This window comes from Sardina pilchardus, chromosome 4 (genome assembly GCF_963854185.1).
Source record: "Sardina pilchardus chromosome 4, fSarPil1.1, whole genome shotgun sequence".
Classification (NCBI taxonomy): Eukaryota; Metazoa; Chordata; class Actinopteri; order Clupeiformes; family Clupeidae; genus Sardina; species Sardina pilchardus.
In genome coordinates, this window is record NC_084997.1 from 5,692,476 (window position 1) to 5,764,564 (window position 72,089).

General features: G+C 43.9%; 3 protein-coding genes across 7 annotated transcripts in view; 1 reads left to right on the plus strand and 2 right to left on the minus strand.

Moving 5' to 3' along the window:
* Window positions 1–22,587: 22,587 nt before the first annotated feature.
* vwc2l (von Willebrand factor C domain containing 2 like) lies at window positions 22,588–41,323 on the plus strand. Its single transcript, XM_062533606.1, has 3 exons — window positions 22,588–22,971; window positions 33,074–33,203; window positions 41,178–41,323. The coding sequence occupies exons 1-3, from the start codon at window positions 22,588–22,590 to the stop codon at window positions 41,321–41,323; spliced, it is 660 nt and encodes a 219-aa protein (XP_062389590.1).
* Window positions 41,324–46,673: 5,350 nt separating this feature from the next.
* Window positions 46,674–65,400, minus strand: bard1 (BRCA1 associated RING domain 1). The gene is made up of 11 exons (XM_062533607.1): window positions 65,244–65,400; window positions 64,890–64,946; window positions 64,331–64,479; window positions 62,742–63,754; window positions 62,232–62,312; window positions 61,323–61,495; window positions 58,255–58,384; window positions 56,553–56,685; window positions 54,601–54,693; window positions 50,615–50,712; window positions 46,674–47,622 (listed from the first exon to the last, which is right to left on the minus strand). Exons 1-11 carry the CDS (start codon window positions 65,315–65,317, stop codon window positions 47,269–47,271), a joined length of 2,355 nt encoding a protein of 784 aa, XP_062389591.1. The 5' UTR covers window positions 65,318–65,400; the 3' UTR covers window positions 46,674–47,268.
* A 728-nt stretch (window positions 65,401–66,128) lies between these two features.
* The window catches only part of abca12 (ATP-binding cassette, sub-family A (ABC1), member 12), a 49,152-nt gene continuing 43,191 nt past the window's right edge, over window positions 66,129–72,089 (minus strand). For all 5 annotated transcript variants that reach the window (XM_062533798.1, XM_062533799.1, XM_062533802.1 and 2 more), the window contains exons 69-79: window positions 71,441–71,600; window positions 70,978–71,231; window positions 70,555–70,759; window positions 70,209–70,318; window positions 69,916–70,066; window positions 68,249–68,383; window positions 68,054–68,157; window positions 67,853–67,945; window positions 67,577–67,682; window positions 67,200–67,337; window positions 66,129–67,025 (exon numbers count right to left, since the gene is read on the minus strand). In XM_062533798.1, the coding sequence (XP_062389782.1) occupies window positions 66,924–67,025; window positions 67,200–67,337; window positions 67,577–67,682; window positions 67,853–67,945; window positions 68,054–68,157; window positions 68,249–68,383; window positions 69,916–70,066; window positions 70,209–70,318; window positions 70,555–70,759; window positions 70,978–71,231; window positions 71,441–71,600 (1,558 nt within the window). In that variant the 3' untranslated portion in view covers window positions 66,129–66,923. The remainder of the gene's footprint in view (window positions 67,026–67,199; window positions 67,338–67,576; window positions 67,683–67,852; window positions 67,946–68,053; window positions 68,158–68,248; window positions 68,384–69,915; window positions 70,067–70,208; window positions 70,319–70,554; window positions 70,760–70,977; window positions 71,232–71,440; window positions 71,601–72,089) is intronic.

Below are 72,089 nucleotides of genomic sequence, written 5' to 3' on the forward strand. Positions count from 1 at the left end.
CATTGGCAACTACTACAGCAATGAGAATAAGAAAATATATATTTAGTGATTTTTGGTGCATATTTTAAACATTTAAATGCGTACTGTTTCACCATAATGTCAGATATCAGCAAAACTTGACCTGTAGTAAGTAGCAGACTACCACTGGCAACTACTACAGCAATCAGAATGAGAAAATATATTTTTGCTAATTTTTGGTGCCTATTATAAAACTTTAAATGTGTACTGTTTCACCATAATGTCAGATATCAGCAAAACTTTACCTGTAGTAAGTAGCAGACTACCATTGGCAACTGCTACAGCAATCAGAATGAGAAAATGTCAGCAATCAGAATGAGAAAATGTCTTTCAAAAACGAATATCCAGCGAATATCAAACCCGCTGCTAACTTTTACCCGCTCACATATTTTATGCCTAAAGGTCATTATCATCTGGCTGCAAAACATGGAAATCCATTTGCTCAGCCTACACAGGGGTATCCACATTCTTTACACCGAAGTCAAAGTTCACAAAGACTTCCTACATAATGACCGCAAGACATAATGTCATGTCATGTTAACGGACAAAGACAGCCTTAAAGTAACAATTATTTTAACAGCTTTAAAGGAAGTGTCATGTGAAATGAAAAGCCAAGGTTGTTGTTCAATAGAATCTGTCAATGGTCTGTTGAAACACAATATGTTGTACTTATATTCAGAAGCACAGCTGTTGGAGTTTAAATTATGTTGAAAATGTTTGAAGGTTGGTGTAGGCTACCCTTCTTTTGATAGGTAGAGATCAGGCAGGAGTCACATAGATTTGTTTTCCTTGGCAGCTTAGCTTCTGTTCTCATTTATCCCATCACTGGGCATCTTAGAGCAGGTGCAGTTGATTATATTCCTCACCTTGAAATATGGCTATAACAGCCAATCAACACGTTCACATCCGGCCTGTGTCCTCAGTGCTGTTAGGCTGCGTTTAGACTGCAGATCGGATATGCTCAATTCCGATTTTGTGCTCATATCCGATTTTTTTGATTGCATGTTTACATCTACTTTCGCCAGTGACCTAAATCCGATCATGTGTGTTTACATTTGCCAGACACTTGAAATGGCCCGCATGCGCATGGGCTAAAAGTTTATTGTAGGGGAGAACCAGCACAATCGTAATTTTTTAAAAAAATGTTCAGTTCAAACTAGCTTTACACAAAGACGATAGACTTGAGAGCAGTGAAACTTGACCAGAACAGAGTCATACATCTCTACTCCATGAAAGTTGAAACAGAATGTAACAAATATGTTGCAGTTTGTTAGTAACTTAACTTAACAGTGACATTTAGGCTACCTTTGTTCCAACCTACGCAGCCATTAAAAAGGGCGGTAGCTACAGTTGTAACAGTATAGCGTCATGGTTGTAACAGTGCTAAAATCGTGAATCCTATAACATATTTTAACACAAAACACTACTGGTTTAAACAATGAACATCTGTTTTCATATATAATCAACAAAAAAGGTCCAAATGTATGACTGTTAAAGCTAGTTGTATGAGTGATTAGCCATTGCAGACCATACGGTATTATGCTAGCTCACAATAACCTTTAAATAGGCTTATTTTGGTCATATCGACTTGATAAAACCTGTTAATATAGTTGATGAACTGCTTATTTCTTACATGTCTGAAGCAATTGGTCCAACACTGATATTTGAAGTTGCTGTGTTAACTTTCTTTTCGTGTGATCGCGGCACATAAAAATAATCCATAACTCGCAATCATAATTGCTCGTGCATGCGCTATAAAATAAGTTCATTTTGCCAGAGACGGGTGTTACAACTAACTATTTTACTGTCTATGCAACTAACCCGCACAGGTCTAGGTCATGTTTTTTTATTTTCATTTAATTGCATTTGCTGTGACTATATAAATCAAATGGCACTCATGTTAACTTGAAACAGATCGAGGGACTGACGAAAGTCTACACATTCAAATTTCACGAAGCAAAGTTAAACAAACAGAACTGCAGTTGCAGTTTTAAAAATAGGCTAATAGCCTACAAATCGCGATGCTTGAATTTGGCACTTTTTTGCTCAATATCTCTGGTTGTAGGCTATTTACAGTAGACCATTCATATTTGGATGGCTATAGGCCTACGATTGTAGATAATTAGGTAGGCTACAAATGTTTTATTCTCAATACATGGTCTACGGAAACGTATAGTCTATCAAAGTATCAATAGGGCAACTTTTAACACGCTCCGCCAGCGCGCCCACTTGGAATTGTAACCTAACGTCACCAGGCGCAAAATTGTCACAGATTAATGACGTGAGGGACGCATTGCACTGGAATATCCGATTTGTCTGTTTAGACTGTAGACACATGCACACAAATCCGATCCATATCTGATTTAAAACCACATACGAAAGGGGCCTGTATCCGATCTGAGGAGATCGGAATTCATGTGTTTTTTTTTCTGTTTACACTGTCGTGGCACAGATCGGATGCGTGCCACATGAGAGCAAAAAATCGGATTTGGGTCACTTCAAACTGGCAGTCTAAACGCAGCCTTAGTTAAGGAACTGATTTAATGTAGCCGTTATAATACTATAAAATGACAAAGTGCACTCAGTAGTCTACTGTTAGCAGAAATGGGATAAATGGGATAAAGGAGGAAAAGGAGTTGACAATCTGATTTCTGAAAATACACTTTATTTCCTTTCTCTGAGAAGTGAAGAAACAAGGGGCCATTTGAGTGATAATACTCTTTGGGAAAACAATTACCTGAAAGACTTGACAATTTGAACACCACCCTCAGCTGCTGGCTGATGAGAATGCACTCTGGTGTATTTTAATAGTATTGAAAGGGAGAAGTATTCAATCTAGAAAGATGAGCAGGAACAGAAAGTAATGGAGCAAAACTAAATTAGTCTAGAGTTGAACTGAGCAGTTTCATCACTATTAAAACAGATGATATTTAGCTGTAAAATAATTTGAGGGATGAAATATTTTGGCCATGGATTAATGAAAAAGACGGGGGAACTAAAAATGAAATGGAAAATGGATTAGAAAAGTTTCCAGCAACTGTCTCCAGAGAGGCACATTAGGACTGCTTTTTTCCCTTCACATGATGGCCCATCAAAGGATCTAAGAGAAAAGTGACTTCCCCTTCCTGCCTCTTCATTTGAAGAGCTATGCCTTAAACCACCTTTTGGCATTTTAGTCATCAGTCTCTTAGCGCTCTGAGGCATCACTGATGCGGTGACGGAGGAGATATACTCATCACAAAATAGAAAATTAAAGTAAAGGTCACAGATGATTCAGATTTGTCCAAAGTATCTCAACTGTGTCAGACTCCAAGGAATCACACATCACTTAGTATTAGGGTCACAGAAAATAGTACCCATTTGTCTATTTTCTAGAAAGTGCACTCAAACTCCATGAGAGAATATAGAAATACTAGCTAATGAAACATATTACATAGCCATTCTGTCCGATTTGGCATGATGATTAAGCAAACACATGTATCACATCATCTGATCTGAGCCTAAATGTCAGGAACAGATGCAGACTGACTAATCAAGTTTAGTGAGCTTCATAGATCTGTGGATATGAGTGCCTTTTGCATTTTCTCTGGTGATGCTGTGATTCAGTTCAGTGTTTAAGAATGCACCCTCACACACTGTTCAAAAGGATTAGCTCACTAAACATAACCCAGCGAGGTCACTCTGATGCTCGGGGTCCTTATTAGCACCCCTTGCTCTAGTGCAGTGTGCTCATATACTGTAGGTTTTGTTACTGTCTTTTTTGCTCTTTCTTCTTTTCTTTGATTTTCCACTGATGCTTCCCGGGACACAAACATACTGTATATATTCCATAATGGCAGAGGTATAGTTGTGCAGTGCAAATAGAGATGAACTGTACATTCGGGTGTCAACAAAGAATACCTGTGTGTTATAATAATAATGACTGTTACGGATTTGTCTTCGTGAAAAAGTGCACAGAAGCTTGTGACCTTGTAGAGAAAAGATAAGTGTGGTTTTAGAACATGTGTATTTTGTGTACAAAGCTGTTACAGTAAATAGCAGAAAGTTGAGTTTCAAAACTCAAAAAGCAACCTTGGGAAGGACATATAAAACCCATGATTTACAAGGAGAATTTTCTTCATACAAGCAGTACTTTGTGGCAGTCATACCACTATGACATGACTGGCTTATGCAGAGTGTGCTAATGTGTGTGCCTGTGCATGATACTGATATTGAAAATTTGCTTTCCCAACTATCATGTTCTTGTCAGCAGTGTAGTCTAACTCAATGATATTCACAGGTCTTCGGAAAAACACTGTGGCCTTGTTCACATTATCCCAGAATCAAGAAAGTTGGTTAAAATTCAGGGACACAACAGAAGAGAAGCTGCGCCTATTTTGAAAAAATAAACACCCTCCCTCATATATAATGTTTTTGTCCAGATGTTGTCCCCGTTCTTGCTCCGCTTATCTAGAGATATAGTTTGCCCGCTCTGCTCTGTGTCTCAAAATACCACATTCAAGGGGAGCAAGGTTTGTTTGCCAAACATAAGTAGCTGCTCCCTGGCAAATGTTTCAGCCTTTTATCTTTGTTGAAAAAGAGATTAGAGCTGCACCTCCATATTTAAGCTGTCAACAGCCTTTCCTCCTCCCCACATTTCATGAGCAAAGTTTGAACAAGTGTGCTGGCATGGGGGAGAGAAATCACATTTTCTGTTCCAACAAACACTGAGATTGGGAAGATCTACATTGCAAGCACGTGTGTGTCTTTGAAGTGCTCTGACGGTGCATTACGAGTCTATTGACATTAATCAGCTGAGTTTCTTCCTCAAGGCAGAATTGTATGAAACAGAAGTCTGAGCTATCCAACAATAATTGGGTAAACTAAAGAAGTGAAGGGATCTTGAAAGAGAGAAATGTGTTGGTTGGGGTTCTTGGAAGAGGCAATCACTCCAGGTGAAGTCCTCGGTGATTGTAACGGCCCGTTTGCTGAGTGTGATCCATAGTAACCCACAGATTTAGAGTTTTCTTGGCTGTAAGTGGGATCGTGGCACTGAGGGCTGTGAAATGTAATGTGAGGTCGGCTACGCTCGCACCATCTTAGTGATCTTTTCACACTCACAAATGATGTCTGCTGTCAGCTTGCAACTGGCAAGATCAGATATTGAAAAGCTGGGCCTTTAAAGCATGATATTCAGACATTTCTGATCACAGTATTGTAAAAGGAAATGGGTCTGCTAATTGCGCATGGGGGAAATAGTGCACTGCTCTCTTTGCCAATTCTGTATTTCACAAAAAAATATCACAAAAAAGTGTTGGTTTACAGTGAATTGTTGGCAAAGATACAGGTAGTAGCCTATTGTTAAATTCACCATCAATACAATGTGAAAAGCAATCATCAGTTGCTCAAGATAAAAATTGAAATAGTGTACATTACACTCTAGGCTTTTTCATTTGGAGACATCTTCATATGCAATATAGGCATTTTAATTTCATTTCCATTAGTCTCATCAATGCATTTTCTTCCGTTATGTCCACAGACTACGCATATGTCCATGGCTCAGAACTCTGGTCAGCATGACAAGCTCTTTACTCATCAGTGACTGATAGCAGAGGCGAGTGAGCAGGAGGTGGAGGTGCTGGTGGAGGAGGACGACTGACATAGTCCATGTGTTCAGAGCAGCTTATGGGAGGTTTCAGTCAACTCGTGCTCCATATGGGAGAACGGAGGGGATGGAAGGAGAGGAGAGGAGACAGAACAGCACATTCCCTTTGTTGTCTTGGATCTTCTCCCAGAAACAGACAATCGACGGCGCTGGCGCGGGCCCAGGCGGTCGGAGTGAAAAGAGCCTTGGCAGCCGCGCCAGAGCAGACGTGAAGGGATACAGTAGCTTCAAATCTGTGTAAAGGGAAGCGTGCTCTGTTCCAGCTCTAAGCAAGTGCATCCAGTCATGAGACACATCCTGCTCCTTTCATCCGAGGTCTCCAAGAACACTGTGTTCAGGGGGGTTAGGCGTGATTGCGATTCCTTTTGACTCTCGTTACGGAGCAATCCTTCAGGTCCTATTTTTCACAAGGCATATATAATAGCATCTGACTTTGTCCTTCTCACTCTTTTTGCCGAACTTCAGAGATTTCATTAGAGATATGTGCTGTTTATATAAAAGTACTCCACAAAGCTTCCCATGAAGCAGCAGCAGTGTCTGACACAGCACAGTAATAGCGGGACTCTCAAAGCCTGCCAAAAGCCTCTCTAACGCATGTGCATGAGGAGCAGAGAGGGAGAATTGGACTGAGATGGTCCTCCAAACATCCATTTCAGCCGCTCACCCCCTGGCAATATTGAAGGCTCACCAGCTGCTCCTTGGAGTGTCTGTTAAACATAGGACTCAGTTCAAAGAGAGGACAGCCGCAGACATAACGAAAGAGGACCTTGAGCAAGAGAGCAGTCACACTGCCTCTCCATCTCTCGTGTCTCTGTCCACTCTCCGACCATCGAAAAAGGTTGGACCAGACTTTCAGAATCTGAGAAACAATAACACATTACAACACAATAACACAATAAAATTCACATCGCTGTACAAATGTGTTAAATGTCCACATGTTGTTTTGCAGCACAGTCCAGTGTCTCGTCACTGCAGGGGGAGGGAACGCTCTTGTTTACTTCCTGGAACATACCCGAGGGAAAGGCATCATTAAGATGTTCAGATGACTTTGCCCAGCAGTGAGTTGTTTTTTTTTCCTGTACATTTAGGCTTAAAGTAATCTTCTAATCAGAGCGCATGCATTTATAGCCGACCGCCAGTGTCACATGCCCACTCAGTAAATAGGTCTGCAGTGAGATGCATGAAAGAAATGTGCACTTTTGTTGTCTTTCTATTGAGATCATTTGAAATGTGGTCTGAGTTTTATGTTAATGTGGACAAATATTCCCACATGGTTCTGTAGGATGAACCTGTTGAAAGGCCTGAACAGCATTACAGAGATCTATTACCCTCTGAAGTTTCTCAGCAAACTTTGCCGTTTGGTCAATCAGCAGTTACTTTAATGAAAGCTCAGAAGTTGGAATCAGAGCAGCAAGAGGGGAGTGGATGGGTGCCCCAGTAAGTTTTGTTTTCAAAGCTACTGGCTACTGCTCACTTGATTAGTTGCTCCTCAAACATGGCATTGATGGACTGTTCGTAAACGTGACTGAGAGATCAAAATGTCCAATTATAAGAAACACTCTCAATCTCACAGCACAGAGTTCCTCCGCAGTGTAATATTTCAAAGTTCCTGTCAGTCAATATCTGTGTTGCTTTAGTGAAAATGACTGCCAATGTGGGCCTGATTTGAGTTTGGCCTGCATGGCATCTGAACTACTATACGCATGAACGGTTTGGTTTGGCTTGGTCTTGCGTGCCCTCCGTGGTTTATCATTTCCATTTCCACAATGCGCTCACTCACCCAGGCCATCCTCTGTCATCATACTAGCTGTGGCTCGCTGAGAAGAAATCTCCTGACAGTAATAGCTTACTGTTGTTAAGTACATCTGAATTATTTATTTTTTTCCATTATGCTCCATGGTAAGGTTTCAGTGTCTGCAAAATTATCCTCTTCTCTGACAGTTTGAGTCTATTTTCGATTTCTATTGTGCTGATTGCATGTTTATTTATGCAGACATACTGATAGGTAGGACGTCATTTGTTGCTTTCAACTCATCAATCATTGAAAATGTGTATTGCTTATTTTTCCCCCCATTGAATTCTGCATTAATATGTAAGCCTGGGTGTCTACGGGTGTAAGTGCAGAGCATAGCAAGCACAGCTGACTAGCGGGAGAGAGACAACAGGGCCACATCCAGACAGTCCCCTGGTCAGCCTCAAAGAGACATGGCAGTGTCTGTCAGTTGCTGGCAGATACAGCACAATGGCTGGCATAGAACCTCAGCCCCCTGTCAGGGCCTCCAAAATAGTGTGTTGACAGAGGACAAGGTGACCTCCGTTTCATACGAGGGGGAGGTCTGTGTTTGATGGCTTCACAGTAGCTTGGGAAACTTCTCTTCATTTCAGCAGGCCAAGACATGACTTTCCGTGTCAAAAGAAACTTAGCAAAGAGGGTGTTTGCCTGTAAGTCTCTGAGGAGGCTGTTTGAAGGAATCAAAGGGCCAGCCTGAAACTCTGTTCTTGGACACGCAGTACTTATGTTGAGTGGAAGATCACAGTATTTTTTTTCAGCAAGTAAGTACTAAAGCACACCACAGTGATCTGCTATCCCCTGTCGTGACTGTCACATCTGGTAGAATATTGTGGCGGATCATTTTACTTAAAAATCCCACGATGGTCAACAGAAACTGGTGATGGCCAGCAGTCACTTAACATCTTCATCAACCACTGACCACTATCTAATCTAATGAGTGATCTACAATGTATGATTTGTATTTAGTATAAGCAAAAGCCAGCCATTATGTTCTGTATACAGCACTGGGTTTGAGGCTTTTATTCCAAGCCACACAACTACCATTCCTTAATTATTTTTCGTTCTCCTTCATACTGGCTGATATACACACTCATCCTACAATAAAGCACCGATACTGACACTACGGCGGAGGAATGAGGATATCCATAGACGGAAATGTCTCTGTGGCAATGTCCTCACTGTTTGTATAAGTAGACTAGTATGTATGTAATCCAATTATACACCCCTGGCATGTTTTTGAATTTTTTGAACCAATCCAATACTACTGAATCATATTTCTCTCTGAGGATGCATGACTTAAAAAGAAGTGGAAGAAGACATTAGTGTCTCTCATTAGTGTCACAGCTAGTTGGTCAATTTATACACAGGTCCTTAAAGCCCCAGAGAGCCTAATTGCCATATAGCCCCAGAGACAAACATGATTTTGAAAGACCTGACAAGCATTACAGCTTTATAGGATTTTAACCTCTAATGGGTCTGTAATATCACATGAATTGAATGTCCAAGAACATTTAGTTGTTGTACTGGGTCTACACAGGGAAAAATAAAAATAAAAAATAAGAATAAAAGTCAGTAAAAGTACAGTAAAAAGGATTTTGCAAAGAGAATTGCAGAAGCTATTTCAAGGGGACCTTGTTTAGGGGTTTTTGATGAGTTCACCGTCTCTAATTGCATTGCAAGTGTTCCATCATTCAAAGGTTTGTACCCTAGATTACAAAATGAGGACAGGTTTACATTTTAGTTCACCTACAAGACCTCTAGACGTCTAAAATACACTATTTAGTTGAACTCATATTCAGGACATAATGTGTAGGCCTCTGTAAGTTCACCTCAAACCTGCGAATGACGAGTGCATTATACACTGAAGGTAATTAAACATTTCTGTCATATTTTTATGTGCCAAACATTGATTAGCATTCCCCAGAGCAATAATAAAAAAAAGAATGTTTTCTCCCTATGGTTTTAAATGAGGAAAGATGGGAGAACAAAGTCAAGCATTTTGCACTATATTACACAAGTTGCCAGTCATTATAAGGAATTATGTGGGGTTTTTTCAACACGTAAAAGAAAGAACTCATCAGAAGCACTCCAGCAGAGTGGCTTTGAGTGACTTTTAAGACCAAACCCTTGGGGCCAGTAATACACGTACAATTCGGCCGTGGCAGCCATGAATTAATTAGCAAGAGAGTTCTCTCTCTGTAACTGGCTTTCCAGCGGAGGGCATAGAAAATCCTTTTTTCAGAGGCAGGGAGAATAGCACACCAGGCGGCTACAGTGGGGCCGAGGCACGTCACAGAGACCAGCAGCAGGCAGTCCCAGGAGCAGAGGGAGAAATTGTTTCATGGGCAATAAAGCAGCTTTAAATGACTCAGAGGCCAAGACCGAATGCGCCGTTCCCCTCTCCGAACAAATAGACTCAGAGGACGCAATCCATGTGGAATTAACTGATCCCGGAGGGAATAGTCCCCGTGCTCGGAGAAGACAAGACTTCTGAGAGGGTAGGGTGGTCTAGCCCATGACGAGTGAATCAGAGAATTCACATGGCACACACAGAATGCAGGGAAGGAATGCAATGTCAAAGTGAATCTTTACCTTTGCTTAATGACTGATCATGAAATTAAACAGTCAAAGAGCTGGAGTTATTTAGGTGCCATTTGCGGTATGCAGACTGGTGAGGGGGCTTTCAGTGTATAATTAAACGTCTGCCTCATTGAGTATTTCCTGTTGAAATCCTGGCAGATGCTACATCAGCAGGATAAACAATTCCGTCTTTAAATACAGTCAAAAACACACTAAGCCCAGATCATCCTTTTAGAGTGAAACCTCCCTTTAGCATGGCACTTTTTTCCTCTTCCCCCCACAGCGCGCCCGTCTTTCACAGCTGATTAGGGGGAGCATGGCTGGCCTCTGTGGCTGGGGTGAAATCAATCAATGAGCGGGGAGACAGCGCTCCATGTGATGAATCAATCACGCGGGGCCCTCTCGTGAGCATCGCGCTCCATCTCTCCCCCGTAGAGCCCCGGCTCCTCCACTGTTAGCCCAGTAATGGTCATGAACCCCCAGGAGGAGTGGAGCGGAGCCGGACACCTCCGCTGAATGAGAGAGGAGTCATCCACAGCAGCGCGCCCCTCGGGGGTCTGTCATTCATGCTGCTCTCGTCTCGGCTCCCTTACACACGCTGTGGCGAGAGGGTGCCAGAACTCAATGAAAAGGACAACGTCGCCATTACAGTGCGTGCGGTACACAGATCCAATCCAAGTAGAAGGGAAAATTCTAACTTCCTGGGAGGCCTTGATAGATCACGTTCATTTGCTGCATGACACATTTGCTGCTACAATATCACTTAAGCTCTGGAGGATGCTGTTATATTAACACATACACGTGTCACTGATGCTTATTTGCACACTGTCAGGCTCTCAGGTGCATAAGATGGTGTCGAGGTGCTGTATTCTTTAGGAAGAAAGAATGGCACTAAACAAAAACAGGTGCAACAACTGAAGCATCCACGATAACAACAAAGGTACAGTAATCATCTAGCAGCAGGGACTTCCACAGCAGTAGGCCACTGTAACATTCATAACACTCTCCCTCCTATAGGGGCTAAATGATAGACCTGCCATTTCCCATTTCCTTAGATACACTATGAGCGTACGCAGCCTCTCAGGAGCGGTCTGCTCCATCGCCTCTTTTCATGCTCCTCCTCCGAGCTTCATTAAGATTTACAAAATACTCGGTGTCAGAGTAGTCATTCTTTTAGTCCTACTGCATGCTTGCTTGCATGCTATATGCAAACCCATGCACAGAGTACATGTGTAGCAATGGGTTATTCATAAATGGCATGCTGGCTTTTTCTTCATGCTATAAAAAGACTGGCGTAGCCATGAGCATTGATCTGGAAATATGGTCAACAAGACGCCCATCAAAACATTTTATGGTTTACTTAGTGGTTTTGTGCTTTTAAATGTGCTTGACCACCATATCTGTTGAAACATTTATGTTTTTCCTTTTTTATTTATATTCTGTGATATTTTGGTAACATAGGCATCAGCCTCTGCCATGTAGTCCCTACAGTCCATCCAAGTTGTTAAAACATTTACTCAGATGTATAAGCATAATGGTAAATATGGCTGTATGAAGTGGGCCATAATGGCATACATTAATACAAAAACAAACATTCTTAGAGGAACATTATAAATGAAACCCACCACAAATAAAATATTCACCCATATAAAGAAACAATTCATACAGTGGATGCAATGCTTCTACAATATGATCATAACACTTCCAGATATTGTTCTTCATCTACGGACTCCAGTGATGAGTGAATCATATTAGCACAGAGAGAGTGTTCTCATATACACCACTACATTTGTCAGCTAATGCTTTTGTGTAGTTTACAGTAATGTCTCTTTGCAAGTTAAGGTGGTTTCTGGACTCATGTTTTCGTTGGTTGCAACCCTCATATGCTTAATGTTTCCCAGTGCAAGCTGCAGTGTCTTGCATCTCTCCTGTAATGAATGGGAGAGGGTAGATTAGGATGCAGATGTCCGTGATCGGTTGTGTTAACTTATATTCAGTACTTTCCCAGCAAAAGTTTGTCATATGAAAAATGTGCGTTGCCCAACCCTGCTGCTCACCTTGATTAGTGCTCCTTTATTTCCATATGGCAAATTGCCACACATCGATGCTAATGCTTCATATTAGGCTAATGATCTCGACTGGATGCAGAACATCTGCTTACTGGTGCTTTGGCTGAAAATCAATTACAGGCTCTAACTGCAGCCCGTGGCCTCTCCCTCTGAGTCTCCCACCAGGAGAGCTGCGTGCACAGGGAACGTCACATACCTCCCTTTATCCATCATCTTGGAATCCATCTAGCATAATATTATTCTATCCATATGCACATATCAAACTGCTTAACTTTGATTCTTATTGTTGGTCAAAAAGCACATTATGTGTGGAACATTTCACTGAAATGTGAAATACCCAACCCATCAGCAGCCTATGTTTTGGATGTCTGAATTTCTGTCTGTGTGCAGAATTCCACAATAAGTACTGAACATTTCCATGAAGCTTGGTGGAAAGGTTTGGCATTGTCCATGGATGAACCCATAACATTTAAATGGCCAGCAATAGCATGCACATCCCATTTCTTGATACTATTTTGGTGTGAAAAGTTACATGAGGTTTTACAAGGAGTGTCAAATTCATCGTATTTCAAAACGTAATTATGGCTCTAGGCTGCATCAATGTTTCTAATGAAAGTTACTTTTCAATAGATGAATTTTGTGTTACACCTGCTATTGTCTGTTTATATTGTGTGAGCTTGGTCAGGGCATTGACATTAGGACATTACATCTGACAAGATGCCTGTTTCCAGCAGCTAGTTTAGTTTCAGACATTTTATTTGTTTGATTTGATTTGATTTCATAAATAATCATTAACAAAGACTTCATACCTTGACTTTACTATGTCATAGGCAAGTAGTTGCATTAGTTAGTAGTTACATTAGGTACAAAGGAAATGTACTCAGTGCAGAAAGCTATTGGTAGGTTGAGGACACTAAGCTGTCCCTCCACCATACTTAGCAGTTAGTGAAATGAGAGTTGCTCTGAGCATAATGTCAATGTACAGCCCACACAGTCTAGAGTATATTGCAGTCTACTTATCAGGAGGTTATTGGTAGATAGATAGTACCAAGCTACTCTTAGTACTCTACTACTACTCATAGTTAGATAGTGGACAGTTATAGGAAAGTAGAGGCTAAAAGCAGCCCTTGCATATCGAGCCTGTTACTGTGTACTTAGAGTGTATTTTGTTATGCCTTTGTATTTACCCTGTAATTCAGGGGCTGTAATTTAAAGTGTCACCCATTATTGAGTTTCATTGCGTTTTTGATGGATGGAGTTCAGTGAGAGAAGCCAAGCCACTATTACAATTTGGAGAGTTGTTACATTATTGGGTTCTGTGCAAACAAGGCTATCTGAACATCCAACAGTGAAATCATTTATTGCATTGTTGGTTCAAATACTATTGGTTGAGGTGATGTATAACATTATTGTATGTTTCTATTACATTATGTTTTATTAAATGCTTGGATTTAAAGGGCAAAAATGTATCTTTCTCTAATTCACTCGCATCATTAGCCATTCATGAGCATTGCAATATCCAACCGCAATATCACACACAGAAACCACATGATGGCTGATTGCAAAAGATGCTGTAAAGTACCTGCAGAGAATCTGTGCTGTCTCCATTATCTTCATCATAAAGAAGATACTAAACAACAACATGAAGAATCTGGGGTGGTTTTAAATGTGCCTTATTTTACAGCTTGTCAATAAAATACTCAGAGGAATAAGAGAATGAATTCTTTCTTTGAAATGCAGCATTCAGTCACAGAGGAGACTCCTTCACTGACAATATCGACAAAGCCATTACGTTTTAAGAAATGGGAGTATGGGCTGTGTGTCACAGGAGGAAGAGAAGAGGTGGAATGACAGGCACAATTTCCTCCCTCTGTCTCTCTCTGCTCTCTATCTCTCTCTCTCTCTCTCTCTCTCTCTCACTTTCTCTCTCTCTCTCTCTCTCTGATTGAAATGTATGACATGAGTTAGGGTGCCTCATGAAATATGTGACAGCAATGTGAATACATCATGCTTCCCAGCAAGGGGACATTTAATATGTTGCTATGCTATTAAATAAAGGTCAACATGGCCAAAAGGCCATTCATTAGTATCAAATCATAAGGCTCATTTTAAAACCTTATTTCATCCTCTGCTTTACTTCTCTGTGCTTTGTGATTGAAGTGGGAGCTATAATTCTTAATAGCAGAACCAATCTTTGGAGGGACTATCTTTCAAATCTTTACTCAGCCTATTTTTACTTTCTGTCTCTACAGGGTGTAGAGTTCCTGACCAATGATGATGGAGCAGAACTAGTTGTTTTTGTCTTTTAAAAAAAAAAAAAAAAAAAAAAAAAAAGCTCACCATCACCACCAGCACTCTCTGCGGTGTATATTGATCATTTTGAAAGGATTTGTTTTCAGCGTTGGAAACAGGTAGAGTGCTCATCTCACCCAATAATCATATGTGCTCCTGTGCGTCACCGTAACCACGGAAACACTGTTCCACCTGATCACACAGATAAAGCCTAATTAGACTGTTGAATTTAGCATTGCATAGAACAATGATCCCAAAACAGCTAAGACATGAAAATGCCATGCTCCCTATGTCTTAGAATATACTCCTTTAAGGTATTGGCTAAAGGCTCAGGTGCAGCAAATGAATGTGGGTAGTGAGATTGTGTCCCATTCATCTGACTGGGGTAGTGGTTAAGGAGAATTACAGCCTAGAGTCAACCTCCCCTAGACTTCTACTGAAATGAGCTTTCCTGGAGAGTAGCAAACAATTAGTGATTTAGGGGAAATAATTATGGTCATCTCTCCTATAATGTCAACAACAATTTGGCAAGTAATGCCATTACTGAGCAGTAAAACATCAAAATACTATGGTGAGGTACAGGAGGTCCAATACACTCAGACACCTCTGCTTATGTGTATGTGTATCATATTGTTCTCACAGTAAATAATGCTGTGCTTTAGCTGTAACCATTCGAGAACTGCTAAATGTCATTATCATTTCATGATTGTTTGGAAGGAAATCTAACACCTCTATTGGATAATTAATGCACATTCAATGCACATACATATTTATGTCCACAATTCTGTAAAAAAAAAAAAAAAACCCTAACAGGGAGTAGTAGGAGCTATGTGAAAGCTTCTTACGAAGCCATTGTTGTGAAAGTAAGCAAAGGCAACAGCTAGTCTTCATTTCAGAATCTCAGGACATCAGTATGATACTTGAGTTGAGATTGTTCAGATGGTGCATTATGCAGTGCAGGTAGGACAGCAGCCTTAAAGCAAAACAAAGCCCAGAATGTGAACTGTATAATCAGACACCCTCAGAGGGTGCAGTATATGCCCAGACAACATGCTGTGGTTTAATCTAAAGAGGTGGGACAATATATAGTCTTGTGACAAAATGTGTTATGTGATCACATAGTTTCACATTTTGTTTCTGCGAAGCAATGCTGCTTGTTTTACCTATAAAACTGCTGTGCTTCATTTGAGCTCAAAGTAATACTAAGATAGAACCTTCACCCTGCTGCCTTTGTCATCATGTGACAACAGTCCATGGCCCAGTGAGGCACTGCAAAAAGGCACTCTCATGCTTTTTAATCACCAATACGGCCTCATCCAGGAGCAAAGGGCAGCACCTAATCAGCGGTTAGTCATCTATAATGCTAGGAACAAATAATCTGGAGTGGGGCAGTAATTATTGACTTTACCAAAGGATGTCAAGGACTTGAATAAATTAGGATCTCAGCATGTGTAAACACAGCCCAGGATACCCAAATCAAATCACTGTTAACAATCCCTGGAGGGGGGCAGGGCAAAACATTTAACTCTGGCTGTCTATGTCCAGTCACATCCCCTTGTTCCCTGCCGCACAATATGAGATGTAAGCAGCTGCTTAGGATGCATGAGAGGGCGTGTGTGAGTGTGGGGTCATTTGTGTTTAGGATCTAGCTCATGGCGCGCGATGACCACTGCAGGGGGAAAAAGCGCTAGGGGTTGCCGCCAGTGAAGCTGAGGCTGCCGCTGCGTCCACTCTGTTCCATTTGCCTTATTAGTGATATCAAATTAAGCACGGGCAACAGTGGAGCGAAGTGGCTGACGAACGCACCGTTCGAGGCAGCCGGGGGGACGGGTGGGCAGGAGATGTGCTGATGAAGGGGGCGAGGGGGGGGGGGGGGGGATGTGTCAAACATCAGGATGCTGTGTAATTGGACCTGATTACACAGAATCCATTACTGCCATTACCAGATCCCTTTGACATGCTCAGCATCAGGCCCGCACACCAAAGGGTCCTGCTCCAGAGGTGCCTACTGCACCTGGGGCACTGTAACAAGGCACATTGGGAAACTGGGGGATTAGATACACTTGGGTTCCTTGAAGAGAGCTGTATTTACCTTATCAGCAGCATAACCAAATACATTCGCTCTTCATTCACTTCACATCAGTGGCATATCTAGAGCAAGTCTCCATGGGCACCTGGATATAAGAAAGGTTGTGAAGGGGGATGACGGGGGGATAGTCACTGGAGCACAACATCCATCTCTTCATTGTACTCGCTCGTGATACAGGTGCTCTTGTTGCTAACATGAAAAGAAACAGAAATAGTTTTACAGCAATCAGAACACTCTTAAAATGAATGTGTTGGAAACAGAAAGGTGAAGGCCACAGGATGGAGCTTGTTTATGAAGACAAGACCATATACATAGATAATGGTAAAGGCAGACTTCATCAGTGTTTATCTGCATAATTTTGCTTCCCTTAAATTGAGGAAAATGCCTCCTGGACCGAATCCTGGATTTGGGTATCATGACTTAATAGCATACTTTCTCAAATAGCCTCATATACTCTGTTCAATTACTTTAACCATATATTTCAATAATGGCTTGTGTTATAGCAAAAGAGAAATATAAAGGCTAAACAATAAAGATATCTTACAGTACACTAAATCTCATATACTACGGATAATCTTCCAGTGTATAACTTTACCAATCTATCAGAAAAAAATGTATACGGTTAACAGCTTATTTATTACCCTTGCATTCTTACAAACTCCAAAGGATTTGAGAGGCCGCATGCAGCCAGGATGAGATTTGTCACAGACGGGAGAGATGAGGCTGTGCCAGGAATGCATTTTCCCCTCGCCTTGTTCTTTTAAATTAAAGGTCATCCTGCTCCTTTGTCCACTTTCTTGGGGAAGAAGAATAGCCACATGTGGCATAGACAAATAGCAATGTCCAGTTATTTGACAAATCACAGATAATGGATAGATAGAGAAATTACTATCAGTCCTCTCCACAAGCAGTGCATCAAGCTCTGCCTGTTGGCCTTGCATGAAGAGCTTTGGCCAAATAAAAGCCAGGAAACCTGCAAACAGTCTATTAATATATTCCTAATGGCTAAAGCATTATAACACTGTTAAAGGCCTTGCTGCAAAATGCCTTGTTGGGGAAAAAGGGGGGCAGGGAATATGCTTCTCCTCCATTAGCTAATTGAATCCACAGTGCTTCTGTGGACGGTGGGCTTTTTTTGTCCACTTCGCTTTTACCAGCTGTGGTCAGAGCCCACTGGATGGCCTGGTGCTTTGAAGATCAAGGCAGAAGGCGGTCAAAAGGGGAAAAAACAAACCCTTTGGCAGAGAACTAAGAGATCAAGCTAAAAGCTGTATTATACAGAATTACGATGTTAGTCTATTTCATGTCTCCATGCATTTCTCAACTATATCCAATGTTGCTATCAAATACAAGGCTAATGGTTTTTGGTCGTGTCACAGCAGTTTATAGTTTGCAAAGGTCTTAATGTACCACAAGACGTCCCACAGCTAAAACCTGCAGCTACAGAGTCACCCTAACAGCAATCTGAATGATTAATGTCCTTTTATTTCAACTCCATGCCCTCCGTACATGGAGTATTGAATTAAACAGGAGTGATGTGGGGTTTCACAAGACATTAGCGTTTCCTCGGACAATCGGGTCAGGAGCAGACCTTAGGAGTTAGAAGGCTATCATGACACCTCCCCCCAGCAGCGCAGGTCACCGGAGGAATGCATGTCTCGCAGCTCACGGCTGTGCTGCAGAAGATATCCGTCAGGCCCCTCGCTGGAGCATTATGCCATGCTAGCATCCTCCTCGGCCTCGTATCGCTGCACTGTGTGCTTCCTCTGAAAGGAGAGACTAAATATGGGATTTGCAACCTTTCCTTTCTCTTTCAAAGAATATAATCTCAGCTATTTAAACTCTAATCTTCACACAAATACAAATATGGAACACCCTGAATAGCAGATAAATAAATAAACAGGTGCAAACAGGGAAAGAAATAGCTTTCATATTGGCTTAAATGGGTTGATTTATCGAGGGGGATGCATGTCCACATTCCTCTCTGATTGTTGCCATGATTGTTATTGCAGGCATCTTGGCAATTTGTCACTATGAGAAATTGCCAGACAGCATGGCCATGGCTGACAGGCTGATCAGCATAACCACATGTTCTGGTGTTGTGATTCATGTAATGAGAAATGTGACCCATGCACGGCTATGCTGTGGCCCCTGCGTGTGAACCCTTTGGAGGGCGGAGGAATTGAGGCCAATTAGAGTGGCACTGGCTAGCAGGCATCGGCAGTGGGTGATTGAGAGAGTGAGAAAACATGCCCCTCGTTGTGGAGCAGGGCTGTCATCAAGCAGAGCCTGGGTGAGGCTGACACTGAGGGCTTCTGACAGGTGTTGGGAGACCTTGAGGGTGTTCTTCAGTATCTATAGAACAGGAATCAACTTTAAATCATCACTACGCTTGCCACACCACAATGTGCCTGGAGGGTAACTTTTAAATGTCACATTATTAGTTCATCTTAATCAATCAGCGCGGGACATGGCAGAAGTTTTGGGTCTTCTGATAACAATATAAGCAAGGTGGAGACGGAGAGTCCTGCTAGAGGCTCTGAGTTCTGTGTGTGTGTGTGTGTGTGTGTGTGTGTGTGTGTGTGTGTGTGTGTGTGTGTGTGTGTGTGTGTGTGTGTGTGTGTGTGTGTGTGTGTGTCTTCCTGTGAGACATTCGCAGCTAAAGCATACACAAACTGGCTTGCAGGCAAGGTGGTGAAGCCATTTCTTACACCCTCTCTGTGTCCTAATGTGTCTTCAGGGGCACAAAGCCCAGTCTTGAGAATTCTCATTTGTGAGCGCAGCTCTCTCTCTCTCTCTCTCTCTCTCTCTCTCTCTCTCTCTCTCTCTCTCTCTCTCTCTCTCTCTCTCTCGGGTTACAAGATGGCTTTTATTGATTCACTTTCCTACGTGAGAGGCATTTGTACACTAAGTTGTCACCTTTTTAAGTAAATTTCCTCCTTGATAACAGTGTATGGGGGAAAAGCCATGAAGGAGCATTTTACACCTGTTGATTTGCACTATTCCCATTTTATGAGTCTGTTGCTTTATTAATAACTACAGAAATATTTAAGATGTTACTGCGGCAGAAAACCTGCTTTGAAATTAAACTGGCAAATGACAAGCAAATTGAAGGCACTGGAGTTTCAGTGTGCTGTATTTGATAGGCCTTCCAAAAGACAAGGCCATACAGGCACATACAGGCAAGTATTAAAGGTTTCTCACACCCATACGTCTTTTTTTATGGATGGGACACTCACTGCCTAATCTACATTTAATAGGCTATATGTCAAGCATATAGAATCAAATTGTGCATGTAGATGATGAACCCAATACATTATTGTTAGTTTGGTATGGTGATTGAATCTTGGATCACAGAGTTAAACCTTGATGAGTCATATTCATGCCAATGATCTCAATATGATCCCATGAAATACTCCTGAAGATATCAAATATGTAAAGAAGGTAACAGGTATCCATTGCATAACTCCTAAATAGGACATACTGTGCATATATTTTAAATGATATCTTAAAAGCTCTGTTTCTGCCTCACTTCTCACTCTTCCTCGTCTTCTCATCTCCGGTGAAAATGCATGAAGGCAGTGGCCCCTATGGGCTGGTAACTGTAAAGTCAAAGCATCTGATTTTCCCCTTGATTTTTGTTTTTAGCTGAAGATGTCATGCACTGTCACTATGTATACAAGGCGTTTACTACTTACACATAAATGCTTTCGATATTCCGTTTTACATGCACGGAGGTAGGCGGGATGTTGTGTATTTTTTATCTAATTCCTTTATGAAATAATAATATAATAAAAACTATTTTTTATCAAAGCCATGCTAGAGTTGTTGTTTGAAGTCTACATGAGTTTTGTGCATTCTGTTCTCTCAATCCACGTTAGGCCAGTGTATCTGCACTGAGCTCCGACTAGTAGGCTACGTAAAGAGGTGAACGCGCCACTGAACAGCCATTGTGCACAGCATAGCGCTGTCCGTGGTGCTGAAGTTGGAGAGTTCCTGTTTACAGAGGATACATTTGTCCTTATGGAACGCTGCTGTGTTTTCTGTAGGAACGTCTGGTGATGCTATTAGGGGCTCGTCTATCTTTAGTGAGCACAGCCGTATTGTTGTAGATTGGATGGTGATCTTTCTTTTAAATAGGCGCGTAAGAGTGGGAGGCGTACCACATTTTCAGCATAATCTAAACTTATGATTGTGCAACGGAAACGGGATGCTTTGGCTTCACGTCGGACAGATATCACTCCGTGTAAAGTTGGCATCTTGGAAAATTTTGATTTTATCATTCGTGGTCGCCCGCTGGATATACGCTACGGAATCGAAAGGCGTTTTCCCATACACCTGCGGTATTTGGAAGTTGATTGAAATGCCACTCAACACAGTGAATGACTTGTGAACAGTACGGACAAGAGGGGAAGTACTGGTATTGGAAGCAAATGTCGTGTCCTTTCTCAGACATATGAAAGATCGGTGACGATTTATCCGCCTATGATATCTACATGATCAATATGACTCATATAAATATGTATATTGGGAATACCTCGCATGTGCCTCTTCCTAAACATCGAGGGAGAAAAAGGCTTGATGTTTAATTTTTCTTTGTACAGAAACTACAAAAGGATCGTTTCTAAGTCGGGTGACATATGCCTTTGTCTTGAAATGGTGGCATAAAGAGTTTAAAATCGTTATCGTGCGAGGTGGGCTTGCTTGAAATCGACTCAACAAAGTGGAACCAGATATTTCAACGCGGTAAGTCCAAGTCATTTCCACCTCACATTTTCTTGCAGTATAGCCTAATTAGAGTTGTGGGCTATTAACCATGCGTTCATTTTCAATCATTTGCAATTGTTTTGACTCAAGTGGACAAATCTATGAAGTGAACGTTTAGTTTGCCATTCTTGTAGTCTCGAGTCGGAGAATGACATAGGCTACACACGGGCAATTCTATTGCATCAAGGCTGCACAAATGCCTCTCAAATAGTCCCCTGGTTTAGTGAGGAGAAGGAAATGGTTTGTTGCTAGTAAATCGTTTTCATGGTTAATTTTCTGACCCTTCCCGAGAGGCAGCGAATTTGGATTAAAGCCCGTTGCGCAGTTCTTAATGAGTCGGAAAAGATGTCATTAACCGAAGGCTGTCCGTGTTCGTTGAGTTAGAAGTGCAGAGGTGCGGACCGTTCAAGGAGCCCCTACCGTTTGGGTCTCAAAGATATTAGAAACACAAACTAGGAAACGAGCTACCTGTTGGTTCCGTTATTCTTGTTGGTTGAAGTTGTGCTTAGTCGTAAAAAGAAAAAGAATAGTGTAAATAGAAAATTAACCACAAGCCACAGTTTTCTATATTACCGCTACAATTATTGGTGGGTTAGTCCCGAAACCAATGTCTAATGCCTACTGCATAATAACGGGAGCTAGGCTATACCACCTTTCCTTGAGGGTGTCATGGGACTCTGGTTGTTTGGCTCTTCATGTCCTCATGAAAGGAAGGCGAGAGAACTGAGGGTAGATTTGACCGTTTGAACCCATTGTCTACAATGTCTTGCTGTTCTGTAGGCCTATTTAGTGTTTCAATACGATTCCCCATATCTTTCAACTATGTAGGCTATGCAGTCCGCGGTTAAGCCTCTGTTTCGCAATAGATTGTTGATATTTTAGCAGCCAATCATGTTATACCCCTCCCTTTTGTGTTGTTAAAGGGTGATGTTGATTAGTTGAACCTGTTTACAGGTCGGTCCGAGCCACTCTGTTAATTTCCCATTGAAAGGACCGTGTGAATGATGATCCCTTTTTAGCACAAACATCAGAAACCTAGATGAATGAGTAACGATTCGCATAAGTTGAAAAGTGTATGGGATTGGAGTCGCGGACTTTAAATCCAAAGGTGCCTGCTGTTTCAACTATTGATGAACTAGTCTACTAATGTTACGACCATCCATTCCATACCACAAATCTCAAAGAAGGTAGCCTAGCCTGCTGTAGCCTATTCATAACGTATCGAAAATATGGTCTTTATTCTAATTCATTCCTTTGCCCTACGCCGAAAAGGACACAGTGGCCTACAAGAACTTAACACTTGTTGTTGAATGTGACAGGACTGCCGCGGCGAAGGATGGGCCCTCTTTTTCACACGACTTGCGTCGTCCTCCTCGCCCTGAACGCCGCTGCCATCCCAGCCTCCATCAGTCCCGAGGACTACGCCGCGGACGAGGCAGAGCGAACGCTCAACAACGAGATCTTTGATGACTACAGGGGGAAAGGCTGCGTGGATGACAGTGGGTTTGTGTACAAACTCGGAGAGCGTTTCTTCCCAGGGCACTCGAACTGTCCGTGCGTGTGTACAGAGGATGGACCAGTTTGTGATCAACCAGAATGTCCCAAGATACACCCCAAGTGCACTAAGGTGGAGCACAACGGATGTTGCCCAGAATGCAAGGAGATCAAAAACTTTTGTGAATACCGTGGGAAGACTTACAAAATCCTTGAGGAGTTTAAGGTAGGATTCGAATCTGTTAATATCTAGTTTCAGCATGTTTTCAAAGCTATAGCTCAAACTTCACACAACATCAGCTTCTTCACAACATAACATAAGCTCAGGCCTATTATAATCAACAGGCCTATTATATATCTACACTATGTTTATTAGAAGTGCAGTTACAGCATGCATGCTAGTGTAAATGAACAGATTTTGACCCCGTGTGTAGTAACAGTGTAGGCCTGCGTGGTTCTGACTCATATTAGGCAGACAGATCTGTGGTAGGCCTACTGCAGATGTACACTATGAGATCATTCTCATCAGCTACAATCTGACACCTTTGAGACATCTGGTCTGGTCTGTTTTAAACTAATGTGGACATAGAAAGCACTGGAGCACACTAACAGGGATAATAGAGATGGCTCTGTCTTTAATGCTTTGCTTTTTCAGCTTCGTGTTTGGTGAATCTCTCGGGCACAGTCCTCTATAATGTAGTTCTTTTTGTTGCCTGCGTATAGTGCATAAGGTACCTACAATTACGTTTTCAGCATGAATAATGGTGTTTACATGGCACAGCTCTGTTGCCAACCGGGAGTGATGGAGCAACCATCTGATCAACAACTCATGCAACACACTGCCAGTTAGGCCTCTGCACCTGCTTATCACAGCGGACTGTCTAAGGCCTTAGTCAGTGTATTACATTGCCAGTAGTAATGGTTGGATAGGGATTTGGAGTGGAGCATGATAAATGATGAATCACCACATGAAGTGTGCAAGTCTTATCAGAGATGGTATAGTTACCAGATTTGTTTAGATGTGTTTCTGATACAGAACCAAGTGGCTATTTTGGCAGAACTTGATCAAATAGCAAGATGCTTGATTTTAGATTTAGAATCCTGATCCATACTTTTTTATTATTATTATTTTTTTTAAAGGATATTATGGATTGCCTTGTTAGGTTTTAGAGGCCAAAGGGAATGTTGTTGACTGTAACACCTTGGACGAACATGAGACAGATATTTTTCTCTCTTGACATATTGAAACATTGTTATAGGTCCATCTACTCAAAACCTTTTGGAATACAGGGATATATGCAAACATAATTTAGCCTAAATTCAATTCATTATCACACAAATTTGTTGTGAAAACCTACTCGCTATACAGTATATTGGAATTTCATGTTTTGGACTGATCCAAGCTATACAGTAGTAAACAGGTATACACTGCTGTGTGTAATAGGATGAGAGTAGAATTGGAAAAGTAGGGCACCACATAGCCTTATGCTCGGAATGCTCCACCAGGACTCTAGTGGCAGGCAGCTGATTAAATACCCCCAAATCAACTTGCCCAATGGACTACTGCAAATAGCAGCTGAAGTAGCTTCACTTATTTCACAGATAGACAGCCCAACGGCAACAGTGGTATTGTACCAGCATTTGATGGAATTGTAGCATTCTTTTCCATCAGTGTATCACAGTGCATTGTTATTCATTTGTAGTCTTTGGTCACCCAGTGCCTGCTGCCAGAAAGAAGAGAGGAGAGAAAGGGAGAGCACGCGATGGAGGATCTGAAAGACCACTGTGGGTGGTCTTCTGGAGAACGCCCCAGTTTAACTAGAACACTCAGCAGTGATGTTTGAAAGTACGATTTAGGACACTAAAAGGTTTCTCAAGATGTTAGCGTGAGAGAGGGATAGAGTTGGGAGTGGGGAAGAGTTGGGCTCATAAATTCCTCTCCGTTACTTTTAGGGTTGGGGAGACTGCACTTTCTCCTCCATCAATCAACATCAAGCAGAATTTGATTAGAGTCAAGCTGGAGGAGACATTTCACCTGACAAAGCAATCCATTTGATTTCTGTGTGCATCAGCTTGCATTTTCATTTTGGTTTAGATTTGGGTTATTCATATTGATTTCATGAGCATGGCAAGCCAATCAATCATGCACGAGAGAGAGAACAAAAAGACTGCTACAGTTTCAGAGGAGACTGTCAGCTCAGCCTCAAACAGATACAGACATATTGTGTGTACATCTGTGACATTCATTTGCATTTAGCCAACAAGAGGTGTCATAGATTACAGGAGAGGCCTGACAATGAGCCTCAATCAGCAGCAAAGCTGCAGTCACCTCATGAGGGCGATTGGCCACATTTTAATCAATTCATTTGCTTTTTGAAATGGATAACAACTGTCAAACAGTGGCTATTACTTTCAAGTGATCGTTCTTTTTTTAGAAGAGACCACTTCAATAATTTAGCCATTTGACATTTCAGTTTTTGAATCTAAATGTTTGACATCATTCAATTTCTGGTCTTAAGTGTGTTTTTTTTATAGAATGAAATATTATGAAATCAACCTTTATCCTGGATGTGACATTTTAGCCAAAGGTCTGCCTATTTGATGCTCTTGTTCTAATGAAATGGCAGATTCCTGTCATCTCGTGATGTGAAGATACCTCAGACATTTGGGCTGCTCTGTGGATACAAACAAAGAGCTCACATCATGCAGAAGTAACACGCCATCCACCTAATTTCACTACCTATCATTTATTTAGAGGAACATACAAGATGCCTCGAACAGGCTGTCTGAGTATTTAAAATGATAATAATAGCCTAATAATAATATGATGGCATGACAATGTCCCTTGATAACATTACTCGTTATTTAATGTCATTAAAGGCATGCAGTCTGGTCTGTACATAAGGTATATATTTAACCTGCAAAATACTTGATTCAGGGTAACAGGGATAAAGATGCATTTTCTCAGTTTTCTGTGCTGTCCTGGTGTAGTGTTGGTGATCCGTTTGGTGGTTGTCCTCTGACCTTCTGGATGAATTGTGTACCTTTCGGCTCAATATACACAATCAGAGCGAGACAGCAGCAAAGCTTTTGTTTTCTTGCCAGTTGTCATTTGATGTGGATCTTGGACGGAGGGACTGTTGGACTAAACTTCAATGAGCTGCCAAAGACTCAGTTGTACTATTCTGGGCTCTGTAATCACGCCTGCTATTTACTCATCCTGGCAGTGGAGCTGACACCTCAGCAGGTACAAATGAGTTAGATGTGACGCTTGTGTTTATTCTGATTTGTCAAAAGCTGCAGGGCCAGTTCACAAATCAAAGGAGCAGAGTAGTATCTTCTGCATATGGTTGATTGGGCCATACCATGGGGGCTTAGTGATCCCTGGCCTTGTCAACACCTATCTGATTAGTTAAAAAAATATTGTGGTCATACTTCATTATTTTTTTAATACAAGTAACAGGGCTAGCAAATGTTATTTACTACGCAACAGATTTTTTCTGTTGTCTTTGCATATCGGAAGCACTGAGGAAATCAAAATTCATAAGACACATGCAATCAGATAACTTGATTTTGGGCACTTGTTGTCTTGTTAATTACCAACATAAGCTCTCATGTGGCTTGGTGGATCTAATCAATGGCATATGATTATGCTTCAGTGATTGTCCTAGAGATCAGTTTCTTAATGAACACAATGCCCTGATGAGCTGATGAACAGAGTATGCTGTACAATGACAGTGTCTGTGTGCTCTAGCTACTGTATGCAACAGGTAGCAAACTGGGCATTTGGTCTTGAAGGATATCAAAGTGAAGCTTTACAGTGCACTGCATTTAGCCCTTGTGGTGTTTGTCAAGCAGTGTTACACATGCCATGAGAAATGATAGATTCTTCAGTCACACACGTCACACTCCTATTCTGCTGAAAACCTGCTGAAAACAACAGAGGACAGTTTGTTTGAAAAGAGAATTCACACAACTTGCACTGGTTTCCTACAGTATAAGAAAAGAACACAGGGAAAGAAGGAGAAAAGAGCAATTAGAAATAGTGTTTGACCACTTACCCGGGATTATTGAAAGGCACTTTAATTATTAATAAAGGAATTATTTATCAGCTGTGAAGTTAATGCAGGAATCGAGATCTTTAATGTTTTTGCCCCTTTTGGGGGGTAAGAATAAGAAATGGTGACCAGCTGTGTAAATGGAAATCAAAGGGCATCAAGGCTCTTGATAGCAACTCCAATTACGAGAAGCCGACAGGGTAACCTTTTGTATGGGCCACGCTGGCATTTCCTCAGCTGTCACCGTAGTGTTTTCTGCCGAGCAGCGCGTTTCCTTGGCTCTGCAGGAAAGGGAGGAGTCCCACAGAGATCAGAATCTCAGCATCCCAAGAGAGTCCATTCAGCTCCGCTCACCAAGGCACCAGGGCATTTCATTATATCAAATGCAAATTACTAGACATTGTTACGGACAAAGAGTTGGTGGAAATGTTACATTGGCACAGCAGTTGGTTGGTTCTCTTTTTCCTATTTGGAATAAGTCTAACAACCACCTTACGCAGATGATGATAGTAGATTTTGTTTGTGGAACAGCCAACAGTTCGGTTCTCAGGACCTTCACTTTGAAGTCTGTGGTAATGAGGAGAAGTAGGCTGTCTGCTGTAAATCCCAAACCGGCTTCTCCACTCGAGACAAAAAGATCAATCATTGGGAACACTGTTGTGCTCAGATGGCCCTGGGAGCTTTGCCACTCACCCTTGGTAGGTGTTTCACCTACAGACTTCCCCACCGGCTGAGGAAGGGACCACTGTTGCTGCCACACCCCCAGCCTCTGGGCCGATGCGAGGGCGGAGCCGGAGCTCTAGGGTGAGTGGACAGGCTGGGGCCGAGATGTGAGCTCCAGCAGCCCCATCTCCATGGTCATCACTAGTGGGGTGGACAACAGGACTCTAAAGCAGTAGAGCGCTCTCATAAAGACCCAGGGTCTTTCTGCTAATGAAAGAGTCATTAAAGAATTAAAGAGCCATTAGGAATATTAATAAGAAAGATGATCATGGGGGGAGGGGGGCAGATTGTCCTAGCATGTGTTTGTATGTCTGTAGTAGTTTGAGTGCTGTTCACTAGAGTGTGTACTGGACAGGCAAGAGAAGACAGGAAGGGAGGAGGCAGAAGATGCTGACGATAATATTCTGAGACAAATACAATCATGTTTCCCTAAAACTGTACCCAACGTGGCAGTGACACTGTATTATCATCTGGGGTACAGCTCTTTCAATAGAAGCAACTGTTCCAACACTGGGTCACATGCTGTTTGCCAGCTGTTTGTTGTAACCCAGCAGATTTCCATCAACTGATAGAACACATGACAATAGATCATTCCAAATGATCGTGGAAATGAGTCATGCAATACAATCATCTTTCATGGCCTCATGAAGCCTCATCAAGATTTATTTGGACATTTTAGTCATGTGGATGTTATAAACGAGGCAAGTCGGCTGAGCTAAAAAATGTAAATAGCCATTTTGTTGGACAAAATGTTGATTACCTTCCTCAGCCTAATATAAGACATTTCCCATCTTCAAAATACCAATGCTATACTTGCTATGATTCACATACATTTTTATATTATGTTAACATTTTTACATATGGTTATTTTTTTTAAAAAAACAAACAAACATGCATTTTATATTTTTTCATTACTTTACTTTAAACTGTTCACTTAAATGTGAGTGTGTTGATTATTAATGTCACTGTAAGTGGCTTAGAACAAAAGCATTTGCTAAGAACCATGTAGAATCCAGTAGATGCTGCTATCCACGGCATCATAGAACTGGTATCAGTATACATGTTCACAATAATATTATACTAAATTAACAATATTTGTTGTTTGCTAATGGTCCAACTAATTGAGCTACAGGACAATTGCCATACACTGTACAAAGTATGCACTTTACCCATATAAACATTACAAAAAATATGCTTTTTACCACAAGCTATACATTAAACACTTGGATTGCATTGTTTTCACTGCACTGGTAGAACTACTGAACAATTTGCAGTATGATGCTTTGTATCCCCTAAGCATATTCATATTGGAAGAGAGAATTCAGCGACAGTGATCACACTCCATATATGCAGAGCTAACGGCACTAATATGCCACACTTGATGTCTTTAACCAAGCCGTAAAGACCTTTGGCAGCAAACAACAATGCTATAATGTAATAACGAGGTGTTAATCAATAGAAATGTAATTCCTGTTATTTCTCTGTCTGTTGCTCTTTCTGAACCTCTGCCTACAGCTTGTACATCATACTGTGATTACCAACTCCTATTCACCACTGACACCTATGTGAGGAAATTGCTATAAAAAGCGTCTAAAATGAGTTGCGTAAATTGATTTTCCAATCCAGTTTGCTGGAGGGAAAAGCATACTTTTAATTTGAAAACCTGATTAAAAGCAAACAAGTAGGCCAAAGATATCTGGTGAACTGGAGCTTATGACTGTGCTCTGAGCAAGTTTCATTAGCGCTCAGGTGAATTTGAACAAAGTGGACAAATTGCTTTGTTATTCTGACTCACATCCAGCTGTCCCCATACAGCACCCACTTCAGTCCTGCCCGGCCTATCCTCTGCCGGCCGTCTTTAGTGGGTCAGCTCCTCCACTACGGATTTTGCTAGCACGCCGTGCTACAGAATGTAATAGACACTTGTTTGTTTGTCCTCAGAGTAGTTTAATTGAAAATTGAACATTTGTTGACAATAGTGGAGGAGAGGCACTTAAAAGAAGGTTAATTGTCAACTGGAGTCTATATTTTAAGCATTGTAAGGTGAATGTCAGTTGTTCATGCGCACAAATTAATTGGTTATGGAGAGACATTTCTAGTCTCAATGCTGTTAAATGACATGAACAGAAATAGCAACAGAAATAGCAACACTTGTTCTGTCCAGCTGATCAACAGCTGTAGACTGTAGAGTACAGTATAGAATGTAGTCTCCGTCTGACAGCAGCACAAATCCAGACTGCAATAACTAGGAGCAACAGCAGTACGATTTATCAGACTGAGGCAGATGAAGAGCAACTTTCAGATGCCAGCCATATTGCGCTGTTGTGTCAAACCTCCCTCCCAATGTATATGGCAATCTGTCAGCTGCGCCTTTCAGGCCTTTGTGCATCCTTGGCTCCCTATACTGTAGCGCCTGAAGCCTCCTGCCAGTCCACAGAATGCAGCACTTGAGCTGTGTGCGGCGTGTGCGGCTCTCTCTCCTGAATAATGCACATTTAGCCCCGCGGCTTCATGAGGCCTCTCTTGAGTTACTGGAAGCCTTGCATTAGGTGTGAAATAGACCTAGCTCACCCCTCATATATCTTTGGCTTTTAATTTTCTGACTGGGGGAAGGTGGAAGAAAATGAAAATGTGACAGCTCTAGCTTATGTGCACACTAAATGCATGCATCACCTTCCCCAGCTTGTCCTGCAGTTAGTGTCTTCCACCCTTAGTGTGCGATCATGCACAGTCACTGCATATGCTCGTGTCGTCACGGGATTTCAACAAGTTCACTTTGCCAGCTTATTGATTAACTTTACAATGATAGATTTGCTGCACAAAAAGTACAGAATGGAATCATGACCTTGAATAATTATGTGATTTCATCCAATTACTTCAGGGGCTAAATTACAGGACATACTCTCTGAAAACTGTACTCTGTATTCTATATGTGTCCAACTGGTAGATGAGGTAGATCAGGGAAATGTTATATTTGCATATTTAATGGCACAAGTCTGAAAGATGACTATGCTGCATTATGAAGCTGGACCACAAAAAGACATCACACTAGAAATGGCTTCCAGTACAGTGTGTAAAATCCAGTGTCTGCGGTGTGCATTTAGCGTGATTAGAAGCCATTCACCTCTAGACATTTGGCAGTGGATCAAAAGCTGTCATCCAAAGCGCTCAAGTCAGCTAGGCACCATATTCATTTACATGTTGAGAATGTTTTGGCATTTGACGGAGCATGATCAGAGGATTCTGTAGTTGCCTGGCACATATAGTGTCTCTTAGCTACCCATATTGTGTGGCTCAGAAATTGCTCCAAAAATATTGTAGTTGATTAGAAATAGTAATCGATAGTGTTTCAAATAAAGTCTATGAATACATTTATGATGCAGACTTGGGACCCTGAAGCATGACCAATCCTAAATTAAAATAAAAAAAAAAAAAACTTTCAGTATGCTGTTTATATCTTTCATTGTTTAATCCATACTAGATGCTGAGGCAAATTAGAGATGGGCTTCATTCCATTTGTCTCTGAAGCAGAGAGTAGAAATAGTCCATCTATCTGAGTGTATGTGGTGCACCGTTCTTATTTAACAGAGACTAGATAAAGCAGGACTACAGTACGCTCTCTCTCTCTCTCTCTCTCTCTCTCTCTCTCTCTCTCTCTCGTACTTGCATGAGTGAGCTCGTTTTCACCCAGATGCTCGGGGCACATTCCTCATGTTTGCTTCCACTTATGGCATTCTGTATCAGACTACATTATTTCTTAAGCCCCAGACCAACTCTGTTCCATAATTTAGTGTATGGTCTAACTGATCTGAATCGCTTATTACAGCAAACCATACTATTTAGATCTGTAATTATTTAAAACAGAGGCAGAGCTGTACATATACCCACGAATGCGTTTATCTCCCAGACTGGCCAAAATGTTTCTCTTGTGTTGCTTCGCCAGCGAACCCAGTGCAATTAAAGATGATCTTCATGGGCAAGTTCACAATCCCCAACCCCACTGGGGTGCGATGCTCTTATCGACAGTGAACAGAGAGGATCATTAGTGTTCAGTGTGCCAATTACACTGTATTCAGAGTTTAAATGCCGTGGCCAATTCCTTGCCTGCCTGGAGTCTGCCCCGTGCCCGCTGCCCCGCTACCCAAACCCGTGACCTTCATCCTCAGGAATCCCACTCCCAGGCGCCCGCCGCGGGCATCATGCGTGTGCGTGAGTCAACAGCCACTCTCCAAATAATTGCCACACTTTAGCCAGAAAGGTTACAGGACCTCAGCACAGGGTGATTTTCACTGGTGAAATACCACAGGACACAGGAACTCAGATATTAGGGTGGATTTGCGTCATTCCATTTTTTTTTTTGTGGTCACCTTTCTCTGATTTGAGGTAATTGTGCTTTTTTAATCTTAAGGATGTAGGCCAGTTGAGCACATGGGGCCAGTTGAGCACATGGGGCTGGTGCTCCTGCAGGCGCTCCAGTCCCTCAGTGGCGCAGCAGTGTCTGCGTTTGACTTCACCTCCGTCTCCCGCTCTCTTAGGCGAGCTCCACGCAACGGCACTCTCATTCTGCACCGCACACTTATCACGCAGGGAATCATATTCAAATGTCAGAGCGCACAATAGAGCCACAAGACACCCAGGATGACTAATGATGGTGGCCTCACATCTCATGTACATACCCATGTCTGCGCAGAGCTCTATGTCATGAGTGTGATATCAAGCCAGACACTGGCCCAGCAGCACGAGTGGGGTGACTGAGGGGGCTTCAGCAGCTCTGTGTGAAACATTATCATACAAACAAATGCCCCATAGCTGTGCAAATACAGTGGACAAGCACAGAGATAGCAGAGAGGTGTTTTTGTTATCATGTCAGGATATTATAATGTGCTCTCTCCAGAGAAAGATACTGTTTGTTTTTACAAGAAATGATCTTGCTAAATTTGTATCCATTTGTTTCCATAAACATGGGAAAAGCTAGAGTGACAGCCTGCAATTTGTGTGGTTACTAACATTATTTTAAATGAAGTCACGTATGTGTCACACACTTACTTAGTCATTCGGTAATTTGTTTTCACTGGAAGACTCATATGAATACAAATGAAAGTGATTCATTCAAACACATCATTCATAATAATGAGGCTATTCAGTCACTAGTAACCATAGGGATTTGGTCTGTAATTTACAAATGTTTTGACTAAGTGTAAATTCTACTACGGTGTTACAGGGAAATGGAACAGATCAAAATGAAAATCAGGAGATGTCAATATTATACATCCAAAATATATCATGTGAATGTAAGCAACTGTGTTTATTTAAATGGTTATTTATTTCAAAGACAAAAAATGCAAATTAAATGAACATGCACACATGAAATCCATTGTATGAATGTGCCATATTTAGTCACGCCCACAAGTTTTCATCTGCAGTGGCTGCTTATAAAAAGCTCAACAACCTTGCTCTTTAGGGCCAATTCATATAGCGTTCAGGGCTGTTGGCTGACTGACTCACCAGTAACGTACTTCGCTCTGTCTGTCTCTCCCCTTCTTTCAGCCCTCGCCATGTGAGTGGTGTCGCTGTGAACCAAATAATGAGGTGCACTGTGTGGTGGCTGATTGTGCCGTGCCTGAGTGCGTCAATCCTGTCTATGAACCGGAGCAGTGCTGCCCCATCTGTAAAAACGGTAAGATGACTCACCCGCCTGTGCACATGGTGGCTCATGAGAGTGTCTTCTGGTGAAGGTCAATTGAGTTTTTATGAATGGTAATGCACTTGGGAAACAGCAAATGAAGAACGTCCAAGTGGTTCTACCTGAATGGCAGTAGTAGCACCACTTGCTTACTGTAAAGCATATAAGCTGAAGGGTACTGTGTCAGTTAGGAGAGCTAAGACATAATCGGCAACAGACACACACACACACACACACACACACACACACACACACACACACACACACACACACACACACACACACACACACACACACACACACACACACACACACACACACATACATACATACACACACCCACGCACACACACCAAATAAACACAGAATGGAGCTGCTGCTTGTTATGACAGTGGCTAAATCATAACATTTAGTACTTGAATGAATCATTGAAGTTATCCTTCGGGTTTGATGAACAGTTTTATGCTGTCTTGTGGATAGGCTGTAGAGTAAACATTGGCCCATTGATTCAGAACATCCTAATTGGGATTAATTGCCCCTCAGGGAATCCTATACCTCTACATGGTCTGAAGTCCTTGTCTGCAATGCCCCGTTCCAAAGTCAGTTATAGGATTCCAATTGCTTCTGATTATGCAACACTGCATCAGGGCACATCATTTGACACAGCAGGCTACATTTGGGGAGGAAATGCCCCCTTTCCGTCATTGCTAGATGATGGCTCAGTAATTCAGTGGTCGTGACTGGGAATAGTGACTGGGAGGCTGTAAACAAAGCAATCATTGTAGGAGTGTGACTTTAACCAAGCATGTCTAAATCAATAAACTTGGCTTTGAGCAGACCTTGCATGGAGGGTGTTTTTTTGTCTTGAGTAAGAGGCTTCTCACGCCTGTTTAGGTAGGCCTGTGATGGTGAAATTGGAAAAGTCCAAATAACTAGTGTTCCTTTCAACTGAATGGCTCAGGGATGATCATGGGTTATCATATTGTGATCCACTCCAACAAGACTGACATAACTGTGTCATGTTTGTGTTGTAACAAATGTCGGAGGCGGTCATGATCAAATGATGCCATGTTGACCTAACCTTCATACATCACGTCTTGCTTATGGAAACCCCCATAATAACACGACAGCTCAAGTCATTGACTTAGCCCTCTGAAAACACATCTACTGAGATGAGACAGTTGTGCCTGATATATTTTAGGTAGAATATTGCAACATCATGTTAACCAATAAATGTTATAGCACCGGTTATATAAACATCATCACACCCTCTTTGGGTATATTTGATGTATATTATGGTTGTGCCCACCTCATAAACTAAAGTGCTACTCGTATGTTGGCTGGTTATTGTAGTAGCTGCCATAATATACAGCCTGCCTCATAAATTCTGTGATTGGACCTTGAAAGTGACATGACTTAATTGTTTTTGTTATGGTCCTGGAAAATGTTTTACATTAAGTCAATACAAAATTGCACTAGCTGTACTTAAGGTACCAATCATTTTAAATCTTGCAAGACTGCTGATTTGCTTGCAAATACAAGGTTGAGGAAGCAGAAGGAAGTGAAAGAAAAAGCCAGACTGTTTAAGATTATGAGATACAATATTATTATAATAGGCAACTCGTTTTGGTATCATCACAGTGTTAATTCGTGTCATTGACATGTGGTCATGGAAATGGCAGATACCATCATAACTGTCTGTCATTTCAACCAGTTGCTTAACTATCCAGTCTGCTGTAAAAAAAATGTGAAAAAGCTTTCATAGCTATTAGCTAAAAACTTTTCTATTGATGACGTTAGTCATCATTACATTAATACACAGGATTAGATGTTAAAATCCATTGTGCCAAAATCCAAGGCAAAAACACATTAAGAAGCCCCTGTCCAAAATTAACTTAAAGAAGCAAGCTAACCACCAATCTGTCAACCAATGGTCACAAACACAAGACAAATGGCCAATCCCACAGCAGTATACGGTATACAGCATGTCATTGGAGTTATCAAGTGGGCACCCTCATTCACCGATGTTTCGTTAAGTTAGGCCCACGACACCTCATGAAGGCTTAACAGTGAAACCAGCGTCCTGGAGACACCCCACTCCATGCTGCCACCATACTACCACATTGCAACAAACCAGCTAGTTTAGCTTGCGCTACATGCTACCACCACAAAATGCCAGGTCGCATTTTGAGTTTTTGAGTTTTCAGAGTTTATGAAAGCCTTTTAGATAATCTACTTGACAGCTGTAGATGGAATCTCGTTATAGCACCTTATAGCACCTGAATTATCAGAGTTCTCAGAGCACTAACGGACCTAAAACTGCATTTAACATATTGTATCCACTGCTGTTATTAAGGCAATGTTTAAAATGTTAACATTCCGGCCTTGCTTTATCTGCCTGACTACTTTGCATAGACTGCATTAGGGGTGAACAGTGCTGCTCTCTCAGTGAAGTTTCTGGCCTCTGGCTACAAACACACAGTATTAATTATTCAGCCAGGGAGAACATTTGAGAGCAACAAAAAACATATTTTCCAGATAATAACAAATGTTCCTGCCTTGCTATGACCTAATGGATGTGCTTGATATCCTATTAAAAATTATCTTGGATCCAGAAACCATTTTCAAAGAAGGCACATTACCATTTTGAATAAGTTCTCATGTGATGACCTTGTGAGACATATACAGCGGTAGCAAATGAATAAATATAGAGGTAAATACATCCCAGATCCCAGACGCTAATTGTGGCTTTCTGAATGGGTGAAACCCATTTCCCCTTGAGAACCCTCAAGCCCTCTTCTGACCTACATCCCTGATATCCCCCATTAGAGCCCATAAAGGAGCTGTGAGGTGCAGCATGCAGAGCCCTGCAGCCCCTTAGTCCCAACACACACATACAAATGCACCAACACACACACACACACACACACACACAAATGCACCAACACACACACATGTTCACACACACACACACACACACACACACATGTTCAAACACACACACACACACACACACACACACACACACACACACACACACACACACACTACTTATTCCTTGTACTTGCCTAAAGCTGGAGAGCACACTAATTCAGGCAGACAGGACACACTGACACCCTGGCGGTGGTGGCATTTTGGAGGGCCTGTTGACGTGCCCACCCCCCGGAGACCTGGTTGGGTCTGGCAGACTGGCCGCTCAGTGCAAGGAGAATTTGGCACAAGTGAAGGAGCTTTAAAAGCCTTTTCCCACAACGCTATGACAGTACACTGTGGCCAGAAGATGTGTGCAAGAAAATTCCAGCCCTCCCTGCAAACCTTATCTAGGATCATTGCAGTCATGCTAGATAATGGGCATACAGACCGCAAATGAGATGGGTTATGACATCTGACACAACTACCCCCCCCCTCCCAGATGATAGTTCACACCTCTCAGAAGTTACCAAAATAAGAAGCCCTGTCTGACCTTACACTGTCACTGTCTTTTCTTTTTCTTATAAGTTAGCAACACCTGGTGCAATCTCAGATGCTGCCAGGTTGCTCTAAATCAGACTCTCTTTCACGGCTCTCTTTGCAGAGATCGAGACCTGACAGCATGTCAAGTGACAGTCAGTCCTCACTGACATTCAGGCAGCTGTCATGTTTTCCTCAAAGCATTCCAAAAACGAGTGCAAAACGCCTGGGCTAAACCTCTGCCTTACTCTGTTTACGACTTTATGCCTTCTTGACAGACTCATTCAGATATACTATTTCAGTGGAGTGAAGGAAAGTGAAAGGTCATTTCTTGTATTACAGTTTTTTTAACTGCTTACATGCAAAATCTTTGCTTGTCACACAATTTTCTAAAACATCATAACCCCACACCAAATATGCAAAACCATAAACTGATTTTCAATGTCAATTTCCTAAAACACATTTTGCAAAACACCACACACAATTCTCAACCAAACACAAGCTTTTATAAACAAATGGCACAGTTATTCGCCACATAATATTCACTGTAATGTACACTCTCTGTCCTCAGTGTACCAACACTCATTATTGTACACCATCTTACCTTTGGCTTAGTATAGAACTAAGAATATACGTACTCTATACTGTATATAGTATAGACCCTTTCAATTGGATTTCAATTGGATATCCAGTTGAAATGTTCAGAACCAATGCAGATACTTTGAAATGGAAATTAATTGGACTTAATTGGTTTCTGTGCATCCGGAAATGTCTTAGAAACACACATGTTTGTCTCTGCAGTTGAAAGGGTCTATAGGCCTATGAATACATACAGTAGTCAGTAATTTATTTTCTTTGGAAATACAGTCATTTCTGTCTTTGGCAAAAACATTTTTTTTCCAAAACACCAGGTACATCTGGTGTTTTTTGTAGGCTGTATAGTACTGTATTCACAACAGCATTTTTTTATATATATATTTTAAACCCACACTATTTTTGGTGTCAATATTGCTTACATGTTTACTGTATATTTCAGTTTATCTCTGTAGATGACTTTCACACTTGGATGGTAATATACTACATAAAAGCCCATGAAAGACAGAAGAGCTTTAGGTCCAAAATATCATATTATGACAAAAATGTCCGTAATGTGAGGTGAATGCTTGCTTTAGAATTGTTGTTTGTCTGTTTGTCATTTTGCTGTAGATTTGAGGCATTTTCCAGTTTGTGTGAGCAATAGTAGGTTTTACGTGTAGAGTTGTAGAGAGAAAAATAAACTAGACTGAAATAGACAGTGTAAACTGTAATCTGTCACTTTCAACAGTGATTGCTATATTTTGTCATGTGTCATCATTCTGTCTACAATTAGTCAATAAGGTTGTCAGGTGGATTACTTAAGGGTACCTGGTGTGGCTGGCTGGCAGGATAACAGTTTGCCCATGGCAAAGGGATAATGTGTCCTTGCTTTCATGCCAGTCATACCGCTGCTGGCCTCCTTGTTAGTTTAGTTTAGAATTTAGTATGTGCATCATGCCACCCGCCCGGGAGGATCTATCAATTGGATTTCAGCCGTGCTAGCTCCTCGCAGTGCACCCCTCAGTGGTGTCTGAACAAGTGATTGTTTATATTAAAATCCCAACAAACAGTTTGAGACATCACATGGAAAATCTCTCTTCAGAATGTCTGGCACAAACGGGATGATGTCTGTCTGAACAACTGCAGTTAAAAATCAGTGGTAATCTTCCAGCCTCGGGCTATATATAGACTTGCAGCTCTGGTGTGAATTGGAGGCAAAAACGTGTTCAGGGGCTTATTTAGGGGACCAAGTTATGTTCATTACTTTTTTATCCTGGTTTCCACTCAGTGGAAATCCCTGCTTGGTTTTGAGTGAGATTCAAAAACAGTAAAGAAAGCCCTCTGGACAACCAAAATGTTAATCTCCTCACAGACAACAGGTGTTACTGTCTGAAATGAGAATGTGTGATTATGAAGTGCATGCATTGTCTGGGGAGATGTATTTTTAATGTCACAGTATTTGAACCAATACTTTTTTATAAACATTTTTTTCTCCAAAACAAGGCCTGCTGTGTACCAGAAATTGTACTTGTAAATTAAATTAAATTAAACCTGTAAATGTATATAGATAATCGGCCCATTAAAAAGGCAGCTGCTTTGTTTATGTTTGAATCCAACACCTGGGACCATGAACATTTATGAATCTGTGTCATATCAAAATGGAAGAGTGATATTATGAAAATGGAGCGAGTGATAGCAAAATGGAGCACAGATAATTCAGACACTCAGATATGATATGCTGTGGTGTCTTCAGATATAAAATTATGTATTTCTCAGTAAACTACAAGATGTTGTATTTCTGAGTAAACTACAAGATGTTCTCATTCCAAGAGAAGTACAGATAATGGAGGAGACTATTTGAAAGCTTTTCATAAGTGACTAAATAAATCATGAAAACACTATACAGTATCTTTAAAACATTTAAAGCATTTTTTTTTTTTTAAATCTTAGGGCTGTCAATATAATGCAATTTTAGTTCACGGTTGTGAACTGTTATTGCTGTATAACCAAACTGTGGTTAAACATCTAATAGTTTTTTTTCTGTTCATTTTGTGCCACTAGGATAAGCACAATCCAAACAAAACAATAGTTTAATAATGCACATACCCCTTATGAAGAGGAATGGCCCTAATGAATATATTGACACTTAACAGCGGAATATATACATAATGCTACTACAACTAATAATAATAATAATAATAATACATAGCCTAGAGAATACTGTACATGTCTACATTTTTGGCTTTGCAAACAAAACTTGCACATTTGCAAGTTGCAAAATCACTTGAATATATAGTATTACACAGACCTAAGACTGTAGAGCACTGACACAGACAAAAAAATATGCTCGGAAACATGACATTTCTATTATTTTCATCAGTTTGTTTATACAGAGGAATGGAAATAAATCAGTCTATTACGCAAAATGATTGCAGCCGGCCCAAATAATCGATTTTGTTTTGTAATTGTGACAGACCAAACCATTCTGTCAATATGTATGAATATCAGTGTGTAAATGTAATACTCATCAGAGAGTCCAGCACTTCTACTGTAGATGGTAGACAAAGCACTAAGATCACACACCAAATCAAATGCCGGATTCATTCAAGTAAGTGTACCCAATTTGGAGGAGATTGCTGTCATGTGAAACCCATAGCACTCAAATGAACTGAACGAGGCACTGAAGAGCAAGAGACTGAATAAAAGGTTAGGTGTTGGTGCCTGCAGTTGTATAAGACACAGCAGCATCTTAAAGAACAGGAAGTTATACAAAATGTTTTTGGTGTGGATGATGTTCATAATAGGAGAGCAAGTCCTTTGTGGCATTCCTAAGAATAGTCTTTGTGGCATCGTCGATCATTTTCATTCAAGAGTTGGTTAATGATGCAGATATTTGTCTTAACTCTACACCCACAACCCCCCTGGAGTATATTACTGAGGTCTTACTGATGACAATGCTCTCTGACAATTACACACCTCCTGCTTTAACACCATCCATAATTATAAAAACAATCAAACAGGATTGTGTTTCAATGAATGAGTGAATAAATGCACTTATACCCGTTCAATACTCACAACAATTCAATAACAATACTTATTTATCAAATGTGTATCTTTAAGGTATTTTGAGATAACATCTGGATTATTGTACTGTACTGTACCAATGGTGCCTTTTAGATAAAGTTCAGACTCTTTGTTGGCGTGTGTGCCTTGGGATGGATAAGCCATGTTGTCAATATTCCCACTAACATCCTCTCATTTTTCACAATCCAACTGAATTATTCTCATGACAAAACACTAGAAGAGAATGACTTAGAAGCACCATTAAGGCATCATCATCAAGAGAGTCAGTCTGTCTGGTTTCATGCAGCAACACAATTGAACTGTTTGCAAAGCTTGAAAGCTGCTGGGAGGAAATGGAAGGGATAGCTTTTTGTGTTGTGGAGGTGCCCATGCAGACTAGTGCGACTAACACCAGCTCCCTGCTGCCTGTGTAGTGTGAGCACTGAGCAGGGGCGGCTCCAGAGCCGGGGCCCAGTGCACTTGCCAGCGCGGCTACTTGCCAGCGTCCTCAGCTTGCAGCGCATTAGAATGCAAAGTGTTCTGTGTCAGGGGAGGGAGGCGCGGGAGGGAAGGAGAAAGAGCTTTAGTGTTGCAAAAACAAGCCCATCGGTGCATGCCCATGAAAAGATCCCACTCCTCTGTTCTGACTTCAGAACTCCCCAGGGTCCCCTTCCCGCCGCTCCCATGCCATTCCCTCCAAGAGGAGCCTCCCGAGAGCGCTTTGTGTTTTTTCTCTCTCCCCACCCTTTGTGTTCGCTCTCTTTTAATTCTCTCTCTCTCTCTCTCTCTCTCTGTCTCCCTTTTTCTGTCAGTTTTCCATTCACCCGTTCGCACGCTCACACTCAGCCAGTCTCTTCTTTCTCTTCCCCTGTGTGACAGGTCCAAATTGCTTTGCCGGAACAACGATCATCCCAGCCGGCATCGAAGTGAAGGTGGACGACTGCACCATCTGCCGCTGCCACAGTGGGGACTGGTGGAAGCCCGCGCAGTGCCTGCGCCGCGAGTGCCTCAACGGCCAGTCGTAGACACTCGCCCAGGACCGCAGGGGGAGAGGACGGACGCACGGACGGAGGGAGGGACGGAGCGACGGACGCAGCGGCGGAGGGAGAGGGGGAGAGAGGAGGTGGATCGCAAGGCAGCTCCATCGGAACAAGGGACACACTCCCCTTGCGAGAGACTTGATGGACTGACTGGCAGGAGCACAAATTCTTGTCTACACACAGATTGCTGAATGAGCTGAAACTGACACGCACACACACACACACACACACACGCGCGCGCACACGCCTGCACTCTCACACACACACACACACACACACTACCCATCATTTCAAAGCGTGGAGTAATCCAAGTGGCGGGCTTCGCTAAAGACTTTATTTTTTCTGTAATATTTACTGGCACATTTTTATGACTTGCTTATGCTGCTTAAAACACACACAATGTTTGTATATTTCACCCACACGTCCCTCTTCTTACTACTGCCGCAGCACTGATGTCCATGCGTTCTGTGTAGGTCATTTGCTTGTTCTGAGTGTCAAAGCTGTGCTGAACGAGGGGAGAGTACTATATCTTTATCTTTCTGACAAAGATCACAATGGACTGTTGTGCAACATGATTGAGTTACACTGTGTGGGGAGGGAGAACATGAAGTGTCCTGGTTTCTAAGTGGCACATTACCATCGTCAGGAAGCACACCTCCCTCTAAACTAGGGGACTGTACTCGCTTGTGCCCCTAGATCTGAGGGAATCTTTAATGTAGCACTTATTCAAAAAAAAAAATCAGTAGCCGCGCGTCTGAATATTCACTATAAATATGCTTTAGGTTTTTGTGTCAAATGAGATGCTAAGCCCATATGAACTTCATGGTTGATTTAAGATGTGGATCTCCTGTGGGGAGTTGGAGGAGAGTACTTGTTAAGAACAAATAAGAGAACAAAGGCAGTCTGAATCACTTAATGCTGGGGATGAGGGGCTTAGATGAGGCAAGACGGGGTAGGGAGGAGAGCAGCGAGAGGTGATGCTGTAAATAAGAGCCTTCACACTTAGTTAGAGGAAGAGCTCAATGCTGTTGTTAGCAACCGCAGCAGTTTCTGGTCATTTCGGTCAAACCTGACCATTTATTTGCGTGCACCATCTCAACTAAATGCGGTGTGGTGTGCTGTGCTCATACAAATTTAATTGGCTGTCTTTTGGAAGTCTCTTAAATGCTTATCTGAGCTGGTGTCAATTTTTTCAACTGTGAATTATGGAGCCCAGGAGAAATGTTCACAAAATATATGTGAAGTATTTCAGATACCTTTGACCTACAGGAGATTGAAGGTGATCTGCATATAAAGACAATGGGCTTCGGGGGTGGGGAAGATAGAAAGAAGCCAAAGACTGAGCACAGATGATAGAAACAAAATAAATAAAGAAATGGAGCAGTGACTGTCATAGCGACACTGAGCGCTGGATCTCTCAAAGCTCGTTTGCTTGTTTTGTTGCTTGGATAAGCAGGAGCGTGCAAAGAGACCTCCAGATTATCGATGCCTCAAACATCTATTGTGTGATGGTGAAACACGCGCCATTTGATAATCAGCCAGCATCAACAGCATCAACCTCCAGTGCTCTCTATTCATTTAGAATGCCCTTGTTTTTCTCCTCTAATTCCAAACAAACAAAAATATTCTTAAAGGGTAACAGCTTGAACTTGTTATTTAAGCAATTAGCGTGCCTAAAGCTGGCTCCTTTAATTTCCCTTAATCAGGCAATATTCTGTGATGAATTAGCCGCCTCTGCTCTCAACACTGGAGCCCAGCAGACAAGAGCTCTGGTGGAGTGGGGCTGGGTGGGGAGGAGTGGAGGGGAGGGGAGGGGAGGGGAGGGGGAGCTCTGAAACAAGGGAAACGCCGGCGCATGGAGGTTGCCTCAAAGCTGCATTTAGAAACGCTCCCTTTCATCCTGCCAGCCTAAACCCACAGCTCGCAGTAAATTTCAATTTCAAACTTGCAGTACAGGAGGGAGGCATCACGTGAGGTTCCACAGCACCTGCAGATGTGCAGATCTGCTCCTGTCGGTTCTACCAACAATGGATTTCCTTTATTCTCTTTCCTCCTGGTGTTTGTTCAAGCAGAGCCTTAATATTGCATTGCAGCACAGATCAGTGGACAAAGTCATTAGTTAGGATAGGCCAAGGCTGCGCTCATAGATCCACGGGTTCAGACTGTGCGTGAAGGCGACCACCTCTAACCAAACCTGCTCCCACATCCATGGCTTTTTCCACCATGATAAATACCAGTCATTAATTCAAAGGCAAATTCTGCTAATCCCAAGTGATTCATCATGCCTTTTTCTCAGCAGCCGAGAATTCATCCCTGTTAACCTTTGAGACCCTTTTACACAGCGCTGATGGATGAACTAGTCAATAAAAGATCCAGGCTTTTGGTAATGAGACAAAAAATAATGCAAAAATCTTATCCCTTAAGAGGCGGCACATTTGATGTGTACAAAGTAGCCACGTCCACAGGATTCTCTCTCTCTCCTCTATCCCATTGCCCTTCAAGGCCACCTGCATCTTCTCCTCATATCCTCCCAACCCAGATTAGATCTCACACAGGAAATATCTTTGTCTATCTAGTAATGACACAAGAAAAAAAAGGGATTAAAAAAGAAAGGGGAAAAAAATCTACCCAGAATTCTGTGTGGTGGCTAATAAGTTCACTGAGTTTTAATCAAATAGCCTGCACTTTATAAAAGTCTTTCATTGATGTAGTTTTAATTCACACGTAAGAAGTGAAAGAATGAGAAATGAGGATGGTGCAAGAAGCACAGGCTTGATTCCAGATCAGATGTTTGGATTTGAGGCAGAAACACGCTGGTCATCTTTGTGCGGCTCAGTTTGAAGCCCGAATGCCGAACAGACCCCACAGCTGCAAAACAGAACCACAGCTGAGGCTTGCAAACATGCTATATTTATCCCATTTTTCTGCCAGTCTCGCGCTCTCGCCTGGTTCACCTCCCCAGAGACACACTAGCCAGTGCAGCCATAGGAGGCCATCGGAGTGGACATGCTAACCATCGCTGTTCCCTGCTCCAACAGCCAGACTAAACTACAAACCCTGTTGTACCAGAGAGAGATCTTTTCACTCCAGTTAACGTGTTAGCTACATTAGGGACCTACATGCTAAGTCATTGCATAAGAGGCTATTCTGCACAGTGGACTCTCAGTGAAACACAGAAATGCCCAATGTAGCAGGGTTATACTATTGACTCTCTGGCTTGTTCAAACACTATTTAATGATAAAACAGCAGTTTTGTTTCAAGACTGGACACATCTTTTACATATGTATAGTTTAGTTACAGTTCAATTTATGTTTCATAAAGGTCCAAGGAACAGCTATTAAAACATTTCCATTCATTACAAATCTTTTTTGTCCCTTTCTCCATTGACAATCATTCAGGGAACAGCAGGATGTCTAGACTCTTTGACAAGTCACACATTGTCACCCAGCAAAATATTTGGTTCATTCTCAGTTCCATGCAGCGCTTTTGCTCCTGGGTAAATTTGAAGATGATCTGTTGAAGCAGTCTGTCTCTGGTGTCTCTTGGTTCCATTTTTAGCGGCGGACTATAGTCTTTTGTGCATAGGAACACGAACATGTGCACTCCCTTCCCCTCTATCTAAAGTGAACATTTGCTTCTTTGCTGTCCATTTTGTAGATGTGAAAGTTTCTTTTCTTGAGACACCGACTTACTGTAGCTGGAAGCTATTAAAGATTGTTCTCTTTTTTTCCTACATGAAACTGTTACATGAAGTGTGCCTGAAAACCAACTATAAATTCTATCCAAGGTGTGAAGGAAAAATACTGTTAACAGATTTTATTATTCATAGCAACTAAATGTTATTATTAAGAGGTTGAACTGTTATCATTTAATAATATAACATATAAAATATACACATAAGATGAAAGGCTATATACTATTTTTCATTTGAAAAAGACAGATTAAAGGTTTGGTATACATATTGAGAATATACATAGAAAAACATATTTGTGTTGAAACTAACCAAACCCTTTGGTTTTATTGGTTCCTAATTAAAATAACCCTTTGGTGCCCTTCACATGTACAAAACTGTAAATATCTTAAAACAGTCAATATGTATTCTGCATTGAGAGGTGGAGACAAAAAAGAAATGTGTATTATTTATGAAGACAAAAACTATTTTGTTAAATAGACTGGATAAAGTGTTATTCAACAAAAAAACTAACAAAAAACCAACTGTGAGTGTGTGTGCGCCTATTTATTTCGCTGACTCTCCCACTTCTTAAACACAGAAGTTGAAGTAGCAGTTGCTCCAGCCCTCCCCTCCCCATTCTGACAGCAACACAGGCTCTGACTGAGAGCGCACTGATCAGATACTGCAAACACGCACAATTTCTCACCGCTGACACCGGCACTATTTCACATCAAGACATTCATTTACGTAGCAAAGCATCATGTCCCAGCACAGCTCGGGCCGCGGCAGAGGGAGTGCAAGTGGGACATCGCTCTCCGCCAAATCCTGCCAACGCCAGCCAAAGAACTCTGCAAGGGGTCAGGACTCTGGACCGCGCCGCCCAGCCGTCCTGCGCCCACTCCACCTCCACCTGCGTCCGCACCTGCACTGCTGCACCATTAGTCTAACCTGACCCAGTCTCCTCATCCGTCCTTGTCCCCGTAAGTCTGAGAGCAGCCCGAGGCACCGGTGCAATAGAAGTGACGACCCGAGGCAATCCTGGAGGACTTGGAGCCGATTGGTTTTCCCCCCAGAGCCAGGTGGAGAGAGGCCCGGCCTCCTCTTCCCCCGTCCCATGCAGAGGTCCTTCACTACCTTTCCAATTCATCACCCGTCTCAAATCCTGTCCTCACCACTAATTGCCTCCCTCCACCTCCTTCCAGAAAGAGGGCAAAGCAATTTAATGCAGCTCACGGCAATCAATAGCAATTAGGAGCATCCCTGACTAATCCGAATGAAAGCAGCATCCTGGGAGATGGCCAGAGAGGACCTCAGGAGCTCGGCCAGAAATCGGCCCAACTTTTTTTTCCCCCTCCCCAAACAAAACAAATGGAAAAGTTGTTTGTTTCTTTTGAAGAAAGTAGTTAAGTGCCAACGCGGTGACTGGAGGATTAATTGCTATGACTCCTCGCTCACGGATCCTTAAGTCGAGTTATAATCGATCTTCCAAATACAGCCATTTTTTTTTTTTTGAAGGTTGTTAAAGATGCAGCAGCCCATCTTAGATTTGAATCTATCCTCGTCATAAACTTGACATGCTCTTGGATTGCAAGTAAACAAAGCCTAACTTTTGATGGACAAGGAAGATAAAGTTTCTCCAAAAGAATAGCAAGACTATGATAAAGACTGAACAAAAAATTCTTTATTGTGACATTGGATTTTCCAACAAGGACTCCCTGTGGCTTACAAAAGACTTTAGTGTTACAAATGACATGCACAAAAAGAGAAGGGTTTTTTTTTATAATCTTCTTTTATATTTCTTAAACGGTTTATATACTGTCCCAGAAAATGAGGAAAGAGAACACAACACAATAGGGTTTGAGAGGCTTCCTGCTCAGTGTTTTACAAAAAGAATACTCTTGGCAGGAGAGAGAAGGACTTCGATTTTCCACTTATTCGGCAGCCTGAAAGCGCCAGAATGATTCCTAATCACTCTTATTATATTGAACCGATCCTTAGGCTTCACAATCTTTATGAACTTCTCTCTCTCTCCAGACTCATGATTCAAAACATCATGCACACAGATTGTGGGTTACAGCTGTCTATGAGAAACAGTAGGACACACACACACACACGCGCGCATACGCACACGCACACGCACACACACACACACACACACACACACACACACACACACACACACACACACACACACACACACACACACACACACACACACACACACACACACACACACACACCTCCATGCTAGCAGCATCAGGGTGCCGACGCTGGCTCTAGCCCTGGAACAGGCAGAAGCTGGAAGGCAGAGATGCAGTCCAGCAGCCAGCTGACGGGAGCTGACCACACCTTGCCGAGGCGTACGCGGGAGGGCCGGTAGGCGCCCTGGGGCTCGTAGAGGATGTACTGGGTGCAGAGGGCCTGGTCGGAGCCCGGCTGGGCGTGGTAGGCGGCGGCGCTCAGGGTCTGCGTGACGTCGCTGTCGGGCTTGGGCTGCCTGCTCAGGACCTGACCCCCTCCCTCGCGGATCAGCTGCAGCAGGTCGGCCTTCTCCGGACGCCGGAAGGAGCCCAGCAGGAAGAAGAAGCAGCCGTCAAAGAGCCCGGGAAGCTGCAGGGGGGACGAGGAGACGCATGAGCACATCCCCACACAGGCCATCTACAGTCTCTACAGTCTCTACACCATGCCTGCCTGCCTGCCTGCCTGCCTGCCTGCCTGCCTGGCTCCTGTTGGAGAGGCTATCAAGAGCACTCTGCTGACATGTCTGACAATTTCACTTCGCAAATTAGACAAAGGAGACCGGCCTCTCAACATGGGGTTGCACTGCCCAAAATATGTCAAGGTCCCTACTGCTGTTGAAATCAGCAACATAGAATTTAGTAGTATTTATAGTATTTATGCTTTAATAATACTTTTTATAAAGTATTTTTCATAACTGGTTTATTTTGTGTCGGTTTTAAATGGTTTTATTACAGTGCATGAAAATGCACTGTACTGTTCTTCCTAGGCTTCTTCTTCTTATTCTTCTTCTTCTAACGCATTTAATGCAGCTTCAACCGTTTAACGTAGAAACTTCATTCAAACTTTGTAACGTAGGTCTTGCTTAGGACACCCGTGCTATTTATTTTTCAACTTTGTAACTTTTATACTTTTTTAAACTATAAATTAAAAACTATTAAAATTTCCCCATAGACTTAACATTGTGATTATGACATCATAATAGGGCAATTAGAATCTTCTGCCAGGTGGCCAGGCCAGCTGCAGCAGCTCTCTCTCTCTCTCAGGCTTTAAGCATACATTCTCTGTGAAGACTACATATACCTGTTAAACTGTTTCCTCTGTCCACAACTGTTTCAAAATAAAAGTCCTCACTGCAATAATACACTATTAAATCATTTAACCATTGAAACTACTAATCTATTTAACTGTTCAACCATTCCCACTGTCAGTTATCATCAACTATGCCTCCAGTCAACTACATGAGACCTCCATGTACCTAGCAACCAACATAGCAACCATTAAAATTAAGCGTTTATGACCGTTTCCATAGCAACCAACATGATTTTACTACAGTAACTTCTTTATTCCTGATAGTGGCAGCCATGGATACCCTATTAACAAATGTTTCAAAATAAAAGTCCTCAGTAGCAAGTTAGCTAGTTAGCATGGTTAGCATAGTTAGCATTGTTAGCATAGTTAACATTTTTAGCATAACTGCTAAAAATGATTAGCTAAGTTAGCTAATCAACCTGGTTAGCATGGTTAGCATAGTTAGCATTGTTAGCATAGTTAGCATTTTGAACATTTCTGTTAGAAATCATTAGTTAAGTTAGCTGATCAATCTGGTTAGCATTGTTAACATAGTTAGCATTGTTAGCATTTTTACCATAACTGTTAGAAATCATTAGCTAAGTAAACCAATCAACCTGGTTATCTTTGTTAACATAGTTAACATTTTAACATACCTTTTAGAAATCATTAGTTAAGTTACAACTGGAATGTTTAAGCTTTAAACTGTCTACCTTCACACATCAACTCTCTTTAAACTATACAATCACCATCTTTACCCTAGTTACACCCTAGTAGCCATATCTACATCATCTATCTATACATTTTTTCATTTTCATGCACTGGTAATTCCTTGGAATTGCATTTCTAGTTCATTCATTTGTCTTGATTTGGACAACAGTATCTGTTAAGTTACTTAACTTCCATGGCTACATAACCTATATGGTTGCGTTTGGATCTCCTTTGCCCTGGTTTTCCTGAGTGTTGTGCAGGAAGTGGCCAATAAGCCTCAGGGTGATGGTGAACTCTGACCTCTGCAACAGCGCTCTGTGTCAGCGAGGGCACAGGGCCTGAGGAGAGGGTCAGCAAGTTTCAGTGTCACTGGTGCTCACTCAATCGGCCATCTACTCAAGGGCACACAGCTCCTCACATCCTAGCTGGCCTGCAGCTCAGCGGGAGAGGAGTCAGCGCAGCTGCTGCCACTGGTGCACTAGACTCATACCTCTCTTATTCGCACTCTGAGCAGATTCATCTAACTACTGCAGTCAATAATGCTTCAGCGAGGGAACAACAGTGAGGGGGAAAACAGTAAGCTCACATTTTTAGACTTCATTGTATGTGTACAAATAGTCGAGATTGATCGGGTAAACCTGAGATATTGGTGAAAATAAAGGCAAAGCAATTAGGCAGGGTGAATTCATGAGAAACTGTTTCTTTAAGACGGAAAGTTAACTGTTCTGCTGCAGGTTGTAAATATCATCTGTCCAGAAAAGACATGTTATTTGGAGAGTAAATGTCAGTCTCCAATACAATGGCAGAGTGTTTGATAGACAATGTGCCCTAAAGCGAGAGATGCCAATATTCATTCACTTGATAAAAGTCGAGTTAATATAACAATAACAACAAGCTACATGATCAGGGTTTTTATGAGCCATATTTTTATATTACTGCCTTATTGCACTGGCTACCCTATAAAGAAGACCACCTGGCGGGTGGCCCGTGGGTAATTTGAGTTGGAGACCCCCCTGACCAATAATGCCTCAAGAGTTGAGTAGGGAAAGACAGACATTAAATTCACAGATTCAGACTTCATTGCACGTGTAAAAATAGTCAAGATTGATGGGGGGAAATCGGAGCTATTGCTTGACAACAACAACAACAACAGTTCTCCCTCTACACAGCAGATGTTAAATGAGAGGATCCGAACGCAGCTTGTTATATGTGCGAGGGCTCGGGCTGCTGGGGGAGCGCCTCAGTGCTCTGCGTTGTGTCCGAGGGCTGCTCTGGTCTCTGGAGCTGAGCAATAACAGGGCCATTGCCTCCGTTTGGCCAGCCTGCCCTGCGGGGAGTGGCTGAGTCATGTGCATGAGTCTCTGCGCTCAGTGCAGCGCTGCGCCGGTGGAAATGGGAGTAATAAAAAAGAGCCCGGGGACACGCGCAAATCAAGCCTCGGCGGACGCCGCCTCTGCCCCGCCAGCGGTCACTCTCTCAGGGGACGGCACGGCCGGCAGAGGAGCGGGTCAGATATGTCTGTCAATCTCTCCCTCCCTCCCTCCCTCCCTCCATCCATAAATCGGCCCCCTCCATCACTCACCAGGTTGTCTCGGTTGAAGCGGCTCCGCTGGGGTCCTTCTCCCGCCTCATGCTCCACCTCGGCAGCCCGGGCACCTGCCTGCTGGCAAGCGCTCACCCCTGTGGGGACAGAGCAGTGAGACCGGGGCACAAGCACAGCCATAAGGACAGAGCAGTGAGACCGGGGCACAAGCACAGCCATAAGGACAGAGCAGTGAGACCAGGGCACAAGCACAGCCATAAGGACAGAGCAGTGAGACTGGGGCACAAGCACAGCAGTAAGGACAGAGCAGTGAGACTGGGGCACAAGCACAGCAGTAAGGACAGAGCAGTGAGACTGGGGCACAAGCACAGCAGTAAGGACAGAGCAGTGAGACTGGGGCACAAGCACAGCAGTAAGGACAGAGCAGTGAGACTGGCAGTAAGGACAGAGCAGTGAGACTGGGGCACAAGCACAGCAGTAAGGACAGAGCAGTGAGACTGGGGTACAAGCACAGCAGTAAGGACAGAGCAGTGAGACTGATGTGGGGGTGCAGCAGGAGAGGAAGGAAGGACAGAGACGGAAATGCGAGGGTGCAACATGAGATCTCCAAGGACATCAAACAACAGACTAATCAAACAACAGACTAACAAGCAATGGAGAAAAAAAAAATCAAATGGAAAAAGGAAACAAGAACAAAGCATGTGACAGCAGGCTGATGCAACACAGAGATATATGCTGTGAGCTCCTCCACACTAGACCACATTTATTTAAAACGGACAAAAAAGGCTTGATGGTGGAAGAAGTACCACTGGATACTGGCCTTCTCATACCAAGGAGCACGTCCATCCATACACACACACACACACACACACACACACACACACACACACACACACACACACACACACACACACACACACACACACACACACACACACACACGGACACACACACACAGACACACACACAGACACACACACACACACACAAAATATATTCTCCTTAGAGGGAGGTGGCTTAGCGAACGGAATAAAAGATATAAATAAAGTCCCATGGCAGCCTGTGCTGGCCAGAAGACGAGGAGAATCCATTAAAGTGCACTACAAGGCCAGCACACAAAGGACACAGCAGTACACTCTGAAAGTGGCCATTACATGCTGTTTTCCTTCAGCTACACTCATTTTCCACAGACAATTTTTGTGTGCAGTTTACCTCTGGCTGTTCATCGCTCTCTGAAATAGCACAACACCCCTCCCCCCAACACCCCAACAGCCCTCAGTGCCCCCACCCTGTCCACAGCACCCCTTTAGCCCTTGCAGTGCGGGCAGAAGTGCGAGGCAGGCCATACTTCACTGATGTGCTGTCTGCAAAGGCAGCAGATTGGCCCATGGAGCCATTATCCATTGTTATACTGTCACACAGAAGCCTGGAAAGTGTTCGTCTTACGTTAGACTAAGACCTTACCAGGGGAGAGGGGGGGAATGAAACTCCTCCTCCTTTGAGCTGGGGGGGGGAGGTGTGGACGAGGCTTTTAATTCTGCCTGGGCCTCTGCAGAGTTCTAGCGAGGACTCGTGGATATCACTGAGTGCAAATGGGCCTCGAGATGGAAATCATATTGGAAAGGTAACCAACCATTTCAGCCCATACCCCCTCCCCCCCGCCATCTCAGAGAGCAATGTTTCAAGAGGAAGGGAAGAAAAAGGGGAGAAAAAAAAGAGAAAGAAGTTGAGCTGTTGCAGGCCGCTGCAGCTGTGTGATGCTGCTCCATTAGTGAGATTAGGCGTGCGGTCTGCTCGCTGTCACAACAGGGCCGCACACATCTCCACATCTCCACGTGTCCAGCCAGCCCGCCGGCCCCCGCCGGGGCAACACCACTCTATCTGGCACTCAACCCCGCTGCACACACACACACGGGACACACACACACACATCTGCATGAACACAGTCCCACATGCCGTCACACACACAACACACACACACACAATACATACGCACACACACACCCTAACGTGAGCAGCGGGTACAAAAAAGTGGCCCTGTCTGCACGCCTCGGCAGAAGTCATCAGGCCCATAATTGCATTTCCTCTTCCTCCTTAATTACAGCTTTCATTTCCAGAGACCCCAGCGGGCGGTGCAGGCAGACAGAGATACCGGGGTTAATCCGGCCCCCACTCCGGACGATAGGGCCGGCTCGTTAGCCCCGACTGCCAGGGACCATTAGCATATCAGCTAATTAGATTCCAAAAGATGACGGGGGCTGTGCTGGGCCAGGACTCAGGCACTGGGTGGGTGGGTGGGAGGTGGGGCGGCCGCTGTCGAGCGCCAGGGAGGCTGGCCTGGTGGCATCTCCCAATCACGCGTCCCGCCGTCCCGTCCCGGAGAGCTGGGCCAGGGAGCCGTGACGACAGGAGAGAGGGAGAGAGAGAGAGAGAGAGAGAGAGAGAGAGAGAGGGCTGTCTGGGGCCGAGTGGAGCCTCTAGTGCTCAGCCAGCGTGGAGAGCAGAGAACTGCTGCATGGAATTACACTGCCTAAGCCAAAAGACATGCACGCACGCACACACACACACACACACACACACACACACACACACACAGACACACACACAGACACACACAGACACACACAGACACACACAGACACACACAGACACACACAGACACACACAGACACACACAGACACACACTCTAAGTGGGACAAGTGGATACTTCATTGTCATGTGCATGTGGCAGTGGTATAGATGATTGACTTGGGATAGCATGCACACAGCACAGCTGAACTACCCGAAGAGTGTGAGTGAGTGAATGTGTGTGTGTGTGTGTGTGTGTGTGTGTGTGTGTGTGTGTGTGTGTGTGTGTGTGTGTGTGTGTGTGTGTGTGTCTGTGTATGTGTGATGTTGCCATCTTGCATTTTCCTTACATGAATAAAAAATATGGAATTTGCCTAAGACCAGCACAGGCTTACTGGCAGACCCTGTGTTGAATACATGAGTGCAAATAAGAAAACACACACACACACACACACACACACACACACATACACACGCACACACACAACACAGAAAGAAAAAACAGAATAGCAGACACCTTCAGAGAAGTGCTTCACAGATTCCTCCACAGCTCCTGAATGGACTGCAGGGGGGGGATCTGATGTGTATGCCCACGCACGCACACAAAACAATATCTGTGGCTGCCGGAAGAAATCCTCTCCATTATTTGAGAGGGGAGGAACAGAGGGTCAAACCGAAGACAGAAAACATTCTCCTCGAGAGCGAGGGGAAAAAAGCAGGTGGCCATGGAAGAATGCTGAGATGAGAGATAAGGGGGGGGGGGGGGGCTGTGCACTCCTCTCATCAGGGCACACACTGCTTCAGTGCACCTTAAGGACATGCCTCAGCTCTCTTAAAGGCACACAGAGGAGAGAGGCCAGGGAGAGAGGGATGGAGAGAGAAGAGAGATGGAGAGATGAAGGAGAGATGAGGACTGGAGGCAGAGAGGGCAAAGTGATATAGTGAGACAGAGGGTGGGTTGTGGGGCTAGGCGGAGACCTAGTAAGGGAAAGAAAGATGGATGGAGAGAGAGAGAGAAAGAGGGAGAGAAATAGAGGAATGGAGAGAGAGAGAGAGCGCTCCATCAGACAGAATGCAAAAGCATGTTCTAACTAGACTCCCTGCCCCGCTGAGACCCTCTGACCAGCTTGTTTGAGGGAACGGAGGCGCTCCTCACAACAGAGCGCCATTCATGTTTCCAACACATCCGATTCATTTAGCAGATGTTCCCATTCAGCGCCGCGCTCACGGCGGCCACATTCAACACGGAGGCCGTCCAGGTGGCCTGAGCAAACAAACTGTTCTGATGGGCCAGCGCCGGCAATACAGGTGCCAGCTCCCGCCCCGCAATCAAGCGGGATTCAGGGGGTGCCATCAGCGCCAACCTATAATCTCCAGCGCAGTGTGAGCTAATGGGGGGAGGCGGGCGGGCGGGCGGGCGGGCAATCAGGCGGGCGGGCGGCACAGGTGGACTTACAGCTGAAGCGGAGGATCCAGCAGCCGCTGAGGATGCCCTGCAGGGTGGACAGCGTGGTGGGCACTCCGCCCTCTGCCACCACCACATGGGTCACTGGTGGGGAGAGATAGAACACAACAACACGGGCATCAACAGGGGAGCAGCATGGGACCCTGGAGCAGCCAACTGCACAGGGAAAACATTAAAGCCACACTGAAGCAATGGCTGGAGAAAATATAGACTTCATGGCAAAACCTGTAGTACAGAAATGTGATTTTTACTGGTGGCTTTGTGTTTGACTGAGCTGCTGTAGGCTTTCACAATCATTGTAAGGATGAGATTACCGGGATGTATATTTCTGATGATGCAATGTAATTTAAAGTAAATCTATGCAACTACATGCCACTTTCGGCGATATGATTTCCTAAGCAACTACTTTTGGCATCATTCAGTTTGATGGTATATGCTTATGTGAAGGACAAGCACACATCACTCAGTTATCCAGGATATGCACTACGCAGCTAAGTATGTAAGTTCTTTGGTGGAAGTTCTTCGGCATTCTAAAACACGCCTTGCAAATCAGTGCTAACGGGGCAGATGGTGTGTTAGCAGGGTTTAATCAGTAATCAGACAGATGTTGGAGTTTCACATGTAGGTAGGGTAGTGTTCACATACAAAAAGATGGCAGGAAATGTGAACACAGCCCTATAGTTTTAAACAAACAAAACAAAAAAAATGCCATAAAGCTGATTTGAAGTCCTAGTAAAATTCAAATGGGTTTCTTGAGCATAAATGAATCTGATGGTCGGCTCTGTTCAGTTAATCATACACACTGCACTCAACTTTCCGATTTAAGAATGCAATACGCATACATCTATTTAGGCAACCCCCTGAGAGAAAACGCCAAGAAATTATTTATGAAGTCTCACAGTTGACCGGCATTCTAAAAGCCTTTTCTTTATTATTAAACCAAACCCAAACTGCCACACACTTTATTTAGAAATTCTTGCCTGTACATAATAATGACATCTTTGCGGGGGTTGCAAAACAAGCCGTGTTATTTTTAATTCAGGGGCTCGAAAAACAAAAAGGCTGCTCTCTTGACTGCTCGGAGCGAAGCGAGGGAGGAAAGCAAACACAACTCACGAGTCTCGCCTACAGTGACGCGACGTGACAGCTCTTAATTAAAAATTAAATAAATGCTCATGGACTCCGCGCGCGCGAAAGCGCTTTTGCCTGACAATTGCGAAATGATCTTCATTATCTCTTGAAGCGAAATTCTTTACACTAGGCACAGAGATGGCTTACACGCATACACTGAGCCTACATCATTTTAAACTGCGAGTGAATCTCAGAAAGCCGTTTGTCGAAAGCCCACCAGCCCTGAGCTATGAATAAGATCCATTTTGTGTCATATTGAGTATTGCATTTTATCCCTCGCAACAATGGTGTGCCAGCGTTGTGTGAGAAATTGCTTCAATTAACTTTCATTTTGCATCCCTATCCAACTGTGATGGCCATGATTGAGAGGCACTCTGCTGGACTATTCCGCGCTTGTCTACTTCCCACTCCCTCCACTCAGGCTAACTCCGGGAGGTGGAGCATTACCACTCTGCATTTTCTCCCCAAAACCAAATGTCAAAATGAAGGAAGCTCATCGACAGGTCAGCCTGCTCTTATCTTGCAAAATCATCTAGGCATCTACTGGAGATTACAATTGTGCTTCAGAAATGATATGGTACAGCTTTTATAACATTTGGATGCTCTGAAGCAGAACAATGATGGCATTGTTCCTTCTTGAAGGTGAACTTGAATATTTTCCTGACCAGTATGACCACATAAGACCAGATGTGACCTGATGAGGCAGCAGTGCTGACCCCCCCACTCCTCCCCCCAGCCCCCCTCGGTGTTGACACGGTGGACAGTGGGCTCAGCGCTGGCTCTGGGGCCGGCGTTATGAGCTCATTAATCACCTGCGCTGGAGAAGGCGTCGGCCAGCCTCGCTCCCAGAAGCCGCGCTGCCTGGGCCAGCTGTCGGCGCTGCGGCTGGGTCAGCTTGCTCCCGAGGAGGGTGACGCGGCCGTCCTTCTGCCCACAGCCGCCCGTCTGCAGAGGCACAGAGCACAGAGCACAGAGCAGAGGCACGTCAACGGCGGCCGCACTTCAATTACTCTCCACATATTTAATTGTAGGCCACAGGCACCGAGCCAGCTGCCATCTCAGTCCACAAATCAAACAGCAGCCAGCACAGAGACCAGTTTGAGAGGCCGAGCTGGAGAGTCCATATAAACATAGTTGCATCTCAATAAAACTGCCTATTAGTACAGTAATAAAATGCAACTAATACAATCAGCTAAAGTAAATGCAATCAATCTATAGGATGGCATACACTGGTCCTTTTTCACTTAGTTGCATTGTGCTTTCTGGAAGATGGAGTCTTACTGATGAAAATTGTTGGCGCAGACCCAAACATAAACATTGAGAGTGTTTTGAGGTGTGCCTACAAATGTGCTTACAAAACTAGTATTTAACGGTAACGGTACCTTTGTCAGAGGTCACATTTTGTGGTTTGTGTCAAACAGGAGAGTCAACTGTGTTTAGAAAAAAATATGTTTTTTTTATATTCAGTTTTATGAGAATGTCATGACCCAATCTTTCAAAAAAAAAGAGACCATAGCCCTGAAAACAGAAATTCAATGAATGTGTGTGTTACAATACCACAACAAAAACATCACATTTCAATAACCTCCAAAAGTATGATTTTCTTCCATCATTTTGTTTATATGGAATGGGTGCAATGGATATGTGGGTGGTATGGATATGTGGGTGGTGTGGGTATGTGGGTGGCTGGTGTGGGTGATATGGATATGTGGGTGGTGTGGGTGGTGTGGGTGGTGTGGGTATGTGGGTGATATGGATATGTGGGTGGTGTGGGTGGTGTGGGTGATATGGATATGTGGGTGGTATGGATATGTGGGTGGTATGGATATGTGGGTGGTATGGATATGTGGGTGATATGGATATGTGGGTGATATGGATATGTGGGTGGTGTGGGTGGTGTGGGTGGTGTGGGTGGTGTGGGTATGTGGGTGGTATGGATATGTGGGTGGCTGGTGTGGGTGATATGGATATGTGGGTGGCTGGTGTGGGTGATATGGATATGTGGGTGGTGTGGGTGATATGGATATGTGGGTGGTGTGGGTATGTGGGTGGTATGGATATGTGGGTGGCTGGTGTGGGTGATATGGATATGTGGGTGGCTGGTGTGGGTGATATGGATATGTGGGTGGTGTGGGTGATATGGATATGTGGGTGGTGTGGGTGGTATGGATATGTGGGTGGTGTGGGTGATATGGATATGTGGGTGGTGTGGGTGGTATGGATATGTGGGTGGTGTGGGTGATATGGATATGTGGGTGGTGTGGGTGATATGGATATGTGGGTGGTGTGGGTGATATGGATATGTGGGTATGTGGGTGATATGGATATGTGGGTGGTGTGGGTGATATGGATATGTGGGTGGTGTGGGTGATATGGATATGTGGGTGGTGTGGGTGATATGGATATGTGGGTGGTGTGGGTGATATGGATATGTGGGTGGTGTGGGTGATATGGATATGTGGGAGGTGTGGGTGGTATGGATATGTGGGTATAGCGGGTGGTGGTGGTCCTTACCTTGCTGAGGCTGGCTGGAGGACTGAGGGGGGAGTTTAAGGGATGATGGCCTCTCTCGGACGCCCCCAGCAGGATGTGGCGCATGTCGTCCGTCTCGGCACAGTCCAGCGCTCGCAGGCCAAACATGTTCCTGAAACAGAGCCCGTCCCCGCTCCCTTTAGCACGTGCACGCGGTGGGGAGCCGTGCGCTTCACCAGGCTGCCACACAGCTGCACAATCACTGGCTCCACAGCCTCCCTCACATCTCCCAGACCCAAGGATGACACTCACGCTCTCATACATTATTTCTGAACATATAACTAGCACAATTTGAAAACGATAGAGCCTGAGGGCCAATGCTTTTAGAGAGCAAACAGTAGCCGCGACAACGGCACGATCCTTCAGGTTTTGAGGTGTTTTCTATCATTTAGAGTAATTCCTTCGAGCACATAACATAGCGAATAGCTTTGGGGTGAACATGCTTATTAAAGTTATGTTTACACCATCCATTATGGCGCAATATCTTTGCATGGGCCATTTGAAGTCAGAGTGCCTTGGCGAGGAGCAGAGAAGTCATAAATCATTGATCTCCAGCCTGCTCCAGAGCGCTAGTTCAATGCTCCGTTTGTTCCAGCACATGAAAGCAGGGTGCCCCACACAGGCGGCTCTCTCTCCAACCTCTCCTGGTGCTATTACGTGGACCGGTGGACACTGGAGGATGACATCAACTTCACCTCTCCTTCACATCTTTTTCTACTCTCCGACAGACAAAGACATCACTAGGAGTCATATTATCAGCAGTTGGTTTTGACTTTTTTGGTGAGGTTTGTTCTGTATGTAAGAAGAAAAGCAGGGCTTAACAACTCACATGTTGAAGATGGAGGCATCTCACTGCCTTCATCCAAACAAAACCGGGACAAACCATCTGATCTGATCTGATCACCGTTCTAAATCAACCCGAATGTGTTGTCCCGTACCATTAACCACAATCAGTTGGCATGGTGCTAGGTGACCTGGAGGGGCTGTTTGGGACTAGCCCTGGGCCCTCACAGGAGAAGCGTATACTGAGGCAGCAGCCACACAAGATGCATGACATGGGCCACGCAAAACAACTTGTCCCCACAGGACAGTAGGCAACGAGAGGAGGCGGCAAAAAACTGGTTTTGTGTCGAGATTAAGCCACAGCGAGGAGATAACACCTGGGGAACAATTAATAGGTCCACTGGTCCATAAAATATTTCATTTGGATTCATGAGCCCAACATCTCCCCCACCACACCCACACACCCACACAGGCATACAGATACACATACACACAAACATCCCCAGTAGATATGAATGTCTTTGGAGCATTTGAAGCATAGACAGCAATCTCAACGAGCCAAGAACTATCGGTGAAATGCTTCCAGCACAGCCAAGCTCCTTAGGCTTCTGTTCAGGTATTTGCTCATGTGTCTATGTGGTTGTGCGTACGTGTGCACATGTGTTTGCATGTGTGTGTGTGTGTGTGTGTAATCACAGCAACCATGTTTCCCATGCTGATAAGGGAAATTAATGTGTTGATGCGCGCTGACTGGAATACTAACGAACCGCACATTCTGGTGTTTTCACAACAGCGTCAGTGAGCCACAGCGAACTTGGCAGATGGATCCTTCACCATGACATGTAACACTTAACTAGAAGTCAGACTGAAGGCAGAATGGAGCCAAACGCATCAGCATTCAGCAGGGAGCAAGAAAATTAGCGCTTTGTCAAGGTTTTGCGCTCCCACCCGCTTATTTATGCGGCGGAACAAAAACGCGCGAGGCCAGCGAGAGTATCAGTTACGTGTGATGGAGCAGCTTAGAGCAACACACATCTCAATGACTGGCAGGGGGACAGCAACCCCTCTCTCCCGCTCTCTCATGCTCAGACACACACACACACACACACACACACACACACACCCAATCGGAGCAGGTCACTGATGCATGCCGGCGGGTGTCACAACGCTGATCGCATCGAAAATGCGGAATTCAAAGCCCCTCTCCACCTCACGTCCCTCAGCTGTCAGTCAAGCTGCAGCAGGGCAATGCCTAGCCTGTCTGGCCGCCGAGCCTCCAGCCTCCAGCCTCGGGGAGCGCCGGCGCTGCTATTAAAACAGCCCTGCAGAAAGCGCAGGAGAAGAAACAAGTTTTTGGCCAATCAATTCATTACAGATATATTACTGATAGAGCGGTGGCCGCTATCGCCGGGCTGCCAGGCGCCGCAGTGGCTCTCCATTCGGCCGTATCTGACGGAGAGAGGGGAGCGTAATTGATTGCGGATGACGGTGGAGGATTGCATTTGTCTGTTACTGCTGTTGTGTGCAGGTTCCTCCTCGCCTTGCCCACAACCCCCCTCCTCCTCCTCCCCCCTTCTCTCTCTCACACACACACACACACACACACATACACACACGCACACACATTTCCTCCGTTTCACACAGAGAAAGGACGGGGGGAAATTGCTGATGCCCTCGTCATCGAGGTGGGGATAGAGAGAGGTGGAGAGAGGTGGAGGTAGAGGAGGAGGAGGAGGAGAGGAAGGGAGGAGGAGGAGGAGGAGGAGGGGCGAGGAGAAGGACTGCAGTGAAGAGACAGAGGAGGCGAGACAGTCAAAGCGTGAGGCTTGGAGATGAGATGAGAGGGGAGCGCTGCCTTGCCGCGTCTGCAAGCCTGCACAATCACTCCATCCATCTGCCATCTGTCCGCACCGTGCGCTTGAGGTGCCAGTGCAGCGCGCGCACACACACACACACACACACACACACACACACACACACACACACACACACACACACACACACACACACAGGCTTTGTGAGCCCAGACACGGTTGTTGCAGGATGTCTTGTTGTATTAATGTAGATGGATTCAGACGCCGTGTTGAGATCAAAGAGGTCTAGGATTTCTGACCTGAGAATTTATGGGGTCTGCCAGCATGTGTGTGCTAGTGGATGAGTGTGTCTGTTTGTGTTTTTGTGTGTGTGAGTATGTGTGTGTGTGTGTGTGTGTGTGTGTGTGTGTTCATATCCTCAGGTGTGCGCGTAACAGACACCGCAGTACTCACAGCACGCTCTGGGAGGCGCCGTGCTCCAGCAGCAGCTTGGCGACGGCGGCGTGGCCGTTCCTGACGGCGTCGTGGAGCGGCGAGTCGTTCTGGTAGCCGGGGGTGTTGAGCAGCGCGCCGCCCAGGATCAGAGCCTCCACCAGCGCCACGTGGCCGTGGTTGCTCGCCTCGTGCTGAACAAAGACACAGAGCAGAGGAGCGCCGCGGCGCGTTAGCCTACACACCACGCAAGGCAGTGAGTGACATGCTAATTACGGCTACGCTCATTAAGACAGCAATCATCCTGCCACGCTCGGAAACAAAAACAATTCTACGCCAGCCTATGTGCTCGGCATGAAAATGCACGAGCTCTTTCTCTAATCATTGTTTCTCTTCATGATGGGTGAGGGGGGGGGGGGGCAGACTTGGGCCTGGGGGATATAGACTGGGGACTGAATGAGGCGGGGGTGGGGAGACTGAACGGTCCAATTTGAAGCGTTTGCACCTTGTGGTCTGGGCTTGGCATGTGTGAAAAGCGCTCCATCTCGCCGGCTGCCCTTGAGCGGCGTGTAACCCGGCCGCTCGACATGCTCTCAAGCTGTGCCGGCAGCCATGATGCATATTCACGTGCTATTACAGCCATCAGTTTTAATACTGTGGCATTTAAATTGCCCTAAAGTCAGGAACTAAATACTTTGGCTTTCGCATCAATTATTGTACTGTGAATATTTTATCCTTCCCAGTGTGCATCTCGGAAAAGCGGAGTGATGAAATCCAACTGCATTTTTCATGAGCGCGGTGCAGACACCAGCCAAGTGAAAGACTGCACGAGCGCAGAGACCAGCGAAGCGCTGTGGGGCATTTAAATTAAGGATTCCCTTTGTGTTGCGCCGTTTGTATGTTTGGAGAGGAAAGAATGGCACCACGCACCAGTGCTGTCCAGCCAGCATTATCCTTCAAGTTGGGGTCAGCACCCTGCTCCAACAGCCTCTTCACAGCTTCTACGTCTCCCTAGAGAGAGAGAGGCAACATGAGGGAGGAAGGGAGGGGGGGAGAGAGAGAGAGAGAGAGAGAGAGAGGGAGAGAGACAGACAGCACATTCAGGTCAGAGCAGAAATTAAACCCTGTGACAACATTCACACACACACACACACACACAAGCAAAAAGAGCATGCCAGTCCTCCAAGCAGCGTGTGCCTATGCCCTGATTGACCGGAGGCTATTGATCGCTCCAGACAGAGGACTAAAAGGGCTTTGCAAGGATTACTCAGAAAACCCGTTTACAACACAAGCATGTCAATGACACAGATGTGGAGGCACACTGAACCCTCAATATGGAGGGTCATGCACTCCCGAGCACACCACAACACAAACCTGATGCAAACTGACAAGCCGTGCATTAACCATCGCAAGCAGCAGCAGCTAAAGGCTAAAGGCTACCTTGATGGCCGCCAGGTGAAGCGGCGTCTCCCCTTTGTGGTTCCTCTTGGCGAAGGCAGGGCTGCCTTGGCTCAGGCGCCCCTGAGACCTCCTCCCGCCGGCGGGTGAAGGTCCCGGGCTTAAGCCCGGCTCACGCCCGGATCCTCCGGGGCTGCCACGGGGCGAGGAGAGGGCCTGCGGCGACGGCGGAGGGGTGGACAGGGCGTAGAGGCCGTCTCCTGCCGCCAGCCGCCTCCCCCCGCCAGGCGAGGTCCTCGGCCGCTTGGGCGATCTCTGCGGCTCCACACCTCCCCCTGCCGAGCGAGCCCTCTTGGGCGTCCTGCAGGGAGAGAGCTTAGGCGCCGGGCTGGCCGGCTGCTTAATGGATTCTGGAGGAGCAGTGGCCGGTCCACTGAGCAGACCTGTGTCTGACATGGCAGACCGCACTGTGACAAGATTCTCCGAAGGGGGAGCGTTTTCTTTCGGATGATCCTCGGGGAGGGGAGCGTCGAGGCTTTGGAAAGACACTCTCTTCTTGGGCCTCTTGCCCTCTCGCTCACCCCCATCCCCTCCCCCCTCGCCCTCCTGCAGTCTCTCCTCAGGAGCGCTGGCCTCCGCGTCGGTGCCGACGCCCCACTGCTGGTTGATGACCTGGAGCTGCAGCTTTATCTTCTGCTTCCTGGTGACGGTCATCTGAGCACGCGCCACCGCCTGGCGCACCCGGGTGTTTTTCGCCGGCTTCCTTTTCCTCTTGTTGCCACCGCTGCTCGCCGTCCTCGAGGGCGAGGACGAGCCCGAGTCCTGGGAGGAGGCGGGGAAGTTGTACACGGACGCGTCCTGGGGTGGGAACAAGGCCCTCTGGGACCTGGGGGGATCCGGGGCCGGGTCGGCGGGGACGAGGGTGACCTCCCCGCGGCTCTCCACCCGGCAGCGTATGCGGTGGCTTCTGGGGCTGGTCCAGATGCGGTACTTCTTCTTGCGCTTGACAATGGGGCTCACCTCCGCCGCCTCGCAGGGTTCAGCTGGAGGCATAGCTGTCAACAGAGACACATCCCACATAATATGGAGGTAAGGGATCGTAGCATTGACATTTCAGCTGATGGCAGGTTCCCTTTTCAGGGTCGGACATTAAGACATCAGTTCAAGCTCGCACGACTGCATGCCAATTTATGCTGTCTGAGGCAATGAACTAAAGGTTTAACGTGCACACAGGGAGCGTTTATTCAGCAAGACAGCAGACAGGGACCTTAGCTACTTCTGTTGGTGTGACACCTTACTGAGCCCAGTCTCCTCTCTGCCATGTAATTCCATGACCTCATGGGCACATCCCCGTCAGTCACGGGAGAGCATTGCTGCCTACCACATCACCCTGCTGCTTCTTCAAAACTCACAAGCTCAGTGCCACCCTGGTTAATTGCATTCTATAATTACAGTAATTAGTTGCCTCGGAGTTCAGTTACAGATTTCTTTTTTTGAAAGAGCATTCATTCAAGCATTCACTCAGCAAGTTAACATCACTCAGTGCATAATGTGGAACTGGGTACAAAGGCCAAAGGGAAAAGGTGTGAAATAATGAGTGAGATTAATGTGCATGGCTGATGGGCCATTACCTGAGAGTCCAGGAGGAGTAAGAAGTGCCTCAAGATTGCGAAAGAGATCGGTGATGTTACTAAGTTGCCTGTTGATCTGGATGTCTTTTACCCAGGCAGGGCAGGAACACACGCTGCATTCACCACCCGCGCAGGCCCCTGCACAAGACCTGATTCATACACACAGAATTAAAGAATACTGTTCAGAAGTAAGTTGTTTTGTTTAGACAAAATACAAAGCTGACATCTGTTCGTCCTGTTCGTGATCCAAGTTACAGTAGGCTTTACCTTACCTCTCATACTGTTACTCCAGCTATTGAGACAGTTATATAGACAGACAGATGCGTTGTTTACCCCGGAAAAGGAAGACATCCTGTATCTTATGCCACACACATACACTCATAATACTGTAAGGATGGACTGGACATACAATTGTGATGATCTAACCACCAAATTTCAGATCCAAAGCAGACTGCTCCAGGCCATACTGTTCTAGGATCTTTACCACGGTCACAGACATCAGTCAACAACGCATTAGGCTTGGTGGATGTTTTGTCAACATTGATAAAAGTGAACTTACTTGCAAAACATATGCTCACATGTTCCCAGACACAGCGGCTCTCTCATCAGTTTGAAGCTACGAGGGAGAATTCACATCTTAACTTAAGTCGCGTCCAAAATAGACCAATGTATGACTGCAACTACACATCGCTTAATACCGTTTGTGATTATTAACTTTTGTGAAGTTAATTCTACTATAGTTCTAGATAATAGCCTACTCCGTGGACCAAATAACTGGATATATTATGTTACAGTATCAAGGATGTATATAGTATCAATCCTAGAAGTTGCACGACCAGCAGCTGATTCGCTAACTAGCGATGCTAAGCCATTTGAAACTTATCCCTACGGAAGGTAGATGATGATATATTACCATTTCGAGCACTGTAGAAGTTTCCGGAAATCTTTGACTGCTTCCTTCGTTTTCTGCCAAGTATTCTGAGACATATCTGTACAGTGATCTTTGAATGAAAGTATTCTTTGTTTACTGTTAGCCGTGTTACACACTCCGACCGACCTACTGTTTTGGATTTTCAGTTGCCGCCAAAGCTGAGGCAAGAACAGTGACGTAGCAAAACTTGTTGTCCAATCATGTGGTTCATTTTTCTAAACCCCACCCTTTCAGGAAATGACCGGTTGCTGTACTGTAGACAGTAGGCCTAAAAGAAACTAGGTATATGAAAAGAAAGCAGTCCTACACTAGACAGGCTAACAAATCTGAATGAAAATAAAACTAACCAGTAAAACTAAATTAAAGGCAAACTGACTAGACGGCTCAGAGCATTTGTCCATCTTACAAATTAATTGACTCATGGCTTGTAGTCTATGGTTATGCTTATTTTCATTATTGACATGCCTTACAAATTAATTGACTCATGGCTTGTAGTCTATGGTTATGCTTATTTTCATTATTGACATGCCTATCATATTGTCATTGTTACAAAAACTGTCATTGTTTTAACTATCATATTGTTCATATTCTGCAGATTGCTTTGGACAAAAGTGTAAGTGTGCTAAGTTACCATTATCAAAAGTATAAGTGTGCTAATTGTAACCATAACCATAACTCACTAGACCTACACCATATCATCACAGTTGCAAAAGTTTCCAGAATGTTCGTACCATAATGCTATGTACACTGTACAACCAATGATGAGGAGAATGGTTTAATGACATTAGGTTTTATCTAGTGCAACAGAATAGTCTAACACCGTGTGTTTGAGTAAAAGGTCTTCCAAAGAATAAGGCACCCAGGGACTGCGCTTGAAAAAAGTTTTAATGTAGAAAAAGCTTAGAACATTTAGCCCCAAACCATATAATAAAAAGCCAATGAAATATTCAACACATTATAAGGGGGGAGTGCAGTGAGAGATCTTATTAATAGAGAAGAGAGTGAGAATACATAGACATGGGGAGGGGGGGCATTTGTATCTGTGAGTCCAAAAGGTCTTAGTGATTTATGTGTAGGCCTAAAGGCTACCTGTGAGAAGAGTTTAACTTATATACCCAGATCAAGGGGAAAGGCTCTGGGTTCACAGATGCTGACACAATCCGAATTGTAAGCCTTTAAAGATTGCATGTGCATATACATTCTATTCCGGCTTGCCTTCATAAAAACAACATATATTAAGTAAACAAAGACTTCTTGGGTATCACGAAAAAATGCGGAATGCATGGGTTTGCAGTAACAGTGCATATTGTGAATAGAATAAATACAATGAAAGACCATAAAATTACTTCATTTTCCCCCAGACAATAAACATTAAAACTAAAACGGTACTAAATGTTGTCTGATACAAATGTGATGACATCTACTGCATTGGCTATTGTTGCCATATAGTAGCAAGATTTCAACCAGGGTAAAGTGCAATTTATAAAAAAGACTTCATAAATGACAGCATGTGATCAAAGCTTGACAATCAACAATTAAAGTTATGAAAATAAAACAATTGATTTCCCCTCATTTATTGTATTCAATGTATAAAAGTATATTTGTATATTCCTGATACAGATAATTTATTGCCTTGGCTATTTAGTTAGAGAACTGGATCCTTCATATGTCCATAGCGTCAAAGGAGTCAAGGCTGTCAGAGTCAGAGCCCTCGCTATGCACCGCCTCCATCCCGACCTTCCCCATGGCAAAGTTGATGAAGACCTGGAGGCAAAATTCATAGTGGTCAAAAATTGTTCCACCACTTTCCATCTCCCACTCTCTCTCATTTTCTATCTCTCTCTCTCTTTCTCACTCTCACACACACACACACACACACACACACAAACACACACACACACACACACCCCATCCTATCTGACTGCGTTGAGTGCTCACCTCATCCAAAGTGGTCTGGCTAACAGAAAAGTGCTTGATCTGCAGTGCAGTCTTATTAGACTCTAACTGGTCAAAGATGTCAGCTATTCCACCAGGGGCGATGGGAACATGATATTCCACCATTGTAGAGTGATGGTCCTGTGGATAGTGAAAAATGCTTTGAGTCATGATGATATTTAATTCTCACACCTACACCAAACTCAACTTCATTAAAAACCACCAACAATAATAATGGAATGGTCTAATAACAAAAAAAACATATTTAATCATTTTACTGTGTGGTTAGTATATTGAGTCTATGTATGCCATATGAAATGTGCTATATAAATAAAATTTGATTGATGATTGATTGATATCTTTTTGTCCAGTTTCTTCACCTTCAGGTATGTGCTGGGGAAATGTTCCTGCATGTATTTGGAGATGGTGTCTACATTGCAGGAGGCCATCTCCAGGTACATCTTCACTGTGAATCCACTACCAAACCTGTCAGTGGAACACAAAATATTGTTTTAATGCTAAGGTCTGAGTGACCATCATAAAAGAGGTAGAGCCATCATAACAGTGAGAGTGAAGAGGATATCTGCAGGGGAACCCAAAGTCAATGACCAATACGGTGAGGGAATACAGACAGGGTGACGGACAGGGGCTCTGACCTGTTCTTGATGTGCTGCAGGGAGCCCAGACATCTGAACTGGCCCTCCACCATAATGGCCAGACGAGTGCAAAGGGCTTCACACTCCTCCATGCTGTGGAACACAAAGATAGCATTAGCCTATGGTAGGTCTACGCTCATGGAGAACGTATTATGTGTAATGTAATTGTAAGAATACAGCCGTGTTGGTAAGATGGTCTACCTATGTGAGGTCAACACCACTGCACATTTTTCCTTCACTTGTTCTGAGATGATCTTCCAGAGGTGACGTTTGGAACGGGGGTCCATACCCGAACTAGGTTCGTCCTAGGTGTATAGGAAGGGGAGAGATAGCCATGATGACTTTATACAACACTAAACATTCATGAGAACTTAGTGATTACTCTAGGGTACTTACTAGGAGCAGAATCTGGGGGTTTCCAACCAGGGCCAGAGCAGTCGAGAGCTTTCGGCGAGTACCACAGCTGTAGTTCTCAGAGGGAGTGTTCCTATGGTAACCAAGCTCTAGTTTCCTCAGCAGATAGTTCACCACCTACAAACAATTATAAGACACATTCATTTGGAAATGCACAAATCAGATGTCATTAACTGTACTGCACAATAAGTTAACTAGAAGATATATCCGTCTAGCTTCATATTCCCACGCAAGCGCTTCTGCAACTTCTCAATCATGTAGAAATTGTCATAAGCAACACAAGCATTCTTATCTACAACAATGGGCACACAGAGAACAAAGGAGGGTGGCTTCTATTTTAAGATACAAATGTCTGAGTGATATCACATAGTCACATAGTGTTAACTTGTTTGGGTCTGGACAGAGTGATGTCACGTCAGGCATCATGCTAACTTGTCTGGGTCTGGACATAGCGGACACCTGAAAGCACCTGGACATGCTTCTCTAGGTGTGAAAGGAGTTCAGATGTTCTATTGCTGCACTAATCTGTAACTACAAATCAACACCTGACAGTAAATGAATGCTGACAAAATTCTCTATTGTGAAAGTGGCTACATGAAAACAATGATGTTTTGGCAGTGAGTGCCGGGACTCATGTAATACCTTCAGACATGTAGTCAGACATGTTTGTCAGACCTGTTTGTGCAGGTGGCGCTTGGACAAATTGTCTCCTGTATGATTCAAGTGTCCTGAAAGTCATTGCGCCTGTCAGAGCATGACTGGAATGTGGCTTTCTGAACACTCAGAGCGAGGAGTGGAAAACTCAATAGCTTGAGTTTCTCAAGCTACTGCAAATATTTTCATTTGCTGATGTCCTTCTTTCCAGATGGCACACAATTGTCTGAGGCTTTTACCTCAAATTGGCTTATATTAAAAGCATTTCCAAATCCTACTGAATATTGGATTGTTTACATCTTACAAAGTCTTTTCTCCGGATTACTGTACGTGAAAGCCCTCCCGATGTATCCAAATTGAAATTCAAAAAGATTCCATAAACCATCACTTTGAATTGTTTGTCTTGTGAAGATTTAACCTCCAGTGGCAGCAAGAAGTCCCAGAGAAAGACATCCCATAATCCTGAGAGAATTTCAGATTAATTAGCTTGGCCATTAATCAATGTGGAGGAGAGGCAGCAGTTACCAGCCAGATGAACCACTCTGACCATTCCAAAGCCCTAAGCACCTAACCAAAAGCCAGGTCCCTGGTGATTCTCCCTCCCTCCCGACTCCCTGCTCCCTACCCCGCATGATGAAAGAAGAAGCAGCTAAACCTTGGGAGAGACACTTTCTCGTGCAAATTAAAGCAAGGGAAATCTTGGCACGAAAAGCTTTAAAAGAAAAAAAAAAAAACTGCCGCTTTTCAAGATGTCTTCAAGCTAACCAAGCAAATGTTAGAGGATAATGAGTGATGCCTACAGAGACTGCATATAAATACAGAAGCCAGTATTTGCGCTTCTTATCATTAGACTTCAGAGATCTTATTTTTCTAATGCTGGCAAGCCTTTTAAATGGAATAGCAAACAATTCAATGCCTCATATTTTGCATGAACATAAGTAGTGGGTGATGGTGAAAGCACATTGTGTATATATACAGTGTGAGCTGCTCCTTACTCTGTCCATTTCCCTCTTAGATATTCCACGAATTCTGGCATAGAAGTACAAGTGCTCCTCTCCGGTCAGCAGGTCATCCAGAGCGTCCACCTGAGGACAGTAGCCGATGTTTATGCCCTCGTTCCTGCAGTCCATGATGTCAACCAAACGCCTGCAGAGACACATGAGCGAGAGTTAGGATTCACCCAGCAGACACATTTACAGGGCACATGGAGGTCAAAATGTGCATACAGTAGCTAGCAAGTGAGCTCACCATAATGTGGCAGAAAGTATTGTCTAGATTCTGAACTTACCCTTCCGAGTCTCGGATTTGGGCAGTTCCATTAGTAGGGCTGACGTCTCCTGTCAGCATTTTAAAGGTGGTTGTTTTCCCAGCTCCATTGACACCAAGAAGTCCAAAGCACTGAAAAGTAGACCCAGATATACGTTTTAAATAATTACTGTTGACATAGCTGATCTGTAGCATTTGAGAGTAACTTGAATTTCCCCCTAAAATAAAACATTTCATAAAGTGATGATCACAGCTTACTTTTTTGTAACCAACATCGAATGTGTGATCAATTCTTCAATATACCGGTAAGCAAGTCATATATGATAAGTCTCATATAAGTCACATATAATTATTGCACTAATACATACCTCTCCAGCGGGTATGCCCACAGACAGCCTCTTGACAGCCTGTACTTTCTTGTTGAGATGCTGATAGATCTTGGAGAGCTGGCTCAGCTGAAGCACGTCAGTGTCAGCCTCCCCACTGTCGACGCGGCGGTGCTCTGCGACCACATCCTCATCCTCGTCCCAGGTGCCCTTCTGAGACACGACCTTTCCACGGCAGAAGAAGCTCCTGTGGGGAGAGAAGGTTAATTACCGAGTCAGCTGGACAGAGCATTACAGCGTATGGTTTAGTAGCAACTCAACTGAAATAAAAAAAAAAATCATTAGTCAGGTTAACTGACATCTTTTTTCGGATTGTATTCATCTATGCTGTGTGTATTCCCACATATGTTATTATCTGTGCTACAACATGTATTAATGCTGTTGATGACTCTTCTCAAATCTAACCTGATTTTGCGCATGAGCCACTTGTTCATCAGCAGCCGCAGTACGAAGGCCAGCAGCCCTTGTAGCACAAGGGAGACGAACATCCAGCCGAGCATGTCTGTGCTGTACGGGTCCTTGTAAGCATCCACGCCATAGGCCTTCAGGATCTGAACCTGCAAGTCTACCCGAGCCAGTTCCATCAGCCCGTTGCCAAAGCTGAACTGGGGGAAGACAAGGAACACGTGGCGCAAGGTGTTGTACACCGCCTGGATGCTCTGTGAGGAGAATCAGACACAGAAAACAACGGGAGGGGTGAAAAAAAGACCACCGTCTTTGAAGCGGCATCATTATTTTATGTGCAAGTGTTTGATCTATTTATGTGAGTTGCATCAGCTTTGTTCCTTTGTTACATGACTAGTTCAAATAATTCATCATTGGGACGTGTTTAAACCCAAGGATCATCTCATCTTTGATGTAGCCTCACCTCATCGTTCTCATTGAGTGTCCCCAGGAAGTACAGTATAGAAGTGGAGATGATGGTGTTGACACTGATGAAGAGGTTAATGCACACATAGCTGATGAAGGCCATCTCTGCATCTTTAAAGATGGCGGTCAGTAGATACATCCAGGGGAAGGTGGCAAACCTGTGCAGGATATAGCAGAATTTCATATAGTGAGTTTAAACTTAAGACTAAAACAATAAACCCCACCACCACCACTGGGGCCAAATGTGGCTCATAACATTTACATTTTTACACACATGGTGAGAATTTCAAGTAAGTCAACGAGGCAGTGGCATTTTACAAAAGTTACTGAGGGGAACTTCCTGGAACTAGAAACAATCTAGAATGAGGGGGGGGGGGACTCCAAGAGCCAAGCACAAGGGCTGAAAGATAAATGACTTCATCTATTTCCTCACGGTGAGGCACTGGCTCTCCCACTCCTTTTCCTCCACCAAATGATCTGCTTTTTTATTCATTACTCTTGGTGATTGGGGTGGAGGGGTCAAGGGGGGAGGATGTGCTCCAGCCAGAGTGGAAGGGGTGGGGGTGGGGTGGGGCTCTCCTGAGGCAGTGCCAAGACACAGGCAAGTGAGCGAGAGCCATTAAGCATGCTCAGGTGAGAACCTACAG

Bases quoted from the DNA above. Each gene is read 5' to 3' on its own strand.
- vwc2l (XM_062533606.1), top strand. From the start codon at position 22,588: ATGGGCCCTCTTTTTCACACGACTTGCGTCGTCCTCCTCGCCCTGAAC. The intron at 22,972-33,073 runs GTAGGATTCGAA...CCCTTCTTTCAG, and splicing joins AAATCCTTGAGGAGTTTAAG to CCCTCGCCATGTGAGTGGTG. The intron at 33,204-41,177 runs GTAAGATGACTC...CCTGTGTGACAG, and splicing joins CTGCCCCATCTGTAAAAACG to GTCCAAATTGCTTTGCCGGA.
- bard1 (XM_062533607.1), bottom strand. From the start codon at position 65,317: ATGTCTCAGAATACTTGGCAGAAAACGAAGGAAGCAGTCAAAGATTTC. The intron at 64,480-64,889 runs GTAAGTTCACTT...TGTATGAATCAG, and splicing joins TGTGAGCATATGTTTTGCAA to GTCTTGTGCAGGGGCCTGCG. The intron at 58,385-61,322 runs GTGAGTACTGCG...GCTCTGTTTCAG, and splicing joins GGCGCCTCCCAGAGCGTGCT to GAACATGTTTGGCCTGCGAG.